General features: G+C 60.6%; 7 protein-coding genes and 1 long non-coding RNA gene across 13 annotated transcripts in view; 6 read left to right on the top strand and 2 right to left on the bottom strand.

The window, feature by feature from the left end:
* Positions 1-4225, top strand: part of STAT6 (signal transducer and activator of transcription 6) — a 13205-nt gene extending 8980 nt beyond the window's left edge. For 2 of the 4 annotated variants that reach the window (XM_063359096.1, XM_063359099.1), the window contains 13 exons: positions 36-123; positions 288-410; positions 577-669; positions 872-1078; positions 1159-1253; positions 1353-1489; positions 1610-1756; positions 1980-2049; positions 2373-2498; positions 2609-2713; positions 2824-2904; positions 3159-3305; positions 3377-4223. In XM_063359096.1, the coding sequence (XP_063215166.1) occupies positions 36-123; positions 288-410; positions 577-669; positions 872-1078; positions 1159-1253; positions 1353-1489; positions 1610-1756; positions 1980-2049; positions 2373-2498; positions 2609-2713; positions 2824-2904; positions 3159-3305; positions 3377-3572 (1615 nt within the window). In that variant the 3' untranslated portion in view covers positions 3573-4223. Of the gene's footprint in view, positions 1-35; positions 124-287; positions 411-576; positions 670-871; positions 1079-1158; positions 1254-1352; positions 1490-1609; positions 1757-1979; positions 2050-2372; positions 2499-2608; positions 2714-2823; positions 2905-3158; positions 3306-3376 lie in introns of all 4 variants that reach the window. The other 2 variants (XM_063359095.1, XM_063359098.1) reach the window with 2 other exon arrangements.
* A 422-nt stretch (positions 4226-4647) lies between these two features.
* NAB2 (NGFI-A binding protein 2) lies at positions 4648-8530 on the bottom strand. Its single transcript, XM_063359066.1, has 7 exons — positions 8329-8530; positions 6979-7783; positions 6616-6749; positions 6066-6117; positions 5675-5807; positions 5386-5586; positions 4648-5264 (listed from the first exon to the last, which is right to left on the bottom strand). Exons 2-7 carry the CDS (start codon positions 7774-7776, stop codon positions 5170-5172), a joined length of 1413 nt encoding a protein of 470 aa, XP_063215136.1. The 5' UTR covers positions 7777-7783; positions 8329-8530; the 3' UTR covers positions 4648-5169.
* Positions 8531-10314: 1784 nt separating this feature from the next.
* NEMP1 (nuclear envelope integral membrane protein 1) lies at positions 10315-14329 on the top strand. Its single transcript, XM_063359255.1, has 9 exons — positions 10315-10636; positions 11484-11605; positions 11701-11911; positions 12230-12302; positions 12466-12559; positions 12767-12881; positions 13126-13351; positions 13686-13859; positions 14129-14329. Exons 1-9 carry the CDS (start codon positions 10549-10551, stop codon positions 14313-14315), a joined length of 1290 nt encoding a protein of 429 aa, XP_063215325.1. The 5' UTR covers positions 10315-10548; the 3' UTR covers positions 14316-14329.
* Positions 14330-17505: 3176 nt separating this feature from the next.
* On the top strand, positions 17506-24530 carry MYO1A (myosin IA). Its single transcript, XM_063359182.1, has 28 exons — positions 17506-17628; positions 17787-17902; positions 18094-18188; positions 18283-18387; positions 18471-18517; positions 18691-18754; positions 18833-18931; positions 19008-19111; positions 19216-19363; positions 19463-19581; positions 19665-19751; positions 19860-19925; positions 20051-20155; positions 20442-20504; positions 20667-20867; positions 21071-21297; positions 21378-21578; positions 21665-21758; positions 21978-22127; positions 22215-22283; positions 22516-22602; positions 22867-22941; positions 23039-23173; positions 23274-23380; positions 23457-23589; positions 23662-23814; positions 23889-24016; positions 24379-24530. Exons 1-28 carry the CDS (start codon positions 17506-17508, stop codon positions 24500-24502), a joined length of 3225 nt encoding a protein of 1074 aa, XP_063215252.1. The 3' UTR covers positions 24503-24530.
* Positions 24531-26783: 2253 nt separating this feature from the next.
* Positions 26784-28786, top strand: TAC3 (tachykinin precursor 3). The gene is made up of 4 exons (XM_063359147.1): positions 26784-27729; positions 27818-27914; positions 28023-28052; positions 28131-28786. The coding sequence occupies exons 1-4, from the start codon at positions 27208-27210 to the stop codon at positions 28274-28276; spliced, it is 795 nt and encodes a 264-aa protein (XP_063215217.1). The 5' UTR covers positions 26784-27207; the 3' UTR covers positions 28277-28786.
* On the top strand, positions 27701-37185 carry ZBTB39 (zinc finger and BTB domain containing 39). Of its 2 annotated transcripts, XM_063359146.1 has the most exons (3): positions 27701-27729; positions 27818-27914; positions 30382-37185. In XM_063359146.1, the coding sequence occupies exon 3, from the start codon at positions 30491-30493 to the stop codon at positions 32627-32629; it is 2139 nt and encodes a 712-aa protein (XP_063215216.1). In that variant the 5' UTR covers positions 27701-27729; positions 27818-27914; positions 30382-30490; the 3' UTR covers positions 32630-37185. The 2 variants fall into 2 exon arrangements, with proteins under 2 accessions (XP_063215216.1, XP_063215215.1); XM_063359145.1 differs by lacking the exons at positions 27701-27729; positions 27818-27914 and adding an exon at positions 28833-28923.
* A 651-nt stretch (positions 37186-37836) lies between these two features.
* GPR182 (G protein-coupled receptor 182) lies at positions 37837-42497 on the bottom strand. The gene is made up of 2 exons (XM_063359261.1): positions 41844-42497; positions 37837-40804 (listed from the first exon to the last, which is right to left on the bottom strand). Exon 2 carries the CDS (start codon positions 40794-40796, stop codon positions 39702-39704), a length of 1095 nt encoding a protein of 364 aa, XP_063215331.1. The 5' UTR covers positions 40797-40804; positions 41844-42497; the 3' UTR covers positions 37837-39701.
* Positions 42498-51373: 8876 nt separating this feature from the next.
* LOC134526841 (uncharacterized) lies at positions 51374-56875 on the top strand. Of its 2 annotated transcripts, none has more exons than XR_010074039.1 (3): positions 51374-52789; positions 54639-55162; positions 55247-56875. It is a non-coding gene; the product is annotated as an uncharacterized LOC134526841 (long non-coding RNA). The 2 variants fall into 2 exon arrangements; XR_010074040.1 differs by lacking the exon at positions 51374-52789 and having other exon boundaries at positions 54228-54701; positions 55107-55162.
* The last annotated feature ends 7170 nt before the right edge of the window (positions 56876-64045 follow it).

Genomic DNA, 64045 nt, shown 5'->3' with positions numbered 1-64045 from the left:
ACCGCGCCAGCCCTCACCCCCCCGCCTCTGCCCAGCGAGAGCACAGGGGAGATCATGCATAACGTAGTGGCCCTGGAGACCAACCCCACCAATGGGACCTGCTGCGCCAACTTCAAGAACGTGGTGAGCACCACTGACAAGGGGCTGTACAGGGGCTGTGGGATGGGCTGGGGGCTTCACTGGGGCACTGGGAGGCCTCAAGGCAGGGCTGTCCGGGGGATGGGAGGGCTGGGGGGTCCCAAGGCCGGTGCTTGCCCAGGGGTGATGCTCGGCTCTCCCCTCCATAGCTGCTGAAGAAGATCAAGCGCTGTGAGCGGAAGGGGTCTGAGTCGGTGACAGAGGAGAAGTGTGCCGTCCTGTTCAGCACCACTGTGGCCCTGACCCCCAGCAACCTCTCCGTCCACCTCCAGGTACCGGCCCCTCTCCCGCGGGACAGGGTTTGGCAGCGCTGAGCATCCCCCCGACGGGACACCTGGGCCCTCTCCCGGTGCAGAGCCCCCTTTCAGGCTGGGACAGCCAGCCCCACCTCACTCGGGGTGGCCTCGGGGCTGAGGGAGGGCCACTCTCTGCCCCCAGGTGCTGTCTCTCCCCATCGTGGTCATCGTCCATGGGAACCAGGACAATAACGCCAAAGCAACCGTGCTGTGGGATAACGCCTTCTCTGAGATCGTGAGTGCCGTGAGCCGGAGAGAAGGGCCACAGGGCAGGGAAAGGAGCTGCTGGGATGCCAAGACTGGGTCCGGCTCTGGGATGGGGACAGCTGGATGGCAGGCTGGAGCAGGAACCCCAGAGCACGGGTGGGATGGGGTGGGCTGGGACAGGGCAGCGGGTGAGCCACTGTCCTGATGCTGTCTGCCCTGCCCTGCCACAGGACCGGGTGCCCTTCGTGGTGGCCGAGCGGGTGCCCTGGGAGAAGATGTGTGATACGCTGAACCTGAAGTTCAAGGCGGAGGTGCAGACCACCAAGGGGCTTCTCAAGGAGCATTACTTCTTCCTGGCCCAGAAGATCTTCAATGACCACAGTGCCAGCCTCGAGGACTTCCAGAGCCGCAGTGTCTCCTGGGCCCAGTTCAACAAGGTTACTGGGAGAGATGGCCAGGGTGGGCAGGGGCCGGCATGGCCCTGGGGAGCCTCACACTCTCTCTCTCTCTGCCCCAGGAGATCCTGCCCGGTCGGGGATTCACCTTCTGGCAGTGGTTTGATGGAGTCCTTGACCTCACCAAGAGATGCCTCAAAAGTTACTGGTCAGACAGGTGGGTGCCCAGAGGCCAAGTAGGGCCGTACCTGGGGAGTCCTGGTCCTGGCCCTCCACCCAGGCACTGGCCCGCTCTCCCATCTGTCCATCCCTCTAGGCTCATCATTGGCTTCATCAGCAAGCAGTACGTCTGCAAACTCCTGAGCACGGAGCCTGACGGGACCTTCCTGCTCCGCTTCAGCGACTCGGAGATCGGGGGTGTCACTATTGCTCATGTCATCCGGGGCAAGGACGGTGAGACGGGGGGACAGCGGCCGCTCTCAGTGCTGCGAAGGGGAGGTGTCTTCATGGCCTGGGGACGTCAGGCGTTACGGGGACGAGGCGACGGAGCCCTGTTGCTGTGTCTCCCCTCAGGCTCCAGCCAGGTGGAGAACATCCAGCCCTTCTCTGCCAAGGACCTCTCCATCCGCTCCCTCGGCGACCGCATCCGGGACCTGGGGCAGCTCCGCAACCTCTACCCGAACATCCCCAAGGACCAAGCGTTCGGGAGTCACTACAACAGTGAGTGGGTGGGAGCAGAGGCGGGCCCTGGGCTTCACATCTGCCTCCCCAGTGATGCCGCAGGGAGGAGCGGGGGGGTTTGGGAGGGAAGAGCAGTTTGGGTCCCACCCAGGTACTGCTGGCCCCAGAGCTTGCAGGGGTGGCCAGTGCTGGCAAAGAGGGCTGGCACGGCACGGCCCTGTGCTGGGGTGGTGGTTCATGGATGCTTCTCCTCTCTGAGCAGAAGAGCAGACGGGTAAGGACGGCCGGGGCTACGTCTCCACCGCCATCAAGATGACAGTGGAAAGCGAAAGGTGGGTGTGCATGCGAGGCCGTGGCCATGCCGGAGGTGTTTGCCCTCTGCGATGCCAAGCTGCGCTGGGCCAGGGCTTGCACAGACTTCACCGGGACGGCCTGCACATCGCTGCTGGGTGGGGGGATTTCTGACCGGGCAAAATGAGGATGTGCTTGTGTGCGAGGAATCCCCCGTGGGTATCCCGAGCCGCAGTGGAGCGTGTCTGCGAGCGCACCACCCTCTCCGCAAGCAAGTGCCGACATGCACATGTGCTTCTTTAGAGGCTGGACCTTGCAGCGCGCGAGTCCTGCCTGTGCTGATGGGGACAATGTGCTTTTGCAGGGACCAGCAGCCCCAGAGCACCACAGGGGCCCCCCCCGAGGGCCCCCAGGCTCAGATGTTCAGCCTGCCCATGCTGCAGCCCGAGCTGCGCCCTGAGAGCCTGCAGTCGGTGCTCAGCCCCATCTGGTGAGTGCCCGGCTCTGTATCTGGCTGTGCTCCAGACCTGCTCCGCCGTGGGAGGGGGCTCTAGTGGAGAACACTCTTGGATGCTAAACCCTCTGTGTCTGCGCTTGCAGCCCCCCTGCTCCCTTCTGCCCCCAGCCTGTTCCCACGGGCTACCCCACAGGTGAGAGCAGCATCGACATGATGGTCTCCAACAACCTCGGGTCCTCCTTCCCTAGGTAGGAACAGTGCTGGTTCAGGGTGGGGGACAGGATGGGCCCCTCACCACCCCCAGGCGCGGTTGGGTGGTGTTTCCCCCACCTCTAAGCCCTCCTGCTCCTCTCCACAGCACGTCACCGATGCTCTCGCCATCCCTGGCCATGGACCACGCGCTGCCCTGCTGCCAAGACCTTGCCTTCAGGAACCCCTTGTAAGACCTGGCACGTGGCCAGAGAGGGGCACCCTGCTTTGCCCCCCCTTCCCACCGTGCCGTGGCCCCAGGATGGGCAGAGCTGCAGGGACCTTCCCCAGCTGACCTGTGCTCCCAGTGCTCTGCGCTACTGGTGCTCCCTACAAGGAGACCCACCAAGCACTTCCCCACCCTGTGCCTTGTGGGGAAGCACCCTGGGGGCAGGGAGATATCCCATGGCCTTACCTCAGCCCCCCTCGTTCTTTGCCCCACAGGCCCTTCATGCCCAACCAGTACATCGCGGGGGAGGCCTCGCAGCTGCTGTCGGCGGGCCCCTCACCAGAGCCACAGGACGAGGAGATGGCCGAGCTGGCCCCCTTCACACCGATGGTGGAGCCGCCGCTGCAGAGCTCCCCAAGGTGGTAAGCATGGGGGGGTCAGCAGGGGGGCCTGGGGGGGCTGCCCGGGGTCACCCTGCCACCTCTCTCCCTAGGATGCCGCCCAGCCTGGACCTGCCACCCAGCTCCAACTTCGACCAGTTACTGCAGGAGATGCCCATGGAGGGCCCTGCGCTGTGCCCCCCCTTCACACCCCCCCTGCAGCACAGCGGGTACCCCAGCCCCAACGCCTCTTGCTGGGGAGTCGGGGAGTCGCGGTGGGATGACAGCGTCCGGCCAGGGCACGCATGAGGAGGCTGCGGGGTTGCTGGGGGGGACGTTGGACTGTGCTCCGCTGCCCCCCCCAGCCTTGTCTGTGTTCCTGGACTTGATACGGCTTGTGCTGGGGTGGAAACTCTGGCAGGGGAGGGGGGAATTTTCCGGGGGGGGGTAGCACTTTGGGTAACACTCTACCCCCCTCCCCCGTGTGTATACGCTGCACTTTGGAGCACGGAGATGCTGCCCGCCCACGCTGCTGCTGGGGTCCGCGCTCCCGGGAGGCAGGGGGTGTGGGGGCGCAGGGGCCCCGACCTGCGGGGGGGTTCCCGCAGCCAAGCGCGGTGCCCCCAGCCCACGCCACCGGGCTCGGCCCTGTGGGGGCTGGGATGAGTCAGCTGCGGGGGCGGGAGGCAGCAGCGGGAAACACACTGGGGCGGACGTGCCAGCCCAGTGTGTGACAGGCCCCCCCTGCCCGGGGGGGGGATATGCAGGGACCCCGTGCTCTGGTCCAGGGGGACACGGACCCCTCACACCCGCAGCTGGCGCTTGCTTTGGGGTTTGTGAGCTCCCCCCCCAGCCTGGAGCAGGGCCCCAGCAGGGACAGGGAGCCGGGGGGGGGCATGGGGGCAGGAAGATAAGCCATAAAATAAAGTTTTATTCCAAAATAACAAAATAAATAATCTACTGTACACGTTACAAAGGAAGAGTCGCTAATGCTCTAAAAAGACACCACACAGTCCTAAGGGGGTGGGGGGCCCCAGGGCTGGGCACGGCTGGCAGAAATGGGGGGGCAGGAGGGACCCCGAGGGGCTGGGGGGGCAGCACCGCCCCAGTGCCCGTCAAACGGCGCCTGCTTCGTGCTGGGAGGGGGGGGGTGCGTGCGTGTGACACCCCACGGCACAGGGACCATGCATGGCAGCGCACGCAGCTAATGGCAGAGCAGGTGCGGGGGGGGGCGGGGGGTGCACCGTCGCTGGTGCCGAGCTGCAGTTGCTGCGGGGGGGGGGGGGGTGTATTTACAGCCGAAACGCTGCGCGTGGGCGACGCGGTGCTGCGGGGCGGGGGGGGGGGAGGGGGTGTCGCGGTGCGGGCGCACGGTGCGCTCGCACGTGTGTGCTGCGGGGGGGGGCTGGCGGCTGCGGCGTGGGTGCTGCGGGGGCGTGCGCGGGGCTGAGCACTGGCACCGCGTGCCCGGCGTGGGTGGCAGCGCTGACGCGGGAGCACGCGGTGCTGCGGGCGGCTCGTGTGCCGGCGGCGAAGCGCCTGTCCCTGCGCGGTGGTGGGGGACACGGCTCGCTTGGCCGAAGCGGCCCGGGGGGGTCAGCACGAGGGGGGAGCCGACGGGGGGGGGCCGGGCAGCCCAGTGCGGGCGGGGGGGGGGGGTCTGTACAGCGGGCTTGAGTCCATCGAGGGCTCCCCAGGGAGGAGGGTATTGCTGCTGCGGGGAGGCGCATCCCGCCGCGGCTGAGGTAACCAGAGCGTGGGTGCGAGAGGGGACGGGGCCCTTGGGGGGGGCTGTGGCCAAGCACTCGCCCGCTCCCCGTGCCCAGAGCACCGCCGCTGCGCCGCCGGCACCCGTCCCCCAGCACATTATTGCTTTGTTAATGGTGGTGGGGGGCTGCGGGGGGCCTCACTGCCGGCTGGTCTCCTGCTCCACCTTGATGGTGCCACGGGGAGGCTCCGGGGGGGCCGGGGCACCCCGATCTGCCAGCCCGTCCTCGAACTCTGTGGGAAGAGGGGGGGTAGATGGCGTCAGGGCACCGCTTCTGTAGGGAGAAGGCAGACGTGCCGTCTGCACCCCCCCCTGCCCATGGTGACCCCCCTTTCCAGCCCTGTGGGGGCTCACCTGGTCCTGGGGGCTTCCCCGGCAGGCAGGGGCTGAGCCGCCCCACACGCTCGTGCGAAACCAGCCGGGCCAGGCGCAGCCCCTCATCCATCAGTGTCTGCTGGAGGATGTGGCGGCTCCACAGCCCGTGCGGGGGGAGGCCGAGGGGCATGTCGGGGGCCATGCCAGGTGGCGGCGTCAGCCGCGGGCAGGCCCCTGCCGCTACGGAGAGAAAGGTGAGAGTCAGTGCAAGGGGTGCAGCCACCACCTGCCCACAGGCACCCCAGGAAGGGAAGGGGCCCCCACCCACCTTGCAAGTGGCCGTCGAGGCTCTCCCCGGAGAGGCTGCCCGTGTCCTCCTCCAGGCTGACTCGGAACGCGGCCCCAGGAGGCTCCGGCCCCACTGGCAGCGGCAGCAGCTCAGGGCGACTCTGCTCCCCCGCCTGCCGGGAACGCGCGGGTAAGTGCAGGGCACCCTCCATGGATCCCACCCTGCTGGGGGGCTCTGCACCACCCGCCCCACGATGCCCACAGCTGTGCCAGCTCCGTGGTCACCGCCCCGGAGCCCCTCGTTGCCTGCCCGAGCCGGCATGGGCAGCCCCAGGCACGCTGTGGCGTCCCGCCCACACTCACAGGTGTGCTCACCTGCACCCCCCACACCCATGGTGTGCACACCCCCACACCCACGGGCGCACACCCACCTCCTGCTTGAGCCGCTTGGCCGCGGTGGCTCCACTCTCCTCGGGATGTGCCCTGTGCAGGGGGGAAAATGGGTCTGCGTCAGGCGCGGGGGCGGCCACGCAGAGGCCCCGCAGCAGGCATGACGCCCGGCCTCCTGCCATGCCACGGGCAGCGCCAGCCGCAGCAGCCGGCGTGGGCGGCCGCCCGGGCAGGGCGGTGCCGCGGGACGGTGCAGATTGGGGCTCTGGCACAGATGGAGCCGGGGGTGGCAAAAAGGGGGAGCAGCTGGAGAGCAAAGGGAACAGGCAGCCAGGCCACGGCACCCAGTGGGCAGGGGCTTGGAGGAAGGGGGCAAGGGATGGGGATTCCGCCCCTGTGCCCGGCATCCTCCCCAACCACCTCCACCTCCCACAACTCCAAGGGCAGGCAGAAAACAGCCCACGTGAGGGAAAGGGGAACTTGAGTCCCATCCCCATCCAGCAGCACTGGGTTGTGCTGTGGATCAAGGGGATGACAGCCAGCCCTCCTCCCTGGGCCAGTGAGGAGGGGATTTGCCAGGTCAGGGCTCACCTGGTGACCTTGAGCGAGGACAGGTAGGTGCTCTCCCGTGCAACCTGACGTGAGAGCGAGAAGAGCTCGACACGCCGCAGCAGCAGCGAGTTGTCCCGCAGGCAGAACTGGGCGGCCGCCTCGTTGATGATGAGCTGGGTGCAGAGAGGATGCGTGAACGGGGACAGGGATGGCAGCGCCCACCGGGCCCCATAGCAACAGCAGCGGCTGCTCCAGGCGGGCATATGCCACCTGGGTGGGAGCGGCCCCCGGCCCCCACCCCAACCTCCTCCCCAGGCCAGAGCCCGTCCCCTCCTCCACCTCCAGAGCCCCCCCAGCCCCAGCACATCCCCAGGACCTTCAAGCACGGACCGCACCGCGCACCTCATGCAGGGTGAGCTGCTTGCCCTCGCGGCGCCGGGCCTCGCCGCGGCCGTAGATCGCGCTGTGCCGGCGGATCTCCTCTTCCTTGTGCCGGTCGCCATCCTCCAGCTGGAAGATGTGCCCCACGGCCTTGGCCAACTTCTTGTTGAGCTTCATCAGCGCCCGCAGCTCGGCCTCACCGCCCCGGGGGCAGCTCTGCAGCAGCCGCTCCACACTCTCTGCCACCGTCCGTGCCAGCTCTGGCTCCAGTGTCTCCGTGCCTGCCGGCTGCTCGCCACTGCTCCCACCCGGGGAGAAGGGGGGACCCCCCGGCTCCTCATCCCCACCGCCCTCCGACTCGGGGGTGCTCCTCCCTGGCCATGGTGGGGCCGCCGACGGCGACAGCTTCTCCCCCGGCTCTGTGGGGCTGCGGGCAGGGGGCGTCCCAGCATTGCCGCCCCCCTTGCCCCCGGCCTCGCTGGGGCTGGCGTGCCCGTTGCTGAGAGCCTTGCGCCCGCCGGCCTCGGAGAGCTTGAAGAGGGGGATGCTGCTGACAGGCACAGCCGAGACGGGCTGGCTGAAGAGCCCAGGGTTGGAGGCCCACTCGCGCAGGGCCTTCTGGAGGCGGCGGACGTGCAGGGGCTTGGTGGCCATGCCCACCAGCGCCATGATCTCCAGGAACTCTTCCTCGCCTGCCTCGCAGAGCTGCTGCACGTCGTCCCCCCCTTGCTGGATGAAGGTCTCGTAGTAGCCCAGCAGGTTGGCGCGCTGCAGCACCCGGTACAGCTGCAGCTCCCCCAGCGTGCGGGGCAGCGCCATGGCGAGCCTGCGGGATGGACAGCATCACCACAGGGGACAGACAGACACACAGCAGAAGCCCCCTCCCCACCCTTTGGCCCGAGCACCTGGGGTTACGGGGGTGAGGGGGGAGCACCCCGGGGGAGTCGGGGCAACGTGGGGCATCTCAGGGTCCCCGAACCCCTCGGGGCGCCCAGGCGCTGCCACGCTGCCTGGGCTGGGACAGACCCCACAGTCACAGCTCCTCCGGACATGGCATGGACACGAGTGGGGACACGAGTGGGGACCCCTTCCCTTCCCCCCTCCCCTCCCTGGCCGTGCCCACCCCCCCGCAGCCCCCCGCCCCCCAGAACCCCCGCGTGGGGCCGGACACGCGCCCGGGGCTGCCCCAGCCCCCCCCATCCCCGACGGCGCAGGGCCAGTGATGCTTCGGTGCCACGGTCCCGCTGGGTCCCCACGCCCCCGGGCTCCCCCGCCCTGGTCGGCGCCCCGGACCCATCAAGCTCTGCACCCCGCCCCGCCGCGATCCCCCCGCTGACCCCCGTCCCCTCCCGCCGCCCCCCGATCGCTCACCGCCGGCTGGAGCCGCCTCCGGCCGCTCCGCCCACCCCGTGCACGGCCGCCGTGAGCCCCGGCGGAGGGGCTCCGGAGGAGGGGGCTCCGGGGAGGGGGCTCGCCGGGCGTCCGGAGGGTGCCGGGGCTCGGGGGTCCCGCGGCCGGGCCGGGCGCGCTCGCTCGCTCCGCCGCTCCGCGCCGCTTCTGCGCACCGCCCCCACGGGCGGTACCGTGAAATAGCAGCGGCCCCGGCTGCGCCGCGGCGTGGGAGGCCCCGGGGGCGGATCCCGCGGCTGCCGCCCCCGCCGAGCGCAGCGCGGGCGGCCGCGGCGGGGGGGCAGCGGCGGGGGCGGCGGCACCCGGGCCCCCCGGGCGGGAGGCGCAGCGGCACCGGGAGCGCGGGGGGGGGGGGCGGAATCGGAGAACCGGCGCCCTGCACGGCGGCACGGGTGGTCCCGGGCAGCCTCTGCGGGGGAGCGGGGCCGGTGTTCCGGGCGGGGGACTGGGGCCGACACGTGAGGCACCGGGGGGCCGAGGGGGGAAGGCGGGCCCGCCGGCGCCGGGCGGAGGGGACACGGGTCGGGTGGTCCCGAGCTAGACCTGCTCGCTGGACCCGGTGCCCCGGTCCGTCCCTGCGGGATCCTCGCGTTCCCTCGAGGCTGTGGGGACCTTCACCGCCGCCCCCATCTCGACGGGGTCGCGGGGCGGCAGCGAGCGGAGGCTGCGTTTGCAGCATCCCCGGTTCCCGCAGCAACCCGGCACGGCGGTGCTGCTGCTTCCCCCGTTACCCCGGCGTTCTCCCGCGCCCCCCCCCCGACCCTCCCCGGTGCCAGGGTGACAGAGCCCCCTGCGGAGGGCTGGCACTCTGTGTCTCAGCCCGCCGGTCACCGGCAGACACAGGCGGCCATCGATAGGTTTGAGCGAACACAACCCACGGCGCTGGCCTGGCCCCATAACGGCCAGACGGGGAACCGAGGGAGGTTTCTCGGGCGGGGGGGACACGCTGAAGCCCCCCGCCCGCAGCACCCCCGGGAGGGTCACGGCCCCCACCCCGTCTCCGGTCCTACGTGGCTCGGCGCTATTTATACCGCGGCTGCCGCGGCGGGGCGCCTGGCAGGGGTCCAGCCGCCCCCGCGCCATCCTGCCCGGTGGAGGGGGGGGGGGGGGCCGCAGCGGGGCCCAGCCGCGTCCCCGACCCTGGTGGGGGGCAGCGGGATCTCCCCCACACACACCGCAACGGCCACAGTCCCCAACAGGGGGGTCCTGTCCCAGCCCCGCCGTCCCCGGCCGCCCCCCTCCCACGCTCCCCCCGCGACTGGGCGTCCGGCGCGGCGGGGCCGTTCCCAGGCCCGGCGCTGCCCCCGACTGACGCACATCCTCCGCCCACGGCCCCGCCGCTTCCCGGCTCCACCGCCCACGGCCCCGGGGGGGAGGAGGCGGGGGGGGCCGCCCGCTCCCCGCCCACGGGCGGCCGCGGACACGGCATCCTGGCGCCCCACGGGGTGGGGGAAGGGGCGCAGCCCGCACCGGGGCCGATACGGAGCCCCCCGACCCCGCCGAGCCGCCCGTGGGGTGCAGGACCCCCCCCGCTGCCGGGGGTCGCCCCAGCCCCGCGGTACGCCCCCGGCGGCCCCGCTCCCCACCGGGGCCCGCCTGGGCCCAGGCAGGCCCCGCGGCCGGAGAAAGGCACCTTGTCCCGGGCCTACGCCCGCGGCCCGGCCGAGCCCCGGGTCGGTGGCAAGGGAGGAGGCAAGACCCACGTTACCCCCCACGCGTGTCCCCCTCCCACAAAGACCGCGGGGCCGCTTCCTGATAGGAGGAGGGCCTTGTCCATCAAGCGGGATTCGAGCGGGGGCGGGAGGGCGTGGCGAGCCGAGCCTGTGCTCTGATAGGCTGAGGGGCGTACCTGTCAGCGCCCCGCAGGGTTTACTAAAGCGGGGTTTGCAGTTGCGACGGGCTGGGCGTGCCTCTGGATTGGTCACTGTGGTAACCGAGGGCGGGACCATGACTGCTTCCTACTTGGACTGCGCTGACAGGCCTAGGCCCTGTCAGTCAGCGCGGAGGGCCAGGGGGGGCGCGAGCGAGGCTGCAGCGGCCTTCCGATAGGTCGGCTCAGCCGTCGCTCGGCAATGACGCCACGAGAATCCCCCGCTCTCGTTGGCTGCTGCTTGCTCCTCAGCGGCCGTTACCTGGCGCGCGGCGGAAGCGGAAGTCGGTAGTGCGGCCGCGGCGGGAGGGATGAAACCGGCTCCGGTGCGGCGGTGGCTCCTGCCGCCGCTGGTGCTGCTGCTCCTGCCGCCGCCGCTGCTGCTGTTCGGGGGCGCAGGTGCGTGGGGCGGCGACGTCATCGTGTGGGGAGCGGGGCAGCGGTGTCATGTGCTGGGGGGTCCCGGTCCCGGTCGGCCCAAGGCCCCGAGCGGAGCCGCCCCCGCGGCCCTAGGAGCGGGACAGCGGCTGGGCCTGGGGCCGCCTTCGTCCGATGGGGTTCGGGCTCCTCCCGCACGGGCGGCCGCCTCCGGGCAGGGCGAGCTCCGTCTGTACCACAGGGAGCAGGAGGTGGCGGCGGGGGAGCTGCCCTCTGCCCGCCGGGGACCTCCTGCCCCGCACAGCCCCCTGCTCGTCGCCCGGTCGTGATGTTTCTTTGCCAGCAGCCCCCGCACAGAGCTCAGTCCCCCTCCCACCCCGCGGCCTACGGAGCCCCGACCGCACACGGCACCCCTTCACAGAGCGCTCTCGGGGCCTCGGCCGGCGCTGTGGCCGAGAGTGCTGGGGGGACTGGGCTTTCGGCATCCTGCTGTCCGGGTCTGCCGGTGCGGCTGGGCCCTCCGGGGTTTGGGAGCCTCCTTTGCCTTGGAGGGGAGTTTGTGCAGGAGGCACTCGAGAATTTAGTTTTCCCTGATACGGGGACAAGGAGTGAAGCTGGAACGGGGAACAGGGGATGAGGTTGTGCTGCTCCTGATGGTCCCAGGAGCAACATTATCCCAGAAAAGAACCAGACAGCAAACTCCGAGGAAAATAGAGGCAGGACACTTGTGTTTATCCACCCAGAGTGTGCTTAAGTGGGGGGCTCCAGGGAGGGAAAGTGGACCCATGTCTCGGTGTGTGAAGCAGACAGGAACAGGGGCCTTGTGTTTGGTCAGCATTGCTGAATCCCTCTGCTCTGGGTTGCGCAGGTGCCAGGGAGTCGGTTCTCCCGCTCTACGAGGGCCATGTGTACCATCTTGAAACTCCTCACCACTTCTGTTACACCAACACGCGCGTCCCGCAATGGCACGATATATGGACCAGGACGCAGGTGAGAGGAGAAGGCATGTTCTCCTGGGTCTGGCTGGGCCTAGTCCCTCCGGCAGCTGTGGCCATGTCCCCGTTTGCTTCCCTTCCCCTGTGCAGATCCGGGTCAACAGCAGCCGGATGATCCGAGTCACCCAGGTGGACAGCGAGGAGGAGCTGGAGAAGTTCAACATGTGGAATGTTGTTTTCTCCTTTCTGAAGGAGAAGCTGAATGACACCAGCATCGATGTTGATCTCTACAGCAACAAAACCTGCCTGAAGGTCGAGCTGTTGGAGGCCGGCACCACATACTGCGTTGTCCTTTTCCGCCGTACGGCTCCTTTGTGGCGGGGGCTGCTGGGGTGGGAATTGGGTCTGGCTGCGCTGGCACACTCATGGGGGCAAGAGGATGTGGCCGGACGAGCTCACAGTTTGAGGGCCAGCAGTGCTGGTTCCTTCCTTGGGAAGGAAAATGGGCCCGCGAAAAGAAGCGAGTCTTCATCCATGGGATATAAAGTGGGAGAACTTAGGGCACTTGTTGGAGGTTCACCTGGGACACTGTCCCTTCCCTGCCTTTGTGACCACACGGCAGGCTGGAGGGCACCGTGCCAGGGTTCCTCTCAACCTGGACTCGCTGCTCTCATTCCAGGCTTTGACCCTAAGCTGTTCCTGGTTTTCTTCCTGGGCCTGTTGTTGTTCTTCTGTGGAGACATGCTGAGCAGGTGGGTCACCTCCTTATTCTCGTGAGCTGGGGACGAGGTGGGTTGGGTGGGCAGTGCTGGGGGGCTCTGCAGGCTCTCAGGGGGTTGCTCCCAGCAGGTGTGTTTGTGCACAGGCATCCATGAGCTGTAAAACACCTTGTGTGTGTGTGTGTGATCTCTGCAGGAGCCAACTCTTCTACTACTCAGCCGGGATTAGTTTTGGCTTGTTGGCCTCGCTGCTCATCCTTGTCTACATGATGTCCAAGGTCATGCCCAAGGTGAGTGTCAGGCTGCCTGGGGGCGAGAGACCTCATAGTATTAGCCCTTTCTACACCCGTACAGTTGTTCTGGTGGGAGTGCTGGAGTACGTGGCCTTGTGGTGCTGGGTTGTGGATCTGGCTTTGCGTGGAGCAAGGCTTGGCAGCTGTGGGGAGGTACCCATCACTGCCCACTGCCTGTCTTGAGTCTCCCGTCTCCTCTCCTAGAAAAGTCCTGTTTACTTCCTGCTGGTAGGAGGCTGGTCCTTTTCCCTGTACCTGCTTCAGCTGATCTTCAAGAACCTACGGGAGATCTGCAAGTCCTACTGGCAGTACCTTCTAGGTAGGTGTGAGCCCTTTGGACTTGCCAGTTCACCAGTCTGTGTGTCTCCTACTGGAGCTGCAACGTGCTGGTGGAAAATGCTGACGCTTCCTGACTCCCTCAGTGCTGCAGATGCTGCCCTTGTGCTCCTGAGGCCGGCTCCAGTGTCAGGTTTAACTGCCCTGACAGATGCTGCTCAGCTGGCTCCTGTCAGCCAGGCTGAGCTGCCGATTCATGCCTGCCTGATCCCTCTGCTCTCCCCCAGGTTACCTGCTGCTCGTTGGCTTCCTGAGCTTCGGTGTGTGCTACAGATACGGCCCACTGGAGAACGAGCGCAGCATCAACCTCCTCTCCTGGGCCCTGCAGCTTCTGGGCTTGTTGCTGATGTACTCAGGCATCCAGATCCATCCCGTTGCCTTGGCCTTCGTGGTCATGGCCATCTGCACCAAGAACCTGGACTACCCTGTGCAGTGGGCCTTCACTGCCTACAGGTGAGGACTGCAAGCACCACGGCTTGCTCCTTGTTCCCAGCCGTTGTTGGGCCTGGATGAGCTGCTAGATGGAGTCTGTGTCATATAACTGGGGCATTTTTGGTGGGGTTTGGGGCTGGGATGGGTATAATGGGGGTGTTGTGTCCCTTTTTCCTTGGGGTTGGTGCAGGAGAGTGCCCTGCTCCTCCTTGTGGCTGGGACCCTCCCTCGGGAGCGAGAAGCAGAGGCTGGAGGGACATGCTTTGTTCCTTCCACTGCTGCCCTGGGAGCTGGGTGTGCACCAGGCATCCTGCCCCGGCTGGACGGGCAGTAACTGGTGCTGCTCCGCCGGCAGGAGAATGCGGAGTGCCAGGCTCGGGCCGAGCCCCCCTCGCCTGCTGACGGAGGAGGAGTATCGGGTCCAAGGTGAGGTGGAGACGCGCAAGGCCCTCGAGGAGCTTCGAAACTACTGCAGAAGCCCGGATTTCTCTGCCTGGACTGCGGTCTCCCGCATTCAGTCTCCCAAGAGGTAATGTCCCCTGACTGTGTGCTCGGGTGGCTGACTGTATCCATGTGCTTCTAAAAGCCTGGGGTCGCTCTGTGCTGTCACCTCTGGTTTTAGAGATAGGGATATGGCGGCACAGAAGGTCTGTGGTGTGTAGAAGCAAGGCGTGCCACAGGGGAAGGACAGATAATGCCCGGTCCCGGCACTGAAACCCCGTCTGCTTGGGTTCCAGGGCCTTGCAGGGGGCCGCCAGGGATGCGCGCACAACACGCTGCTTTGCGGCTTCCTCACAGGTTTGCTGACTTTGTGGGTGGTGCCAGTCATGTCACCCCCGACGAGGTCTCTGTCCACGAGCGGGAGTACGGCCTGGGCGGCATCTTCTTTGAGGACCAGCTCTTTGAGGAGGAGGATGAAGATGACTCCTTTGAGAGGAATCATGCGAATTACTCCCTGACCCACAATTACCTGGATGCTGATTGAGGACAGCTGCCCCAGACCCAAGGGGGCGAGGGGCAGAACCACTGCTGCTTCTCCGCTGCCCTGATGCCTGTGGAGCACAAAGCCCCGTTTGCCGGGGGGAGCTGGCATGTCTGTTGCCAGCACCCCTGATCCCACCCCGAGCTGGGCAGCTGTGAGCTCTGCAGCAGAGCCTGGTGGGAGGACAAGGAGGGCTGACACCCTCATCTTCCCCAGGCAGCTCCTGCCAGGCTGAAGCATGAAGGCTTTTGTCAGCAGCCCCCAAGGTGTTGGCAGGGGAGATGCAGGGAGCTGGTCCCAGCTGGGGACTGCAGGGCAGGCGAGCTCTGCGCTGATGACAAGATGTGGGACACTGGTCCCAGCTGAATGTGGACTGGAGCCATCCTGGCTTTTGCTGCGTGTGTTTGTGAGCTCACAGTGCATGAATTGTAGGGGCAGTGACCTCCTTCCCAGGCCTGGGTGCTCATCTGGCTTCTGCGAGCACCCTGGCCGTGCTGGGAGCGTCTCTGCCTGCCAGGGTGGGGATGGAGCAAAAGGTCTGTCCTTGTGTGCAGGTGCCTGTGAGGGTGATGTGCACAAGAGGAACTTTGGACTTGTCCTAATGGTACCTGCATGCTCAGCATCTGCCTGCTCCTCCTCCTCCTGCTGTTACCAAAGATGCCAGAGGGCTCCAGCTGGTTGGGCTCTGCCTTGGCTTAAATCCCATGTGTATACCAAAAACCCCAGCAGACGCATGGTTTGGCCGGCCCCTGCGTGTGAATGTCACGGAGCTCAGGAGAAGGCAGCCTGGAAGTCTGCCTGCTGCCCCCATGCTCAGCCCGCTTCCCCCAGCTGCGGTGTAGTGGAGGCTGCGCTCAGCCTCCCTCTCCCACATCTCTGTCTGCCAGGCACTGCCCAGGATGAGGATGAGTGTGGAAGTGCTTCCTCCTCCCCGCCTCGTTGGCGGTTGGTGCTGGCAGCTCCCCATCCCCTTAAGCTGGTGCCCTCTACCTTTAACTTGCTGTTACATGGGGTCTGTCGCCACTGCCCTCCTCTCCCCCAGGGCTGGGGATGGCCCTGCCTTCGTTTCTGCTCCCCAGCTCAGCGCTGCCGCTCCTTGGCTTTGACAAAGCACGAAGCTGGAGGGGACGCCCCAATCTATGCAATTTCCTAAGCAATAAAGCTGCCCCACAGCTGCTCTGCTGCTGGGGCCTGGACTCCCCCAGCCCCTGCTGCTGCCAGAGCTTCTGCTGTTGTTTTATTTCCGTCCCATGTTTGGTCCCTTGCCCTCGCTGTGCTTTCCTGTCTGCTCTGGTGTGAGCAGCCTCTGTTACAGCGTCTTTCCATCCCCCTCTGTGTGGTTAATGACAGGTTATATTTTTAATAAAGATGTATTTTGTAGGTAATTAGCCTCGTTTGTCTGTCCCACGGTGACCTTAGCGCTTGTCCTCAGCTCCGGCTCATCTGCCCGTGGGAGCCGGCTCTGCTGAGGATGCCGCGTGGTGCTTGGGGGGCCAGGAACAGGCCCCTGGGACTGGGTTCCCTGCAGCACCCCCAGAGCAAAGGCAGGACTGACCGTGGCTGTGGGTCCCTCGCCTCGACTGTGGGGCAGTAAGGTGTCTTCCCCCCAGGCGCTCCCGGCTCTGCCAGGCCCTGTACCTTGCGCCGCTTTCCCGCAGCCCTGGGAGGAAACTCCCTTTGTTTGCTTGGCTGCAAGTGACTTTTTCTGCTTGTTCCCGCTACGGGGTGGGGAGGGGAGCGGGCAGCAGGAGCCCAGCGAGGCTGGGACCCCGTGCAGCGCATGTGCTGGGGGGCTGGGGCTGCACCCCCGCTGGCTGCTGTGCTTCGTGCCTCAGTTTCCCTGCCTGCGAGCGGGCGTGGTGCCCTGAGGGAGGTTCCTCCGCCCCTCCCCGCCCTACCGTGGGCCGGACCGGGCCAGCTGAGCCCCGAGGGCTCCGGGGCAGCCCCAGCTGAAGCCATTCCGGGAGCTGCTGCTCTGCGACTGGGAGGTGAGTTGCGGACCCCTCTGCTCCCAGCCACTAGCCTGAAGCACCCGAGCTCCCCACACCCCCTACCCCCTATCCAGGGACACTGCCGCCCCAGGGGAGCCCCACCCCATTGGGTCCTGGGGAGCTCCAAGACCCGGCACTGTGAGGAGGACGAGGGTGAGCCCAGGGCTGCCCTGGGCTGTTGGGGGGGTTCTTGCTGTGGTTCCCACCCGTGGGTGCTCACCCTGAGGTCCCACACCCAGCAGCATGGGGATCTCAGTGCCAGTGCCCTGCGCGAGGGGAGGATGCAGGGACCCACAGGATGCTCTGCTGTCCTCTCTGGAGGCTGCTGCCAGTGAAGCAGTCCCTGGTAGAGCCACCTCCATTACCCCGTGGGCCCCCATCCTTTCCCACCTCCTCACTCGTGAACTTTCCCCAGGCGCTGATAAGTGGGGCTGGGTTTACAGCCCTGCGCCTGGGCTGTAAAGTGAGGGTGAAGGTCACCCTGGGGAACACAGCTGCTCCGTAAGAGACAGGTGAAGGATGGGTGGAGTGGGGGGGGGACACAGCACAGTCTCTCATGGGTGCCCTTGGGTGCTGCTGACTGCAGGGCTGTCCGGGGGGCCTGCGCTCCCCCATCCTGAGCCTGCCCTTTCCCCGCCCCGGCTTCCTCCTGCCAGGAAGGAGGGAGGAAGCAGAGGCTGAATTCATCCCTGCCCCAAGAATAGGATCCAGGTGTTTGTGTTTCCTGACCGGGCCCCCACTTCCCCTGCAGCAGTGGGCAGGAGGCACCCTGCCCTCCCCAAGCTTCCATCCCCACCACCATCCTGGGTGCTAGGGTGCCCCAGGACGGAGCCCTCTCTGCTGTGTGTGGCTGCCTTGTCCCTTCTCACTGGGTGCCTGGGGGAGCCGGGCACCACAGGGTCAGGGAGCAGCCCAGGTCCCAGCTGCATCCCACTGGTCAAGGGACACATCCTGCCCTGCCCCACACCAGGCTCTGACGGTGCTTCAAGCCTTGCCATGTGCCTCAGTGGGCCTGTGCCCTCGGTGCTGGGCACGCTGCTCTCCCTGCGGACCTTCAGAGCCTCTAAGGGCAGGGGTCAGCCAGGTCCTTGGGGGTGCAGGGGCTGCTGAGGATAGGGGAGGTGGTTTGGGGAAGGGGCTGCATGTCCATGGGCTGCAGCTCCCCCTCTGCTCTGCCCCAGCCACCCCGGAGTCATCCAGCCATGGAAGCCACCACCTCGCTGCTGGATGCCGCGGCCGTTGGGGATCTGGTGCTGCTGGACCCGCTCACCGAGGAGTCGCTGCTCCACACGCTGCAGGAACGCTTCCGCCACAGCGACATCTACGTGGGCACCAGGCCAGGGGCAGGGGTCTTGGGGGGAGGGAGCAGGGGAGGGTGCGGGATCTGGGGTGGGGAGCGGGGTATGGGCTCTGGAATGGGGACCACCAGGGTCTGGGCTGGGTCCTCCTGGCCCCACACCCACGCCATCCTGCTTACCTGCAGACATACATCGGGAACGTGGTGATCTCGGTGAACCCCTACCAGTCTCTGCCCATCTACACCCCCGAGAAAGTGCAGGAGTACCACAACTGCAACTTCTTTGCTGTGAAGCCCCACATGTGAGCACGGGGAGCCCGGCAGCCCCGGGGTGCCCTCGGTCCCGCTGGACCCTGCCAAGGGGCGAGCCCGTGGCTTTGGGGTCTGGGGGAGTCCACTCAGGGTGGCCTCACAGCCACAATGGGGGGGCTCTTGGTGTTTCCTGAAGCCCCCAGCCTGCTCCAGCCCCCTTCTAACCCCTCCTCACCCCCAGCTACGCCATTGCTGATGATGCCTACCGCTCACTGCGGGACCGGGACCGGGACCAGTGCATCCTCATCACTGGCGAGAGCGGGGCCGGCAAAACAGGTAGAGCTGGGGCTGCCGCTGGGCGCTGCAGGGCTGCGAGGGGCTTGCAGGACGGGCAGCCATGGCCCTGGCACCCATGGCCCCTCGCCCGCAGAGGCCAGCAAGCTGGTGATGTCCTACGTGGCGGCTGTGTGCAGCAAAGGGGAGGAAGTGGACAAGGTGAAGGAGCAGCTCCTGCAGTCCAACCCCGTGCTGGAGGGTATGTGCCCCACTCCCTGTGCCCGTCCCAGGGGTCGGCACAGCCCCCCCTGCCCATGGTGTAACCCCATCCTCCCCCCGCAGCCTTTGGAAATGCCAAGACCATCCGCAACGACAACTCTTCCCGATTCGTGAGTGACCGGGAAACAGGGATGGTGGAGCTGAGTTCCCCGGGGCCAGACCCTGCCATGGCCACGGGGACCCTGACGGGGCTGGAGCACAGCAGGGGGTGGGACTGTGGACATGGGAGCGGGGCTGCCGCACCCCCTGGCGTCCCTCTGTCCTGACCCGAGCCTGTTCCCAGGGCAAGTACATGGACGTGGAGTTCGACTTCAAGGGGGAGCCCCTGGGAGGGGTCATTAGCAACTGTGAGTACTGATTTACCCATCCCGGGGGGGGGCGTGTCTCACTTCGCATGCCCCGGTGACACTGACCCCTGCCCGCAGACCTGCTGGAGAAATCCCGCATCGTCCGGCACGTGAAGGGCGAGAGGAACTTCCACATCTTCTACCAGCTCCTGGCCGGGGGCTCGGCGCAGCTGCTCCGTAGGTCCAGGCCCCCCAGAACAGGGGGTTGGGGGGGCTGGGGAGACCATGGCTGAGCCTCCTCCTGCCCCCCCAGAGCAGCTGAAGCTCCATCAGGACTGCCGGCACTACGGCTACCTGAACCGGGAGAGCTCCGGGCTGCCTGGCATGGATGATGCAGCCAATTTCCGTGCCATGCAGGTACTGCTGGCTGCGACCCTGAGGGGGCCAGGAAGGCATCACACGCTCCCCAAAACACCCTGGGGGTGACCCTATCCCCCTGAGCTGCCTGTGTCCGTCCCCAGGATGCCATGAGGGTCATCGGCTTCTCACCTGCTGAGGTGACGGCGCTGCTGGAGGTGACGGCCGTGGTGCTCAAGCTGGGCAACGTGCAGCTGAGCAGCAGCTTCCAGGCCAGTGGGATGGAGGCCTGCAGCATCGCTGAGACACAGGGTAGGGACAAGGAGGGGGACAGACCTGGGCCAGGTGGGGGGGTCCCTGCTTGCCCCCCGGCTTGGCCCCGTCAGCGCTGAGCTGCAAGCGCCCCCGCAGAGCTGCAGGAGATCTGCGAGCTGATCGGGCTGGACCCTAGCATCCTGGAGCAGGCACTGTGCTCCCGCACGGTGAAGGCACGGGACGAGATGGTGCGGACCACCCTCAGCGTCCCCCAGGTGAGCGGGGCCGGCCCCTGCCACAGAGGTGGTGCCCAGCAGCCCCCCAGGAACTGGCACAAGCCCTTCACTCCTCTCCCCAGGGCTACTACGGCCGGGATGCGCTGGCCAAGAACATCTACAGCCGCCTCTTCGACTGGCTGGTGAACCGCATCAACACCAGCATCCAGGTGAGCGCCTGGGAGTGACAGGCACCAGCCCCCCCATCCTGCATGGGGCCCCAGACTCCCACCCCACACGGGGCCGGGACACAGCCCAGCACCCTGCTGCCTCCTCAGGTGAAGCCGGGCAAGCAGAGGAAAGTGATGGGTGTCCTGGACATCTACGGCTTTGAGATCTTCCAGGTGAGTCCAGGGCCTACACGGCCCCATCCTGCTGCTGGGGGGAGCTGGGGCGGCTGGTGGGACATGGGGCAGGGCTGGGGGCTTGGGCACGTGGTCCATGACCACACAGGACCCTTCTCTTGCAGGACAATGGCTTTGAGCAGTTCATCATCAACTACTGCAATGAGAAGCTGCAGCAGATCTTCATCCTGATGACCCTGAAGGAGGAGCAGGAGGAGTACATCCGAGAGGTATCCCCGGCCCGTGCTGCTCAGGCTGGATGTGGCTCCTCTGCCGTGCGAGACCCCCCGGGGATGGGGAAGTGCCAGAGACAGCTCTGCAGCACGTCCCGCCCTCGCCCCGCTCCCTGCCGTGAGCAGATTCAATAGCAGGAAGGCAGGGAGGGATTCAGGATCCCAGTCCCTGTGGCCGGTTGTCCGGTTCCTGCCCCAAATCAACTGGGGGGGGTATCCGTGGGGCAGGGTCCGTGCACCACGTGTCTGGGGAGCTGTGCCTCTGACCCCTGTCTGCTCCCAGGGCATTCAGTGGACCCCAGTAGAGTTTTTCGACAACAGCATCATCTGCAACTTGATCGAGAATGTGAGTTGCCCCCCATTGCTGAGGGCCCGGATGGGGGTCCCAGCACCCCCATCACACCCGGCGTGAGTTCAGGCTGAGCAGAGCCCTGGGCAGCCCCACATCGATGGAGCTGCTGCTCAAGGCCAGGGTTGGTTTGGGGTGACACTGTCCATGACGGTGCAGAGCAAGTGCGGGATCCTGGCCATGCTGGATGAGGAGTGCCTGCGTCCCGGCGTGGTCAACGAGGACACCTTCCTCACCAAGCTCAACCAGCTCTTCGCCACCCACAAGCACTATGAGAGCAAGGAGACACAGAACGCCCAGCACGTCATGGACGCCAGCCTACCATCGCAATGCTTCCGCATCCACCACTACGCTGGCAAGGTCTGCCGGTGCCACGGGCACCCACCGGCACCCACTGCCCCGGCCCTGATGGGGGCAGCCGGGACCCCTGGGTCCTCTTCCCAGCTTTCCAGGGGAGCAAACGGGCACAGAGACACAGAACCGTAACCCGCTCGCTCTCTCCTCCCTCCCTGCACACATCCCCCATGCACCCAGCTGAGCCCTGACCCCGCTCCCACCCCCAGGTGACCTACAATGTGACGGGCTTTATCGAGAAGAACAACGACCTGCTCTTCCGTGACCTCTCGCAGGCCATGTGGGCCTCTCAGCACGCGCTGCTGCACTCCCTCTTCCCCGAGGGAGACCCCCAGAAGGTCTCCCTCAAGCTGCCCCCCACCGCCAGCTTCCAGTTCAAAGCCTCAGTGGCAACATTGATGAAGAACCTCTACTCCAAGAACCCCAACTACATCAGGTATTGACCCCGGCGGGAGTCCCCAGCCCAGGCCTGGCACCAGCGGGACCCCCTCCCCAGCCCACCGCCACCCTCCCCAGGTGCATCAAGCCCAACGAGACCAAAACGGCCATGCTTTTCACGCCGGAGCTGGTGCTGGCGCAGATCCGGTACCTGGGGCTGATGGAGAACGTGCGGGTGCGGCGAGCAGGCTATGCCTTCCGCCAGCTCTATGACTCCTTCCTGGAGCGCTACAAGATGCTGAGCCCCCGCACCTGGCCCCGCTGGACCGGTAGCCACAGGTATGGGGCTGGGCCAGACTGTGGATGCGTCTGGTGGCCCAGGGGCTGCCGGGCTCTGACCAGCCTCATCCCCCGCCGCGGTGCAGGGAGGGGACCGAGGTGCTGCTGGCAGACCTGGCGTTCCCTCCCGAGGAGCTGGCCTTCGGCCACACCAAGATCTTCATCCGCTCGCCACGCACCGTGAGTCCGGGGATGGGGGAACCAGGGCGACCCTGCTGTGGGGCAGTTGGGCTGCTAGGGGGGTGCAGGACCTGACCCGAGTGGTTGCCAGCCCCACGGGTCCCCTGACACCATGGGCAGCCCTGAGCCCATCCTGGGGGCTCCTGGGCGGTGCCACGGCTCCCAGCTGGGGGTCCCTGTCCCCGCTCGGCACCCAGCGCTTGCCTTGGCTGTGCCCAGCTCTTCGGCCTGGAACGGCGGCGGCAGGAGCGCGTGGCCGAGCTGGCCACCCTCATCCAGAAGATATTTCGGGGCTGGCGGTGCCGGACCCAGTACCAGCTGATGCGCAAGAGCCAGATCATCATCTCTGCCTGGTTCCGGGGACACATGGTGAGGGGGGGAGTCCCTCCCGCCTTGGGCAGGGCATCCCGGCTTTCCTGAGCCCTCCCCCACTCACCCCACCTCTTCCCACTGCAGCAAAAGAACAAGTACAAGCAGATGAAGCGGTCAGCACTGATCATCCAGGCGTACGCACGGGGTTGGAAGGTGAGGGCTGGGCGCTGCGGGGCTGCAGGTCCCCCCCAGCGTGGGCAGTGGGGCAGGGGGTGTGCAGCGGGAGGGGACAGGGTCTCCACATGCCCCATGGTAGGACCAGACTCATCTCCTCTCCCCGTCTTCCATCCTTCTCTCCTGCCTCTCTCCTGCCTCTCTCCCTCTCGCTCTGTATCTGTGTCTGTGTCTCGCCACCTCGGGCTCCCCGGGCCCTCACCCCCCGCAGTCTCGCCGGCTCCTCCGGGAGCTGAAGTCCCAGTGCCACCGTCACACGGCTGCCACCACCATCGCTGCTTACTGGAGAGGGTACAAGGTAACGGGGCCAGCCCTGCCGCGGGGCCACGCGCACTCCCGCTGCCTCTGTCCTGCTCTCCGCGCCGCTGTGTCTGGGGCTGTCTGTCTGTCTGCCCACCCTGGCTCCTGCCCACCCTGTCAGGCTGGAGCCGACTGTCCTCTTCAGTGGGGCTCAATGGGGATGGGGAGTTGGGACACAGACACCCGTGTCCCAGTGGGGGCTGGCAGCGGGAAGGGGGCAAGGTGCCGCATCCCCACCACCGCTGACAGCCACCTCCGGCAGGCCCGCAGGGCATACAGGAGATATTTCCGCTCTGCGGCCAGCACCCGCCTGGCCAACTTCATCTACCGGCGGCTGGTAAGCAGGGCTGGGGGGAGAGGGGGCACCTTCCTAGCCCCCACATTGGGGCTGCACCGGGGACCAGCCCGACCCCCGGCCGTGTTGTCACCCCCAGGTGCAGAAGTTCCTGGTGGGGCTGGCGAGGAACCTGCCGCCCCTGTTGGTGCTGGACCGGACCTGGCCCCCTGCGCCGTACAAGTTCCTGGCTGATGCCAACCAGGAGCTGAGGAGCATCTTCTACCGCTGGAAGGTGGGAGCAAGAGTGGATGGGGGGGCTCTGGCTGGGTCCACACCGGCCCCCAGCAGGGGGTCTTCAGCAGCACCCAACCGCCCCCTCCATCCCTCGGCAGTGCAAGAAGTACCGGGAGCAGCTGACGCCACAGCGCAGGGCCCTGCTGCAGGCCAAGCTCCATGCCAGCGAGCTCTTCAAGGACAAGAAGGCTCTTTACTCCATAAGGTGCTGGGGCTGGGGGCTGGCAGGGGTGGGCAGGGGGGGCACATGGGGCAGCGCCGGCTGACAGTCCTGTCCCCAGCCTGCAGCAGCCCTTCCAGGGCGAGTACCTGGGGCTGACACAGAACCCCAAGTACCAGAAGCTCCACGCTGTGGCCAAGGACAAGCTGGTGATGGCTGACACTGTGAGGAAGGTGAACAGAGCCAACGGCAAGGTGAGCCCCGTCCCCACCACCCCGGGAGGTGTGCGGGGCCACACTGAACCCCCCCCCGCCTCCTGCCCACAGGCAGTCCCACGGCTGCTGCTGCTGACCACCGAGCACCTGGTCCTGGCCGACCCCAAGGCCGCCGAGCCCAAGACCATCCTCAGCCTGGGCGACATCCACAGCATCTCTGTCACACGCTTCTCTGATGGCTTCCTGGCCCTGCACCTCAAGGAGGTACCTGGGGAGGGGGGTCCCCTGGGGCTCAGGGCGTCCCTGGCGGGGCTGATACCCCCTCTTCCTCCCTGCAGACCTCCACGGGTGGGGCCAAAGGTGATTTCTTGCTCATCAGCGACCACCTCATCGAGCTTGTCACCCGCCTGCACCAGACCCTTATGGATGCCACCGCCCAGGCCCTGCCCCTGCACATCACCGACCAGTATGGGTGGGGTGGGGGGGGGCGGGGCTGACGAGGGTGGGGCTGGTGGGGTGGGGTGGGACTTGCAGGGGTGGAACTAGTAGGGCAGGGCAGGGTGGGGCAGGGCGGGGTCCAGGGCGGAGCTGACAAGGGTGGGGCAGGGCAGGGTCCAGGGCGGAGCTCACAAGGGCAGGGCAGGGCGGGGTCCAGGGCGGAGCTGACAAGGGTGGGGCAGGGCGGGGTAGGGTAGGGTGATGCTTGTGTGGGCAGAGCTCGCAGGGGTGAGGCTCACAGGGTGGGGCGTCAGCTGGAAGCTCATTGGGCAGGAGGTGGGGTGGGGCTGGGCGTGTCCCCACTCCACTCTGCCCCTCCCTCCCCCCCAGGTTCTCCACCCGCTTCCCAAAGGGCGCCATGGCCATCACAGTGGTGGAGTCAGACAAGGTGGGCAGCAACATCCCTGTCTGCAAGAAGCGGGGCAGCAACAAGATGGAGGTCCTGGTCCACTGAGGGGACGCTCACCCCCCGCCTTGTGTCATCCCCCCCACCCCCCCCCGTCCTGGCACCACCCAGGATTGCTGCAAATCCATTAAAAGATGCTCTGGTGTTGGTACCCAGGCGGTGTTGCAGTGGGTACCCCCTGGTATGGGTGGGACAGGGGCACCCAGTCGTGCCAGAGCCCCAGGACACGGCGCCACAGTGCGGGAGCCGGGGGAGCAGAGCCTGGCCCCAGGGATGGAGACCCCCCCACCCTGGTCCCCTGCCTTTCCTGCTGCCTGACTGCGGCTGATGCTCGGCTTGCAGGTGATTGGAAAGGCCCCAAATTGCAGCCACTTTTTCCATTAAGTAGGGAAGCGGCTTGCTCTGACGTAGAGGTAATTTCTGGGTGGCCACGGGCAGCTGGCACGTGAGGTCCTCGGCACCCACCTGCCTGTGCTGCCCGTCCCCATCTCCCCCTGCCCAGGACCCCCTGCGCAGGGTACTTCCCACTGTGCCTCCCCGGGCTGGCACCACGGCTCTGGGGCTGGAGCTGTGTTCAGGGACCAGGCTTGCAGCCCAGAGCAAAGCAGGGGGACAGAGAGGAGCCAGCCTCTGTGGAGCCTCACTCCACAGCCCTGGTGCCACCACTGCAGCCCACGTGCCTCCTGCAGGACCTCTGCCCAGTCCTGCAGCCCCCAGGAGCCGGAGTCCCTGAACAGCTCTCATAGCAGCCCCCCCTCCCACTGCCTTTTCTCTCCTGTATGCATCAAGCTCTCAGAGAGGGTTTTTTTTTCCTGTCCCCACACGTCACCAGTGTTACCTTCGGGAGCTGACAATTCCCCGTCACATCAGCATCAGCACCAGCTCCCAGGTGGGCCCTGGAGCATCAGCACGGTTTGTCGTGCACGGGGGGCATGTGTGGGCACGTGTGCCGGGGCACTTGGGCAGTGCAGGCACTTGGAGGGGCACGTGTGTGCGTGGGGGCACTTGACAGCACAGACGTGCCCCGGCTCCAAGGGCTCCCCCCCCTTCCCACTGCGGGCTGTGTGACATCCCAGCACCGAGACCCTCCTGCCCATAGTGGTGAGGGGCGAGAGCTGTAAACAAACCCACCGCAGCTCGGGGCACCGCGGCTCTTTGCAGCTGCGTCGTGCTTGGCACCACACAAGTAGGTGTTATTAATTAATTAGGCCATCTCTGGCCAGGCTCCGATTTAATTAACATCGCCGGCACTGCAGATGCTGCCCTGCCCCAGGCTGTGCTGCCACGTGAGCCGCCGCTGCCAGGCCACCATCCTGCGGGGCCAACCGCGGCTGCCTGTTGCTTGGGCTGGAGTCGGTGGCTCTCACTTGTTGGCCTGCATTGTCCCCCCTTCCCTCGTGTCCCTCCAGCTTCCCCCCAGCTTTTCCTCACCATCTTCCATCTACGCACATCCCAGCCCCTGCCCGGGGTGAGGGTGGGGAGGTGGCTGGGGATGGGGGATGCAGGACTGAGCCCAGGCTCCCAGGAGGCCAAGTAGGATTTGAGCCACTGGGGGTGCTGGCAGTGCTGGGTCCCAGAGGGGTCCAGGGAGAGGCAGACGAGGCCCCCCAGGGCCAGGAGCGCTCCCCACGGGCAGCACGGGACTGGGCAAGCCAGGAGATGGTACAGAGAGTGTGTGTGGGCATGCATGTGCTTATGCGCGCAGTTGAATCCTCATATGTGTGTGCAGATGAACATGTGTGTGCACCACGTGTGTGGTGGGAGCCTGGCTGATCCCCACTGCGGTGTGAGACCTCCCAAAGCCTGGCTGCAGAGCCACCACCAACAGCCATGCCAGCGCAGCAGACGGGACTGCTCCTGCCACGTGTGTGCCCACACGTGCCAATGACTGCTTTGTGCTCGGGCGTGCATTTCCCCCCATGCCTGTGGTGCGAGGAGGGGCTGGGGGCTGCGTGGGCAGAGCGCCCGTGCTGGCCCCCTACCATGGAGTGCTGCGGTGTGGTGGGGAGCTGGCACGCCTGCGTGGGCGCGCTGGTGTCGCGGTGTGACTCTGTCTGTGTAATGGGTGCCTGTCGGTGACACGGTGCCTGCGTGGGTGTGAAGCTGCAGGGTGGGGGTACCACCCCCCCGGCCCCCATTGGCGGCTCTCCTCTCGCCCACCCACACCGTGCCACGGGCAGAGCCCCTTATTAAACTCCGTGCAGCAGCAGCACCCCGGTACTTCGCCGCCTGGCTGAGCCCGCGCTGGGAGAGCCGTCATCGCAGCCTGCAGCCGCTGCCCACCTCATCTTGCTGCGTCTCCCGCTCTGCAGCCACTGGGCAACACCTGAGGGCTCAGCAGGTCTGTGGGCACCTGGCCCCAGGGTTCATGGGGGGTTGCCGTGTCCTGTCCTTGCCCAGCTTGGGCTGGGAGAAGGGAGGAGGGAGAAGCTGGTGAAGCCACTGGGGAGGGCACAGGTCGGGAGGAGAGATGGGGTGAAGATGCCAGTTGACTTTGGGAGGGGGCTCTGGAAGCAAGTCTGGAATCTGGCTATCATCAAGCACATCTGTGTGCTAGTGGGTGTGTCAGGGGACGTGTGTGTGCATGCCAGTGTGTGTGTCAGAGAACGTGTGTGTGTGCCATGGGACACGTGTGTGTGCTGACACAGGTGACTGTGCGGAGCTGAGTCGGAGACCATGTTTGTGATCTCTGTGTGACCACACTCGGTCCCGTGTGCGTGTTTGCATGGTCCGGCTGGTGTGTGACTGCACAAATGCGGCACCACAGGCACGACTGGTGGCTCGGGACCCCCCAGGTCTGCCCCTGTACCCCCCCCTCACCTCTGCGATGCCTCCCCCATAATGTGCACGCACACCCCCCCCGCACCTCTGTAAGGCAGCCCCTGGTACAGGCCCCTCCCCAGGACGGGGGGGTGGGGGTGGTTTACCGCCCCGTGCCCCCCACCCAGCCCCGGGAAGCAGCGCGGTTCCTCCGGCCGCAGACACGAGCGGGGTCCGCGCCGCCCCCGGCGCCCCGCGGTCTCCTGTGTCGCTGCTTTCCCTCCCCAGCGCTTGGCCCGGGCCCGGGCCCGGCCCGGGCCGCCCCGCGGAAGGGTCGCTGGCTCGGGGCGGCCCCGGGCCCCCCTGCTCCGCCGCTGACCGCCGCCCCCAGGCCCCCCCCGAGGATGAGGAGCCGCCCGGCGCTGGCGGCGCTGATCGTCCTGGCGCTGCCGCTCGCTCTCGCCCGCCGCCCCCCCGCCGCCGCCGCCCCGCCGGGCCCCGCGCCCCCCGCACAGGTACGGCCGTCGTGGGGAGCAGCGGGCGGACCCGGGACCCTCCCGGCCACCCCCCCCCCCCCCCCACTCACCCGCTGTATTCCCGCAGGGGATGCCCGTCCCGGAGCCGCTGCCCTGGAGAGCCCGGGGCAGACCCGGGACTGCCTTCGCCGCCGTCCTGCAGCTGCTGCGGGAGGAGGGTGCCGGTGAGGCCCGTGGGATGCGGAGGGGATGCGGGAGGGGTCGGGGGGGTGCGGGGGGGTCGGCACGCCCGGTCCGCGCCGGCGCCGCTCACCCGCTTCGGTCTCTTCCAGGTCCCCCCGCTCCCGCGGCTCCGCAGAAGCGTAAGTCCCACCCGGTGCCAGCCCCGGTGCCGGCCCCGGTGCCAGGTTCCGCGGCGCTGACGGCGGGTCTCTCCGCAGGGGACATGCACGACTTCTTCGTGGGGCTCATGGGGAAGCGGGCGGCGGAGCCCGGGCGGCCGGCGGGGCGGGGACGCATCGGCCCGGTCCCCGGGTGCTCCCCGGGACCCGCCCCGGCCGGCGGCACCCCGCTGCGGGCGGCGTGAGCAGCGGGCGGGGCCGGGGGGGGCCGGACGGGGGCGCACCCGGGACGTCCCCCCACCCACGGGGGACCGTGCTCTGTGCCCCGGGGCAAGGCACCGGGGCCCGCGCTGCGGCGGTGGTACCGGCGGCGGGGGGGGGGGGCGCGTCCCGGGCGCGCCGCTGCCCACGGAGCTGTCGTGGGACCCGCCGGTGCCGGAGCCGCGCTCGCAGCTGCACCGCCCCACGCAGGCGTCCCACCCCCGCGTGTCCATACACCTGTACCCGTCTACGAGCGCCTGGAAACACCCACCCGTGCGGGACACGCGCCCCGACCCACCGTCTCTGTGTCTTCCTTGCGCCGCCCTGGGGCCGCCCGGAACGCACCTACGGGATTAAGGACGGGGGGGCAGCGGGGCTGGGGGCGCCCGCTCGCGGGGTACAGCGACCTGCCCACGGCTGCCCCCCGTGAACGAAGGGCCGTTGGTGCCCGTGTCCGTGCCCGTGTCCGCCGTCGCCCCCCCCGCCGCAGCCGCCCTCCGAGCCGCGGGGGGGCGCTGTGGCGGCGCGGCGCGCGGCGGGCGGAAGGCGGCGGCGGGGCGGCCGGGGCGGAGGGAGGGCGGGTCGGCGCCTTTGTGTGAGCCCGGCCGGGATGGTGCGGGGCGCCGGGCGGGTAAGGAGCGACCCAGACCGCGGCCACGCCGACCTCCCGGGGGGCCCCGCTCGGAGCTCGGCGACGAACCCCCCCACGACGGGTCCCGCGGGCTTCCCGCCGCCCCCGCCGAGCCCCCCGGGGCTTCTCCCGAGGGCCCCTTCCTGCCCCCCCCTCCCCCCGGGGCTCCCCCCAGAGCCCCCACGTGGGTCCCCTCACCGCGACCCCGTGGGCCCCTCGTTGCCCCCTCCCACGTTACCCCTCCCGCGTGGCTCCCCCAGCCCCCCCAGGGGTCCCTGCCGCCCCCCGCCCAACCCCGCTGCTCCCTCTTCTCCTGGGCCCATCCTGGGGGTTCCCCGGTCCCTCTCTCCTGCCTGCAGGCAGCGGCCCCCTACCCCCCCTCCCCCGCCGCGGGGCCTCCTCCTGGCCCCCCGGGAGCCCCTCCCGGGCCCCTTCCCTCCTCTCCCGTCCCCAGACCGCCCCCCCGCAGGGGTCCCACGTCCCGGCATTCCTGGGCTGGGGAGGGTTTCCCCCGCTAGAGCCTTCCCCGGCCACCCTCATCCTCCTCGTCCCCCCACCCCACTGCCTTCTCTCTCTCAGCGTCCTTGTGGGGGGACCCATCCTCGGCTCCTTTTTACCTTTCCCTGGAGCTGGGGAGGGAGGAAGCCCAGGCTCCTCCATCTCCTGCGACCCCCACAGCTCGCTCTGCTGCCTTCTGGGGTCCTTGTTCTCGGTCATGGGAGGGTGGGGGTAGAGCTCCCGGGGTGAGTTTGCCGAGTCCCCGGGTGGCTGAGAGCTCTCCCGGGCAGGACAGGGTGGCAGTGGGATGGGGTGGCAGAGGCAGTGGGATGCACTGGAAGAACGAGCTCAGGTGGGAATTGCTGGTGCCATGGGCCAGGTGTCTGGTGGCAGCGTGGGAACACCACACAAATGGCTGGAAAGTGCCAGCACAGCAGAGGAGAAATCCCAGGGGAAGCTGGGAAGCTGGTGTGCCGGGGGGAATCTGAAAGGACATCCCACCTGGAAACCACAAGTTACCGTGTGGGGATGAGAGGAGTCTGGAGTGAAGGTATGAAGCGGTGGAGAGAGGAGAGGAGACCTGGAGGCAAAGCTGACCAGCCGGTAGAGTCAGAATTTCAGCCTCCAGCCAGGAGCTCGGGGAGCAGGGGGTGTCTGCGTAACAGGCACCAGTTGGGGCACAGTTTCTGAAACAAGGGCCATGCCCAAGAGAAGTGGGAGCTTCATGCTGTTGCTGGAAGAGTAAATGGCTTTTTATTTTCTCTTTTTATGCTTTTCCCTTTGCTTCCCAAAGAGCCAGTCTTAGAAGTTACAAGATAGGTTTTAGTGGATCTCCATCTAAGCAGCTATGCTGCTGCTTCTCTGTTGCTCATCAGGAAGGTGGAAAATTTGAGGTATGACCAGAATGATGTCTCTTTGGTTGTTGAGGTACTAACAGTTTTTGCATTTTCCTCTCCCTAGAGCCCCTTGCCCTGCCAGTTTCTGGATGCCAAGCACCTCCTGCTCACGCAGCTGATGAATGCGTGAAGAAGCAGCTGACCAGGCAAGGAACTCTTAAGCAGCTGCTAAGATGGGCATGAGGATCAAGTTGCACAGCACCAATCACCCCAACAACCTGCTGAAGGAACTCAACAAGTGCAGGCTCTCCGAGACCATGTGCGACGTCACCATTTTGGTGGGCACCCGCTCCTTTGCTGCACATAAGGCTGTTCTGGCCTGCGCTGCTGGCTACTTCCAGAACCTCTTTCTGAACACGGGGCTGGATGCTGCCAGGACCTATGTGGTGGATTTCATCACTCCGGCCAACTTCGAGAAGATCCTCAGCTTTGTGTACACCTCTGAGCTCTTCACAGACCTCATCAATGTGGGCGTCATTTACGAGGTGGCAGAGCGGCTGGGCATGGAAGATCTGCTGAAGGCCTGCCATTCAACCTTCCCTGACCTGGAGAGCTCAACCATCACGAAGCAGCCCTCCTTGTCCATGAGCGAAGGCCGGTTGGGTCCTCTGAGCAGCACCTCCTCAGAGCAGAGCCACTCTTTGGGTGAAATCCGGAGCGGCGGGGAGCATTTTGGCCCTGAACGGAATTACATCTTGCACGGGGAGGTGGCAGGCAGCTACAAGGAGGACGACAGGAATACCGTGAGTGAAGCCAGCCAGACCCTTCCCCTAATGCATCCGCAGCAGCCTCCCAAGACGGAACAGGAGTCAGACCAGGGGCAGTTCGCTCCTGCTACGAGTGTGGTGACCCAGCCCAGCTTGGGCAGTGTGAACATCGTTGTTCAAACCACGACAAGCTCCTGCCAGCAGTACAAGGTCCAGAGCAATGGCGACTACGGCAAGGGCAGCTTCTTTACAGCTGATCCTTCCCTGGACATTTCCACAGGGAGCAATTCCTGTCCCAGCAACAGTGACCACTCCAAAGAGCAAGGTTTTGGGCAGATGGATGAGCTTCAGCTGGAGGATTTGGGTGAGGACGATCTGCATTTTGAAGATGCCAGTGAAGAGCTGGGCCCGTCGGAAGAAGTTATTGAGCTGAGTGATGACAGTGAAGAAGAGCTGGCCTTTGAGAATGACAGCCGGGACAGCAAGGCCATGCCCTGCCAGGTGTGCAAGAAGGTCCTGGAGCCCAACATCCAGCTGATCCGCCAGCATGCGAGGGATCACGTTGATCTGCTCACTGGGAACTGCAAGGTCTGTGAAACCCACTTCCAGGACCGGAACTCCAGGGTCACTCATGTTTTGTCCCACATTGGCATCTTCCTCTTCTCCTGTGACATGTGTGAGACCAAGTTCTTCACCCAGTGGCAGCTGACCCTCCACCGACGAGAAGGGGTCTTTGACAACAACATCATCATCCACCCCAGTGACCCGCTGCCAGGGAAGATCGCCGTGTTTGGGGGAGGGCCTGGCTCAGAGCTGGCGTGTACTGCCTGCGGGAAGCCGTTGGCCAAAGATTTCCACACTATCCGCAACCACATCCTAGACCACGTGAACTTGAAAAGCCAGACGTGCGGCGTGTGTGACCAGAGGCACCTCAGCCTCTGCAGCCTGATGTGGCACACCCTGTCCCACTTGGGGATCTCGGTCTTCTCCTGCTCTGTGTGTGCCAATAGCTTCGTGGATCGGCACCTCCTGGAGAAGCACTTGGCTGTTCACCAGAACATGGAAGAGGCTCTTTTCCGGTGCCACTTCTGTGGCCAGAGCTTCAAGCTGGAAGCGGCGTATCGTTACCATGTCAGCCAGCACAAGTGCGGGGGCAGCCTGGACATCCGCCCCAGCTTTGGAGACCGTCTCCAGCAGCAGGGCCTGCAGAAGAGGAAGCTACCAGAGGAGTTCCTGAGCGAAGACTTGGCGCTGCAAAACCAGCCGGGCAACAGCAAGTACAGCTGCAAGGTCTGCGGGAAGAGGTTTGCCCACACCAGTGAATTCAACTACCACCGGAGGATCCACACTGGAGAAAAACCCTACCAGTGCAAGGTGTGCCACAAGTTCTTCCGCGGCCGCTCCACCATCAAGTGCCACCTGCGGACGCACTCGGGAGCCCTCATGTACCGCTGTACTGTGTGCGGGCATTACAGCTCCACGCTCAACCTCATGAGCAAGCACATAGGCGTGCATAAAGGCAGCCTCCCCCCAGACTTCACCATCGAACAGACTTTCATGTATATCATCCATTCCAAAGATGCAGAGAAAAACACGGACAGCTGATGGGGTGAGGCAGGGCAGGGCCAGGAAAGGAGCAAATGCTAATTACAGAAGCTGTGGAAAAAATGTCGTCTATTTTATTTAATGATCAGACATCACGGATGGAATCCTCCTTTTCTATTTTTTTTATGTTTTTTTTTGGCCTTGCTAGGGCTTTTTAGATTGGTGGCATTGTACAAATTAACAGCACGTAAGCTACGTCACTGTTTCCAAGAAGTCTGTCGTGTTTACTTACCTCTGGTCCTATTAGAGGCCGTCGAGTTCTGTGTTTTTAGCATTTCTGACTAGGTTTCGAATCTAGATTTTTATTTTTTTTTTAACCTTTTAGCCCACTTGACTAGGCTAACTCTCAGTTTGAGCTTGTCCACAAACTGATGCTGCTAAGATTTTTCACACCTGACCTCAGAAGAGAGGGACAGAGCCAGAGCTGGATGGTGCTGGACTCGAAGAAAAGGGAAAAAAAAAAAAAAAGAAAGAAAAAAAAAAAAAGAAAGAAAAAAGGAAAAAAAAGGACTTGTTCTGGGCATCACTGGGGTTCTGCTGCTATTGCAAGGAGATAAGCAAAGTCCATGTCACCGAATCAGCCTTGAAGCTGTTGCTCCATCGCAGGGAGATGAGCCAGCAGCGTGGGAGTGTGCGTGTGCCAGTGAGCATGGAGACCTGGTGGTAAATGAGCAGGAGGGCGGCGGTCGCTCACACGGGTGCTTCCCAGGCACAGCCACGGGGCTCCGGGAGCCCTGCCCAAGCAGGGAGTCAGGCTAGCAGCTTCTCTGCCGTGTCCGTGACACACCGCTCACTTGTGCCCCTCTGAAGGAGGAGACGGAGGAGTGACGCCAGCTTTCAGAAGAGCCCAAGTGGCGGCGGCTGCAGGAAGGGAAGAGGCGGCTGTGTGAGCAGAGTGATCTCTCGGAGGAGTCGCTGAACTGGAGAGGGCAGGGGAAGCAGGTTCGTGCTGTGGGGTCAGCTGCTCCTTGGGAGGTATTTTGTGATGGTGTGGTCACACCTAACTTCTGCCGGCCTGCAGCTGGCCATCGAGAACATGACAACATCCCCTCGGCTCTCCTCTGCCGACGGTGCATTGGGCTCTGCCAGGACCCTGCGTCCCAGGGCTGCTGGTTGCTGGAAGTGCTGGATGCCAGAGAATGGTGTCGCTGCGGCTGCGCGGATCCCAGCAGACGAGACGTGATGAAGCTTTGCCTTAAGCTCCCAGGAAGGTACCTTTGAGAAGGACTCTCCTCTCTGCTGACTCCCCTCCTGCGGCTGCTGCCGGGGATCGCCCTGTCCCGGACATGTCTCGTGGCAAACGTGCGGTGCAGGATATTGTTGGTGCCATGTGAGTTTGTTCATCTCTGGTCGGATCGTGCTGTAACTTCAGCAGGTGCCAGCTGGGGGCTGCGGCAGCTGGTGGGACCCTCAGCTCAGCCTCGGTCGGGCGCTGGTTGGGGACCCTCCTTGGCACGGTGGCTCTGCCAGCCGCGCTGGCAAGGTCAGCCCCTGCTGTCAGTATTTACACCAAGAAGGGTGGGGATCGGCTTTTTCCCATGTTATCCTGCTGTGGGGCAGAGGTGGAGAGGAACAAATATTTCCGATGCCGCAGCATGAGTTATGACTGCCCTTAGGTAACTCATTCTACCTCACAAACAGGAAGCGCTGAGGGCTTTCAAGCCACAGTCATAGTAATTTGGCTCCTGCGCTTCTGTAACAATATGCTGTTACAAAACAAAACTAGTGATTTGCAAACCCTGCAAACTCATCCCGCTTGCCCCTTCTCTCGAAGGGGCAACCCGCGGCAGAGGAGCAGCGTGGGCTGGACGCGTGGTTGGTGAGCTCGGAATTCCTGGGGGTTGCTCCCCCCGCTCCACTGTGGCCTTGGGCAAGTCACTTCACCTCTTTGCCTCAGTTTCCTCATCTGTAAAATGAGGGCGGTAACACTTGTGGTACCTACCTACCTCCCGGGAGTGCAGCGAAGATTGCTGGCTTGTACCTGCGAAGCGCGTGGGAGATGCAAAGCGCTTAGTGAATACTGATGTTTAGCATCCCAGGAAAATGACAGCCTCCGTCTTTCCCTGTTCTGTGCCAGTTCCTCCACCTGGCCAGGTCGTTTTACTCCTCTTACAGCCTTCTCCAGCGAAAGCAAACCTCCGTTTAGCCCTGTCCCCATCACAAGCCTGTGAAACCAGCTCTGTAGCAATATAAAAAGCGGGGCAGCGCTGCAGCGGAGGGGCTGGGGGAAGCTGCACCAGGGGACAGGAAGCAGGAATGTGTGTGCTGGGGGGCAGCAGCGCTGTGATGTCCCCTGGGGTTTGGGGAGCACGTCTCCCCATGGGCTGGGAGCATCACTGTCGGGAGCGGGAGGAGTTCGCATCCTAGGAGAGAGGAGCCAGAGAGTGTGGAGCTGCTGGAAACCCCTGCCCCTCAGCTCCATCCATCCTTTGATCCCCGCGGTTTGCCTGTAGAGCCGCGTTTCTACCACAGCAACTCCAGGTCCGGGTCCAGCCCTGCTGTGACGGGGGAAGAGACAAGAGTTGGTGTCAAACCATGTCCACGCTGGCAGTGCTGAGCCCTGGCTGGAGCTGATGGCCCTTCCCAGGCAGCTCCTTTTCCTGAGCTTGCGTCATCCTCGGTCACCCCATGGACCTGCAGCACCCGAGTCCAACCCTGCTGCATGGAGATGGGGTGGGAGGGATGGACCTTGCTGAGGAAGAACGAAGAGGCCAAGGTGAGGATGGCCGAGGCCATTGGGAGTTTGTGTCATTTCCCCAGTCCCTGTAGTATTGGCCGAGTTTGGGGACAACTGGCATTGCCCTGGGGGGTGTTAAACTGGATTTGTCCTGATTTTGGTGCCTGGAGCCTGGAGAGGCACCAAAGTGATCCCAGACCCTGAGGCTGGCCAGGCTGTGCCGTGTCCACCACTGGAGCTCTGGTTTCCGAACCCCAGCCTCGTGGTACTGGTCGGCTGCCAGGCCATGGTCTGCGATCACTGGTCTGCAGAGCCATGTTTAGCCTAGTGTTGTTAAGTTTAAAAAAAAATAAAAATCATTTTGAGAACATGTGAGGCTCTAGAAAAGCATGGGGGTTGGCAGCGGGTCACTGGGGGCTCCTCTGAGGAGCTCCTTGAGTTATGGGGTGGTTTCGTTGTACTGGTGGTGGCTGGCAGATGAGCAGATGGGACCTGCTCTGGTCTGGAGATTGCTATGAAGGATGCGAGGGGGGGCAGCAAGGCTCAGGAGAGCCGAGTCCTTAAAGCCTCAAGACCCTCCTAAAATGTCCCAGAGGCTTTGATGAGCTTTTGGATAGGTTTGGGTGCTGCTGCATGGTAGTGTCTGCAGCCCCGTGTCTAGATAAGCTGTGAAGCAGAAGCCTTTTGTGCACATAAACCAAAAAGAGAAGCTTTTACACTGAAACACTAACGGGCAAAGCAAGCCCACCCTTTGGGACACAGGGACAGGAAGGCAAAAGCCCGTCCTGTTTTCTGGGACGGGGCGGGGGCAGTGCTCGGGTCCCTCGCGTTTGTGTGTCTTGGATTCTTTCCTGTGTTATAATGAATTATTCCCACATGAAACACCCTGAGATCAGCAGCGAGTCCCGTCTGCTGCGGGAATGCTGGAATGGATCTGGACCTGCACCACTCCTGTGCAGGACGAGCCTCGAAGGGCTTTTTCCCAGGAGGGGTCAGAGACCTGTTGCTCTCCCCTCTCCAGCCAGGTCCTGGTCCTCCCCAGGGCTCTGTCATCCCCGTCCCCTTGGCCGTGTGGCTGTCTCCGAGTCCGGGGGAGCTCTGGAAAGCTTCAGGGATGGCGCGACGGGGCTTGTCCAAGACCCCCAGGCTTGTCCGAGCCCCGCGAGGCTGTGTGGCCCTGAGGGGCCGTAGCTCTGACCCAGCTCTGTCGCGGTGGAGGCACCCAGTGATGGCCAGGGGGCTCTGGGCTGGCGGCCCGGGGCTGTGTGTGCCGGGGCTGCAGCTGTGCACAGCCCTGTGCCAGGGGCCCAGCGCCATTGGCAGCGTCAGGGGGGGAGCTGGGGTGGACCCCGGCCTCTCTGTCCTTCTGTGACCGTGGGGACGACACTCACCTACCTCGCCTGGGGCAGCCGTGGGGTTTAACTTGTGTTTGCAAAGTGCTTTGGGATCCTGGGGGGCATGAGAGGGGAAATGCTGCGCTGTAGGTGGTGCCGGCAGCGTTTGCAGAGAGCCGCTGGGTCAGGTCCTTGCGCCAAAACCCTGACCCAAAAATCCCCCTCCAAAAGGCAGCGCTTCGAGTCTTGCTCCGATTTCTAAAACGCAAAGTTCAGTTTGATTCTCCCCTTTCTCAAAGGATCCAGGTCTCTTATCAGAGTAATTAAGCAGAAGAAAGAAAAAGAGTTGAATTGCTGTCTAACCTTTTTTGTTAAGTTAATAGTAGGTACTGACCTCCTGATATTTAAGTGTTTACTATCTATTTGCTGTAAAGTTTTGTATATTTTGTAAACTTTCCCCCAAATAGTAGATGTCTAAAATCGTTGTACATCGGGTTCTTTTATACTCCATTGTTCAGCACAAAGTGTGGTTTTTATTTAGAATAATAAAATGGAAAATGTTGACCTCTTGTGCCTTACTTCTTTATAAAAACTTGTTTCTTGAAACGTGCAGATTGGCATTTCTGCCTCTTCAGGAGCGCCGGGGGAAGCACGTGAGCCATTCCGAGTATCCTGCTCCTGTGCCGAGCTCGGCAGGACTCATGGAGCGCGTCCAGGGGCCTCTTCCTCGCTGTCTCCTCCGGCAGCGGGGGCAGCAGCAGGAGACGGGACTCTGGTGTTTCTGCAGGCTGTTTCCACAGCAGGTTGGGAGCAGAGCCCTCGGCAGAAACCATTTAGGAAATTCTCGGGGTTTGTGTTCCTTGATAAGCCCTTTCTGTGCCACCAGCGCTGTGTTTCAGTGAGACCTGCACCTTCACAGCCTCCCAGCTCTTGGCTGGCAAACCCTGCTGGGATTTTCAAGAGCCGCTTTAGCTCTTCTCCAGCAGCGTGGCTGGGCCAGTTCACCCTGAGGGGTGGTGGAAGCTTTAAAGGGAGAGACGGGGACCTGGCTAAAGCACTTGCTGGGTTCAGACCCACATTCCCACAGACACTCGCTCACTCCTCCCCCCACCCCCACCCCCCCCAACCAGGATATTTGGGTTTATTTCAGGCCGCTCTGGCCCTGAGGTCTGTGAACAAAGTTGCAGACACATTAGGAGAGTTTAAGAAGAATTTTAATAGGTCAAATACCAAGTTTTACATGTTTAAGTAACTTGAAACTGAATATATTGTTCTCCTGGTTATGTCGCACATTAAGTGTCTTAGTATTGTGTACTTATCTTCTGTTTCTTCATTGAAAATGCCAGGGTTTTAGCAAAAGGAAGCCTTAGGGAAGATTCAGGACCAAAGCTGTGGGTCGTGCCAGCATGAAGCTTCATGTTCGCCGGCTGGTTTTGGGGCTGCTCGGTGTTGCTGTGCCCTTGTGCCCAGGATGGTCCCGGGTCGGTGCGGATCCCAAAGGGCCTCCGCCCCAGAGGGCTCTCGGGCAAAGCAGCTCTGCGCTCTCCCGCTGTGAAACTGCGTAAGTAACTTATTAAGGAAGGAGAACGGACGTGAGTTGCTTTGCTGAACTGGGTGCTGTTGTGTCTGAGGGGACTGGCTTCTTCCCCAGCTGCAGTACAAAGTATTTCTGTGTAAGAGACGGATTTGGCTTTTTCCATCATCGCTGGTATCCCCTAGCAGGGAGACTCTCCGTGCACAAGGACCCCTATAGTATTTAGTGCTTCACCCTGTCTCAGACCCTTGGAAGCAGCAGAGCCGTTCCCAGCCATCCTGAGACAACTGAGTGTCCGTGTTAACCCCCAGTCCCAGGCTTCTCCCACGGCATCCTGCTCCCCCCACAGCGCTCTGTGCTGCGAGCATCCTGTCCCTAGATTTGCTTATGCTCTGCTTTTTTTTAAATGTGTTTCTTGGGCAGCTCAAGGCCTTTGGTAGATTTATGGACTCCCTTCCAGTGACTTGGCGCTCTTTCACCTTCCCCTGCTGAGGGCTTGACCCACAACTCATGATTTAGCAGAGTCCGGATGACGATGAACTTTCTCCGGATGCTCTGGTTCCTTGCGCAGCCGGAGCTAAGCCTGCGCTCCAGCGCCAAGGGGCTCTGCACGGTGCTTCAGCGCAACTTTGGTTGAAAGGGAGCACACGTGAAGGGCTGCTGGAGCCTCCCCACATTTAGAAATGTGCCCAGAAACTTGCAGGAGATGCTCCAAAGGAGGCTGGATTTAACGGGATGGGTCTCCTGCTGTAGAACACAAACTGGGAACCCCACGTCTGCTGCCACCCGTCAGGTTTGGAAGCAGCCATGTCCAATCAAACCTGCTTTTAACTGTTGCTGATTGACTGCTGGGTTTGCAAAATTGCTGTCAATGAGTTGCTGATCTCGAGTCGTTCCTCCCCTGATTAAAGCTCAGGCCTGTGTCGTGCTTAGCCCCTGGCGGTCGCGTTGCCTTCATTTCTGTAAAATCAGGCTGTCAGCCGATTGCTGGGCATGGGGTGGTCTGTGTTCCCTCTCTCCTGCTCGGGATGGCATCACGGTGGAGGGGCAGCGTTCACTGGGCACCTCCGCAGCACGTGTGGCAGTGAGAGTCGAGGACCGCAGAAATCTTGTGACGAAGGGAAAGGATCGAGTGCCCCCATCCTCGCAGCACAGGGCGGGCACCAGGGGTCAGGTCCCAGGGGCCAGATTCGTGTTCAGACTTCTGAGCAGGCAGAGTAATGCACTTTATTACTGGGTTTCTGACAGAAAACAGGAAATACCTCTTTCTCGAGTTCTTTCTTTAGCTGAATAGATCTGATACAGCAGCAAACAAGATGTCTGTGGCTCCCCACACCCTCGCATCTCACGTCTGGCACCCTGTCCTGCCTTCAGAGCACAGGAGGTGGCCAGCCAAGAAGTGTTGTTTAGAAGCAAAGTGTCTGCTTATCACCAGGAAAAATAATCTCCCTGACCCCAGTGAGCGCAGGGGGCTGCCCCCCACCCCGCAGCCACTTGCCAGTGACGAGTGGGAGAGTCCGATCCCCCTTAATTGGGAGGGTTGTTGTCCTTTGTGATGACTATGGAGTGCTGTGTGGTGGAGGAGGAATTGTCTGCGCCCTTCTGGTTGCCTTGGTCTTTGGGGATGTACTTCACCACAGCGGAGATGAGCTTGCTGCGGAAGTTTTTGCTGAGGAAGTTGTAGAGGATGGGGTTAATCACGCAGTGGAGGAGGGTGAAGCAATCTATGATGTCGTAGAAGAAGTAGAGGAAGTGGGCGAAGGTGCAGTGCAGGATGATGTGGTTGCCGTCGAGGGTGAGCAGTGTCAGCATGATGTGGAAGGGCAGCCAGCTGATGAGGAACACCACAATATAGGTGTAGATGAGCAGACAGTGCTTCCTGCTCTCCGGCTTGGTGCGCTTGATGAACCTGGCTGTCAGGATGTTGAAAACGGTGATGATGGGGAAGGGGATGAGGAACCCAATGGTGGTGGTGGCCAAGCTGACCGCCAGTGCCCACTTGTCATAGGTCTCGAAGGGGGCCACGAAGATGCAGATGGGCTCTCCTGTATTGACCAGCTGCATGTGAGCCACCTCCAGGAATGGGATCGCGGCTGCCAAGACCCAGCTGCAGGCGCAGATGATGCGGCGTGCACAGTGCTGGTGCTTGCGCCAGAAGAGGGAGGAGCTGGTCAGGGACACGTAGCGATCCACGCTCAAGCAGGTGAGGAAGAAGATGCTGGCGTACATGTTGGCAAAGTAGAAGTAGTGCGTGAAGCGGCAGAGGAAGCTGCCCCAGAGCCAGGTGTAATCCAGCATCACCTCCAGCATCCAGATGGGCAGCGACAGCAGCACTCCGAGGTCAGCAATGGCCATGTTGATAATGTAGAGGTTGACCAAGCTCTTGTTGCCCCGTGTCTGCCAGTTGACCCAAATGACGAGGAGGTTCTCCACCAAGCCCACCACGAAGATGACCAGGTAAAGGATGAAGAGAATCACCCGCTTGACGTTCTCATCCAGGCTGAACTCGCAGAAGGTGTAGGTGTAGTTCAGGAGGTGGAAGAGCTCGGACCAGTTGTGGTAGTCCCCATACTCGTTCAGGACAGTGTGTGTCTCGGTGGGGGCAGTGGTCGCCTCAGCCATACTGGTAGCTGCAAGGAAAGGGAAAGTGCTGAGTTGTGGCTCAGTGGTTGCACTGAGCCCAGACAGCTTGAAAATGCAGAGAAAGAGCCGATGCCTCCTGTCAGAGCTCCGTGCTCACAGGAGGCTCCAAAAGTGCCCTTCTGTAGTATTTTTTTAACCCAGTTTTTACTCCTATGGTGGCTTCCCACATCAGCCCTCAAAAGATGCTGTATCCACATCAGACGATAACCTCACGTCCCAGAGAAAAGGCAGCCTCCCAGGCGGTGGCTGTCCCCTGTCCCACAGCCTGCTCGGCCGGGGGGGCCCGGGGACAGGCAGCGCTGGGGACCGACGGAGGGGAGGGAGGAGAGGTGACAGCACCTGCCAGCCCTGGTGACATCAGTGACAACAGAAACGGAGCTGACGACCTGGGAGCGCAGCGACCCTCGGGCGGGAGCCCCAGCCCCACCCCCGGAGCCCAGGTCCTGCGGCCACGGAGCCTGTAGGAATCCCCCGGGGCACCGGCACCGTTCAAGGCGCCGGCGCCGGCGTCTGCGGGACCCCCCGAGATCCCCTGACCTTGTGATGTGTGGTCGCTTCATAAACCCAGCCCTGCCTGCCGGGGGACCGCCGGGACTTCCAAGCAGGTGACAAAATTATAAGCTTTAGGGAAATGCAGTTGACCTGAACATCCTTTTATTGCCCCAAGTGCGACAGCTCCGACCCCAGCGCGGCTGCACCTGCCGGCGGAGCCGCTGCGTGTCCCCTCCAGGCTCGGGCCGCGGCCAGAGCTTGCCGGACCGGCCAGCGGCTCGCCCGGGAGAACCGGCCGAGCCCGCCGTGCCGCCGGGGCGTCTCCGCGGCCCTCGGAGCGCGGCGAGCCGGGGACCGGCCCCGGCCCCGGCAAGAGCATCAGCCCTGCGGCAACCGGCTGCGCCCGCCCGGAGCCGGCACCGCGGAGGGGAGGAGAGCGACCCCCGGGATTGGAGCCCCCCCGGCCCCGGGGCTCCTGCGGGTCCCGGGAGAGGCCGGTGGGAGAGGGGACGAGGGGGACCGGCGGTGCCTCACCGGCGGCGGGGCTGCTCTGGAGCGCGGCGATCCCGGCGATGCTCTCGGTTCGGCGTCTCGGGCGCCTCTGGCAGCTCTTGGGGGGGCGGGGGGGTCTCCGCTTCCCGGCAGGAAATGACCGTCGTGGTCCCACATCCTGCACCAGCCCCGCGCGGGTGACATCTCACTCCCGGCCCGGCCCTGGGGCTCGGCTCCCGTTTGGTTTTGCCGCAGCGCCGGGGAGGCTCCGGGCAGGTGCCGGTGCGGGAGCGGCGGGTGCCTGGGGACGGAGCGGAGGTCCCCGGGCAGCGCACCCCCCCCCCCCCCCGCCCCCAACACCCGGGATCCTGCCTGGGTCCCGCTGCGGGCGGGAGGGGAAAATCCATCCCCTGAGACGGACCCGGCTCCGGGAGTCCCGGGGGGCTGACGTGGGTTGAGGCGGGTTAAGGCGAAGGTGCCGCCGACTGTCCCCGATGCTGACGCGGTGCCGGGGCGAGCTCAGGGTTTCCTTTGAGGGGAAAAGGGCCAAAAGCTGAACATCTCTGCCGGGGCAGCGCTGCCCGGCGCTCCGAGCTGGCGCAGGAGTTGATGGCCGATGGCTGTCGCCGCAGCAACACCTCTGGCCGGCCAGCAATTAATCACGGAGCCGTGATTGCCTGGCAGTTTTGCAGGGGAAGGGAGAGGGCTCCAGCCTTGCCCCGGCACTGGGGAGGGGGCTGATAGGCAGAAAATTTTGCATCGAGCTGCAAGTCCTGCGAAACAATTGCAGGAAATCTCCTTTTCGAGTGCAGACAGGACTTTGCCATCAACAATCGGCTCGGAAGGAAGGCACGGCTGAGCGGGGAAACGCGGGGTCTCTGATAAGTCGGGGCTCACAACAACCCCGGCGCCGGTGACCCCGACCGCGACGGGGCTCGGCCCGGGTTCGCAGAGGGCCGCCCGATAGGCTGGGGGTGGCGGGGGCTTTGCCTCCCGGGGAGGCAGGGATCCCGTTCTGATGCCATTTAACAGGGCAGGAAATTTCCACACCGAACTCCCGTATAGAGAAGGATCCCGTTGCTGCCGGGGGTTGCTCGCGGGCTGCCGATCCCGGCAGGGGCGGCGAGGTCCGGGAGCCGGTGGCGTTTCCGAGGCGTGGGGAGGGGCAGGCGCCTCAGCCCTTTCTCCCCATCCCCGCCGCGATGCCGGGGGTGCCCCGAGGCTCTCGGCACCCCATTGTGTGCCCGGAAGCCCCCAGCCTCCCCAAGGGTCCCGTTCTCCCGTTTCTCCGGGAGGCCATTTTCCCTCCGGAAAGCGGCCGCTTCGACCCGAGCGGGTCCTCCGGGGGTCGCGCAGACCCTGATAATGCCTCTCCCCTGACCCGGGCCTGGCTGGTTCCTCCTCCACCTGCCAGCGCTTGGCTGGGGAGTGAAGTGCGGGCGCCGGGCCCCTCCCGGCCGCCGCCAGCCCGGTCCCACCGTGAGGGGGCCACGGGGCAGCACGGACCCGGAGCGGGGTGGGCTTCGGGAGGTGGCAGCCCGGGGGATCTGCCGTTCTCCCGCCCTCCCCGGGATGCTGCCGGGGGAATGCGGGCGCAGGGGGGTGTCGCAGCCCGTCCCCTCGGGGACACGCGGAGCTGAAACGTGACGGGTGGGGGCTGCTGGAGACGTCTTACGGGTTTGCTAAGCCGAGTTAAGCGTTTGGGAAAGCTTTCCCGGGCGGGGAAGTGGCTCGGCGGGCTGTAACGCGGTTTGCACAGGGGCCCTGCGCGCTCCCCGCACTCCCGCTGCGGCTCCTCGTCCCCCCCGGCCCCGCCGCAGCCCGGGCGTCTGTGTGTCTCGCTCACGCGTGGGCTCAACCGCTGCGGGAACAGCGCGAAGCTGCCACTAACGCGGCTCCCGCCCCACAGGCAAGTGCACAACATCAGGGACCCCCAGTGAGTCATCACTAATTAGCCCTTAATTAGAGGTGTGAACGATGCGGGAGTCACCGCTCAGATGCCGGCAGTGTCACGGGCTGGTGAGCGGCGGCGCCTTTCCCAGCCCGTCCTCTGGTCCCGCCGGCTGCGGCGGGGGGGGGGGGGGGCTGAAGGGGTCCCCAGCAGCGAGGCGGGCGCTGAGGAGCAAAGTCCCCCGCGGTCCGAGCTGGATAAACACGGGGAAGGGCCAGGACGCAGTGGAGCGGGGGGGTGCCCCGGGGGGAAAACGGGGCACGGCGGGCGGGTCCTCGGCCGGGCCGGGGCCGCCGCGAGCACGTCCTGAAGCATCTGGGCCGCCTCCAGGTGAGCGGGGTGCCCCGAGGGGGGACGGGGGAACTGAGGGGGCCCTGAGTTTGAGAGGTGGGGTGGCCTGAAGTGGGCCCTGAGTTGGGGAGGGGGCTGTGAGGGGGAGACGGGAATGGGCTGAGGGGTGATGGGAGGTGGGGCTGGGGGGCGGGAGGTGGGGCTGGGGGGCGGGAGGTGGGGTGGGCTGGATCCCCCAGCGTTTGTGGGAAAAATTGTTTGTTTTGAGGATGAAGTCCCCAGGAAAGCATGGAGCCACAAGGTTTTTGGGGCGATGGAAGCACTGCCAAGGGGCAGTGAGGACAAGGCACAGCTTTGCCTCCTGGCACCTTTGGTGTGGAAGCAATCGCTGGACGTTTGATGTTTTTGACCCAGCCCTGGGAGAGTCAAATAAGGTGTTTTTGGGGATGAAATCACCAGAAAAGTGACTTAAGAGCTCCAGGGTATCTGGGAAAGTGGCTGTAGTGCAACTAAATCTGCCAGTGAGTCAAAAAAGGCAGGGTTGTCTAAGAAATGCAAAGTTCTAGTGGCCTGTATGAACAACTGTGCCAGAGATGATGCCAAATACTTCTTCTGCTCGGCTGTAGTCTTTGCAAATCTTCACGAAAGAAGGAAGACTTAGATTCCTACCCAGCTTTGTGCTAAAGTTTTTTTTCCTCTCTCGGCAGAATGTCAACTGCCAGCGTTTCTCCATGGTCACCCTTTTGTTGTGGCATGACAGCGCAGGACAGATGAAAAGGATCCGAAGTGCTCTGTGAGTATGAGGTAAGTCTGTGACAAGTGGCTGTTTTTTTCCTAAGGTCCTTGTAGTGTGGACTTCTGAAGTTAACATGAAGGCTTTTTCAGCCCTCCTTCTATAGTTTTTGTATGAAATATTTTAACAAAACACTAAAAATAATATAAGGTCTGTTCTGGAGCATGTTACACAGCCAAAAGCATTCGCCAATCTGCCAGTCCTTTTTGGTAGCCTGATGGATTGCAGCACCAGGGATTTGATTTCCCCCCCAAGCCTGAAAAGTAAAACCATTTGAGGGGTCTCTTACCTCGCTGATTTCTCTAAGCAAAACTAAACTTTAAAAAAAGGAGTTAGTATTGTATAATTTACCATCTGACTTGCATTGTTTAAAGTGCAACTGCCAAATAGCTGAAGCCTACAATGTATGAGGTGTATTTAAGCAGGTAGGTGTTTGTTCTAAAGGTTTAAAAAGAGAGGCGACTGAATGTTAGTGGTTTTTCCCCGGTATTATGACAGAGTGCTCTGAGGTACTTTATTTCTGTCTGGCTTTCAATGACGTGTTTCCCCAGCAGCCCAGTAGCATCTCTCTCGGGCAGTGCCGCTGGCCAGATGTCCCTTCTCCTTGTGTAACAGCCAAAAAAACCTGCAGTAAAATTATTACTGTGTATTTTGAAGATGGCTAGCTTAATGGTATCAGTTCATAGCTGTGCAAGTTAAATTAATGCCACAGGAAACTCAAATACTTTTACAGTATGAGTATTTTTACTGGATGTATATAAACATAGGTTCACCTTCTCACCATGAAGTGAATGACTGAGCTTTGTTCTTTATTGCTCCTTTTGCTCTTCTTTTGCTCCTTCTCTTTCCCCCACAGGGCTGTGCACACCGAGCGGGAGCTGCTGCCACGGCACAAAAATGCTCCAAAGCCCCCGATTCTGGGTGTATGCTGGCAGGCAAAACAACCATTTGGGAGAAAAAAAATCCCAATTTGGGGCTCCCAGGAAAGCCAAATCCACTTGGATTTGTGCAGCTGCAAAGGAAAAAAACAATTCAAAACCATTTTCATGCAGAAAAGCAAAGATCACTGGTTTTTATGTTGTGGATAAGCTGCCAGCCTCCCTCCCGGGTCACCAGCAGACTCGCTGCTGTCACTTCCCCGGCCCTAGTGCCCTGCGCAGAGTGATGCCGCATCCCTGGGGCTCATTCCGGGGCGAAAACCCCTGTTCCGCAGGTTTTTGGTGGAGAGGCGCTGGCTGTCGCTGCCTGGGCTGCAAGTGCGAACAGGGCCGAGGTAAATGGTTCCGGTCCCCAGCTGGAGTAAAGCGGGCTGAGAGCGGTCACCGCTCATTACCCTAATAAGCGCTGAGAGCGGGATGATTAAGGGCGTGCTGCCGCCCGGCGGCCGTTCCTGCAGGTGGGGAGCCGCGCGTGCGCCCTGGCCACGCCCTCGGCCCCTCTCGGCCCCGCCCTCGGCCCCGCCCGCCGTGCTCTCGCTGGTGCTGCCCCCCGGTGGTCTAAGCGCGGAACTGCAGCACCGGCCCCGCACAGGCGGCTGCCGGGTGCCGTCCCCGGCGGCGGGGCCGGGCCGGGACCACCGGGGAGGCGAGCGAGCCCCATCGGCCGGGGTGGGGGTGTCTCCTGCCCGGTGGCCGCCCGGGGCTGTCGAGGCGGGAAGATTCAAACTGCCCACTGCGGCAGGCTGCCGGGGCGCCGGAAGCGAGCCGGGTCCGGGCAGCCCGGGGAGTTACCCGAGAGCGGACGGGCGGCAAGCGGGGAAGAAGGCGGACAGCCCTCGGGCGCAGACGCCGGGAGCCTCCCCAACTCGCCAGAGCTCCCCTGGAGTCTCCCCGATCACGCCCCCGTCCGTGCCACCCGCCACCGCCGTGTCGCCCCCGCAGACGCTGGCCTATACGCAACCGCAGCGGCCGCTGCCCCCAAGCTGCGGGAGCCCCGTCGGCCCTCGAAGCTCCGGACCCCAGGGAGCGCTGCGCGGGGGCGGGCAGTGTGCCAGGCTTATTCTGGGCTTTCGCATACAAATCTCTACAGTTTTTAAGAAGAAAAAGCCACGTTTTCGTGCATCGCCCCCCATCATGCCCGGCTGCAAGGCCCCGTCGCCATGGCAACGGCCCCGGCCCCCGCCGGAGCGTCGTCACCATGGCATCCGCTCTAGAGCGCATGCGCGGGAGAAGAGGCCAATCACAACGCGGGTGCCGCGCTCCCATTGGTCAGGCTACCTCGCCTCTACTTCGATTGGCCGGATCGCCTCGCTGGGGCGGGGCGCGGTGGGGACTGACGGCGGCGAAGGGCCACTGGAGCTGAGCTGCCTGTGAGCGGAGTGGCCAATGGGCCGTCGGCAGGGGGCCGGGCCGCTCCGGAAGCGGAGGGGGCTGCGGGAAAATGGCGGCCGGGTGGAAGAGGGCGCGTGGCGGCCCAGGGGGAAAGTGGGGCCCGGCGGGCGGGTGCTCCGTCGGGTCGGGCCCGCCTCGAGCACGTCGTGAGGCATCTGGACCGCGTCAAGGTGAGCGGGGGACGGCGGGGGGCCTGAGAGGGCCCCGAGGGGTGATGGGGGGCGCTGAGGGGATCCCGAAGGGGCCTGGGAGGGGTTGAGGGTGGGACTTGAGGGAGGCTGGGGGCAACGGGGGGGCTGTGGGGGCCCCGAGGGGTGGTGGAGGGAGCTGAGGGAGGGGCGGTGCGGTGCACGGGGGCCCTGAGGTGGAACGGGAGAGCTGAGGGGTGGCTAAGGGGTCTCTGAGGGAAGCTGAGGGGGGAACGGGGGTCCTGAGCGGGAGCGGGGGGCTGAAATGGCCCTGGGGGGTGGCTGGGGGGGGAGGGTCCTGAGGGTAATGGGGAGGCCTCGAGAGGGGCTGGCGGGTCCTGAGGGGACACCGAGGGGGACTGAGGGGTGATGGGGGTCTGATGGAAATCTTCGGGGGGAATGAGGGGGCTGAGGGAGATCAGGGGAGCCGAGAGGGCCCTGAGGGGTGAGGGGGGGGCTTGAGGGGAGCTGGGGGAATGGGGGGGCTGAAGGGGCCCAGGCGATGGGGAGGGGGGTCCTGAGGGGTGATGGGGGCAAACGGGGGACTCTGAGAGGGTGGCACTGAAGGGGGCTAGACAGGGGGCATGAGGGGCTGAAGGGAGCCCTGTGGGGGCCGTGGTGGTGGTGGGGGTGTGAGGGGAGCCCTGAGCGGGGGGGTGGGGGAGAGTCCGGGGAGCCCTGAGTCTGGGGCGGTGCTGTGGCCTGAAGTGTGCCCTGAGCTGGAGAGGGACTGTGAGAGGGAGATGGGGATGGGCTGAGGGGTCATGGGGGGTTGGAGGGGGGCTGGGGGTGGGAGGGGAGGGTTGAGGCATCCCCTGGCGTTTGGGGGTCCCCATGTCCACTCCCCCCACCGTGTCCCGTCCTGCAGGATGAGGACCCCTACAACAACCTATACCTGTGGGTCTGCGAGGGACTCAGCAACTCCTCCAAGGTCATTGTCTTCGGCTCCAAGGGAGTGTCCCCCATCACCGCCATGTTTTCACCCCAGTGGGGACTGCCTCCTCCATACCAGCTATTCCCTGGGGGCCTGTGCTGTCGCCGTCCACGTCACAGGTATGGGGACACTGGGACCCCCCCTGGAGCCCTCTGAGACAGCCTGGGACACCCTCATGTTTTCCGGGGACCCCCCCAGAGCTCTCTGATACTCTCTGGGATCCCCCAAACCCCCCAGGATCCCCCTGGGACCCCCTGGAATCTTCCGGGATCCACCATCCCAGCTGAGAGCTCTGCAGGATGCCCTGCGACCCTTCATGTTCTCCCAGGACCCCTCTGGGATTGTCTGGGACCCCCTGGGACCCCTCATGTTCCCTCAGGATTCCCTGGAGCCTTCTGGGACCCCTGATGTTCCCCCCAGGGCCCCTCTAGGACTCTCCCACAGGCCCTCTAGGACCCCACAGATCCCCCTGGAGCCCCCCAGGAAACCCGAGAGCCCTCTGGGACCCCCTGGAGCTTTCTCCCAGTGCCCCCCACATCCTCCTGGGACTCTCCTGGGACCACCCCCCTATCTCCTGAGAGACCCTAAGAGGCCTCCAGGACCCCTGGGACCCCCTGGAGCCTTCTGGGACACTCCCACACCCCCTTCAGGACCTCCCTGAGCCCCCCCCGGACACCCCAGAGCCTTCTGGGAGCTCCCCCTAGTAACCCCCATGTCTCTGTGAGACCCTCCTGAGAGCCCCCCAGGGCCTCCTGGGACCCCTCATATTCCCCCCAGGACTTCCTGGAGACTTCTGGGACTCCGTGACTCCCCTCCAGGATCCCCTAGAGTCCCCCAGAGCCCTCTGGGACCCACTGGACCGCCCCTCCTCCCCCCGGTACCCACCACATCCCCCTGGGACCCTTCTGTGACCTCCCCCCCAACCCCATGAGAGCCCCTCAGAGCTCTCCAGGACCCCCTGGGACCCTTTGTCTTCTGCCAGGACTCTCTGGGACCCTCCTGGGACCCCCCACATTCCCCTGAGACCCTCCTGGGACCACCCCATAGCCCTCCAGGACCCCGTAGGAACCCCCCACATTCGCCCCCGTGACTCCCTGGAGCACCCTGGGACCCTCCCACATTCCCTCTGGGACCCATGCACACACCCCCAGAACACCCCAGAGCCCCCTTGGACCCTCCTGGGACCTCCCCAGGTCCCACTGGGACCCCCTGGAGCCCTCCACGGTATGCCCCACACCCCCGGAGAGCCCTGTTAGAGCCATCTGGGATCCCCTGGGACCCTCTGGAGCCCCCTGGGACCCTCCCACACCCCCCCCAGGATCTTCCACAGTCCTCTGGAGCCCCCCAGGACACCCCAGAGCCCTCTGGCACCCCCTGGAGCCCCTGCTGGTACTGGCCACATCCCCCTGGGACCACCCCCCTACACCCCGTGAGAGCGCCCCCAGGGCCCTCCAGGACTCCCCGGGACCCCTCATGTTCCCCCAGCGCTCCCTGGAGCCTTCTGGGACCCCCCCTCATTCCCCCTGGGACCCTCCCATCCCCCCCAGGACACCCCAGAGCCCTCTGGGACTCCCTGGAGCCTCCCAGGACGCCTTGTTCCCCCAGCGCTCCCTGGAGCCTTCTGTGAACACTCACATTCCCTCAGTGCCCCTCTGGGACCTTCCCACACCCCCTCCAGGACCCTCCAGAGCCCTCTGGGACTCCCTGGTACCCCCTACATCCCTCTGGGACCCCCATTACACCCGCTTCCCCCTCCCAGGGGACACCAGCTCCTGCCACATCCTCTGGGAGTGCTGGAGCCCGATGGAGCATCTCGGCAAAGGAGAGATGACTGAGTGAGAGAGAGAGGAACTGAACTGAGCGGGGACCCCCTGAATGGCGGAGAGAAGGATAAAGGAGCTGTGGAGCAGAGACTGACAGGGACTCTGATGGGACAAGAGAGAGGGAAAGGGAGATGAAGTGCCACAAGGTGCCTCGGAGATGGAGGAAGGTATTTGCTCTAAAGCTTTAAAAAGAGGCAACTGAATGTAATGAGTTTTTTTTCCCCCCGATATTTAGATGGCGTGCTCCGAGGTACTTTTATTTCTGTCTGGCTTTCAGTGGTGCGTTTCCTCGGCAGCCCAGTGGCATCTCTCTCAGGCAGTGCCGCTGGCCAGATGTCCCTCCTCCTTGTGTAGTACACAAAAAACATTGTAGTCCAATTATAACTATGTATTTTGGAGAGAGATAGTGTTGTGGTGTCAGTTCACAGCTGTGCAAGTGAAATTAGTGACAGAGGAAAGTCAAATACTTCTATAGTGTAAGTATTTTTATTTGGTGTATATAAACGTAATGCACACCTTTTCACCAAAAGGGAAAGGACAGGGCCTTTCCTGACACCACCGAGAAGGTTTACTGTTACGCTAAGAACGTTGTTCAAAATTGTAGCAATTAGACTTAATCCAGACTTCAAGAGTTTGGATGGCGCTGGCTTTTGCAGGCTGTGCTGTTTCCCCAGAATCCTCCTGTAGCTCAGCTACTGTCCCGAACTTCAGTCTGAGGGAATTCCTCTGCTCTCTTCCAGGCTGTTTCTTAAGATGCTGAGTTATAATTGGGAATTTTTGTTTTCCAGGTGCCCCACTGTAGGCATCTTGTGCTGCTCGAGAGATGCCCCAGCCCAGGTTTGCAGCCGGTGGCGGAGCCCCCCTGAGCGGAAGGGGCCAGCCCTGGGTCTGGTCATTTTGGGCCTTTTTTGGGGGTGAACAGAAGGCTGTCTGTGTGTGTCTCAGGGGGTGGTGATGTCGTTTGGGGTACCCCAATGTCATTGGGGCAGTGATGATGCAGCGGAGGAGCAGGTGAGTGGGGGATGGGGGGGTTACATGAGGGTCTCCCAGAAGAGCTAGGTCACAGCCACAAAATGTCTGAAAATTCTTGGAATGCATTAAAAAATGTGAAAACCTGTAACGATGGGCATGAGGCATTGAAATAGAGAACAATCTCTCATTTATATATGAGAAATATATATATTGAGAAATAATTTATGTATATAAAATAAATTCAAAATAAAAACCTCTGTCTCTAAGGATTCCATGATTCTGTGCTTCTGTGTTATATAAAAGATCATAGAATATAAAAATACTTACAAAAATGTATTTATAAAGAGATATTAGTGTCAAAATAGATGTGTAAGCAGACAGTCTAAATAGATATTCTGTATCATAAGTGTTAATACATAAGTCTAAGCAGATTTTCTATATAAGCATAAACAAATAATATAAATTCCCTAAATCTATATAATGTGTAAACAGATGCATGAGTGTAAGTGTCTGTGCTATATATGGATTTGTGCAGCCAGAAAGGAAAAAATAAAAAAGTTTAATGCGGGAAAGCCAAAATCACCAATTCTTATATTGTGGATAAGGCACCAGCCTCCCTCCCTGATCTCCATCAGAGATCCAGCTGCTGTCAACCCGCCCCCAGCCCAGCCCAGGCGCCCTGCGCAGAGCAATGCAGTGTCCCTGGGGCTCATTCTGGGGGGAAAACCCCTGTTCCGCAGGTTTTTGGTGCAGAGGCACCGGCTGTCGCTGCCTGGGCTGCGAATGCAGGGAAGGTAGAGCTGATCCCTGGCTGGACCAAAGCGGGCTGAGAGCGGTCACCGCTCGTCACCCTAATGAGTTCTGAGAGCAGGATAATTAAGGGGGTGCTGCCGCCCTGCGGCTGAAGGCTGGTCCTGCAGATGGGGAGCCGCGCGTGCGCCCTGGCCCCGTCTCCCGCTCTCCCTGGCCGCGCCCCCGGCCCGCCTTGGCCCCCGTCAGCGCTGCGGGTTAGAGCGGCAGCCGGAGGGCGAACCAGGACCGCCAGGACTCCGGCGAGCTCCGCGCCACCTGGAGCGGCATCGGTGCCCCCCGCCCGGCCTCGAGAGCGGCTGTCGGTGCGCCAGTATCGGCTCTTATGTGTTACCGCCGCCCCGTCAGCGCCCGTCAGTTTTCCTGGTGTCCATCTCCATGGCCCCGCGGTCCTCCAGGACCCCGGAAGTGCCCCCTCAGTCCTCCGACGCGCGTCTCCATGGCCCTTTGGTCCTCCAGGACCCGGGAAGTGCCCCCTCAGTCCTCCGACGCGCGTCTCCATGGCACTTTGGTCCTCCAGGACCCCGGAAGTGCCCCCTCAGTCCTCCGACGCGCGTCTCCGTGGCACTTTGGTCCTCCAGGACCCCGGAAGTGCCCCCTCAGTCCTCCGACCGGCGTCTCTATGGCACTTTAGTCCTCCAGAAACCCGGAAGTGCCCCCTCAGTCCTCCGACCGGCGTCTCTATGGCACTTTAGTCCCCCAGGACCCCGTAAATGCTCATCAGTCTTCTGGAAATCATATGCTTCCAACACTCTTCCAAAACCGTAAAACACGATTAACAGTTAAACACAAAAATATCTGAAGATCGCAAAAATAAAGCGACCCCTGCAGAATTTTCTTCTCCAGAGCAACAACTAGACAGAACTCAAACAAAAGCAGTAAGAGAATCACCAGAGGTGAGTCCCAAATGGAAGTAAAAAGGGGTGGTGCCCTGCCTGTTGGGAACTTAAAACAGGAGAAAAGCAGGAGCTGCTCCTGTGGCCGTCTTTATGTCTTCTGGGAGATTGGCCCCGCCCGTTACCCAGGGGATTGTGGGAAGGGCGGTGGGCGGGGCCTGAGGGCGGTGGGCGGGGCCCGGGGTACATGAGCCCCAGCCCGGGCTCAGGAGCTCATTCTGCTGCTGGGCCCCGTGGGGTGGGTGCTCTGCTGGTCCCTCGCTTTGCTGCAGCTTTGGGACAGGCTCAGCTGTTTGGGCAGGCGTGTTTCGGCATTTAGAGAGACAGAGGTAAGAAGGCTGAGTTAAGATAATTAGGATTAGTAAACATCCAGCCGCCTGTATAGTAGAAAGTTGGCTCATATGCTGCTATTTTGTTTCTCTTTTTACAGGTCAGTAACTCTGTAATGAGTGTTTAGGGGGTGCCCAGAGGGTTTAGTAGTATGCTTTTCTTTATTCTAGGAGTGTTGCGTTTTCTTAGAATTCCTGACTCTATTGAAGGTGGAACTGTGTTTTTTTTTTTTTTTCACCAGTTTTGCAGTATGCTGTGTAAGTTGCTGGTATTGTTTCTCTTAACTGGGTTGATAATGAGATTATCTTGTAGGGGTTAGGGTGAGCATTCTGTATGTATCTGCATATGGCATTTTAGCATTTCCCAAGAAAGCAGCAGGGATGTAAGGCATAGTGTCATTCAGGGTATGGCATAGCTCATCACCTTTCCCAAAGAGTGCTGCTGTGTCCCTAGAGTTTTTGCAGCGGGCAGCAGGCCCCTCATAGATTGTGTCAGGGCATTACTTATTTTGTGCGTCTCTAGCAGAGTCCAGAGTGTGTGGGAAGACAGAAGATAGGAGGTGCCTGCTGAATGCAGGCCATGGCTCAGAAGAGCAGCTCCTGAGGAGTGGCTGATGCAGGGGGTTCAGGGTTGCAAATACAGGATGGGAGCTGTCACAAAAAAGTGAGGTTCCTTCCTGACAGTTGAGGAGAAAAGAAGGGGTTTCTAAAGTTTTGGCCCTGGGGTTGGCTAGGAAAGCGAGGCAGGTTCATCAGTCTCTGTCATAGTGGTTTTGCATTTGGATTTGGGTGTCGACAGGGTCTGGTCTGTTCTAGTCTCTTGCAGATGAAGAGGAACCATCTACTTTTACAGACTGGGGTTTCTTCCCTGCATCCTTACTTTCTCAGGTCTCAAAGCCAGGCTTCCTGCACATACGTCGTCTCAGTTTTGACAGGACCTTCTTGTAATGGGCCATTACATTTGACTCTTTTATGGCTTTGCGATGGAGCCTCCTCACGTCAACGCTGCGGCCCTGTAGATCTTCTTTCCTAACAGTGTCTCTTGTCTGAAAGTCATTCTTGTGGGGAGTTTTGTCTCATCTTGGAGTCACGTCGTCTACAGTGCTGTGTGGTGCTGGGCTGCATGTGGGTGTGTTTGGCATGGAGCTGCCCTGCCTGGGGGTGTAGAGTCAGGGGTAAGTGGAACAGCAATAAGAGTCTATGGGTAATATGTTGATATGCCAAGACTGTTTAGCCAAAGGTTGTACAGTCATCTGGGATCAAGCAGCCATCGTCAGGGACAGTCATTCCCATAGTGGTTTATGGAGATGATTGGAGCCTTATGGGAAGGCCTGTTTGGCAGTAGTGAAGCAGATTGAAGGTGTTAAGGCTTGTATGTGTGGGGATTAATGTTGCGTCAAATTTTTTTTAATGGCAGGCTGTAATTGGAGCCTAGATGGTATTCCTAAATGGAAACAAGACCCCTGGAATTGCTCAGCTACTGACCAGCATCTGGGTGACTTGTTTACTAATTTTTTCAGATGCAGAGGGATAAGATGTGCACCAAAGAGTGATGGAGGAGGCAAGCGGGATCCCGTAAGGAGGTGGGTCAGTGCATGGTGCTGGAGGGAAGATGTGACTGGTGGCTATGTGACTATATTACGGCTTGGTGGTGTGGTGTGTGTGTTTTTTTTAATTTTGAAGGTGTGAAGTGATGAGTAAAGCAGGATATTGTCACTGGACATGACTCGGGCAAGGTGAGCAATGACTAGTGGGCTGAAGCAGCAGTTCTTCTCAGATGTTATATTGTAGGTAGAGTTTTAAGTGTCCTTTGCATCTGTTTTACAGATGGTCTGTAAGCCTCAAAGTGGCAGCCCAAAACCATGGAGGGCAGGTGGGCAAGAGGCCAGGGTAAAGAAGTAGGAGACAGGAACGGCTGTGGGCAGGCTGAGGTTTTGGGCAGTATCTTAGCATATGCCTTTTGGTTGGCTCTTTTTTTTTTTTTTCAGGTGCAGGTCTCAGGCTCAGAGGGACTAAGCTGCATGCTGATGAGCAGGCTGAGAAGGTGAGGCGGTTGTGGGCCGCATGGTGTCTAATAGTGAAGTATTATGTGTCAACTTGGTTAAGTATTTACCTTCTGGTTTTGCAGGTGCCCTGTGAGCCATCTTGGAAGTGGATGAGCATCAGAGGTGAGGTGAGGCAGTAGCGAGGAGGAGCTTGGGGCTGGTGACTTCTCACATGTGCAACAGTCATTTTCTTTCTTGGTATCTTAAGCAATGATGGCCACAGTGTCTGACTCTGGAATGAGCAGGTGAGTGGAATCCCATTGTGCTTTTGAGGAAGGGGAAATTGTGGAAGAGGTTGGCACTGACCTCTCTGAAACTTCTTTCTGTCACTGTTTGGTTTTCTTTAATTGCAGATGATGAAGAGGAATGTGGTGACTACAGGAATGTCCCAGACAGTTGATGTGCTGTTTTTTTTTTTTTTTTTCCGTTGACATGGGATGTAAGACCCCCAGCCCTTTGAAAGCTAAGTTGAGTGACCAGGGCTGGGGAGGGTTTGGGAGGAGGGGAGAAGTTTGGGAGTTTCAGGGAGGCATCTTAAAGTTAGAGAAGGGCAGAGGGCTGTCCTGGAGCAGCCCACTTTAGGCAGTTAAAGGGAGCAGGTTAGTCTTCAGCAGAATGCTAGCATGAGCCAGGCAGGGCAGTTCCAGCCTGTGTCTTTTGTGTTGTTTGTGTGGTCTGTCTTCTGTGTCTTAAACCTTCCTTGCGTCTTGATGTCCTCTTTACACTTGAGGAGCACGGTCTGTACTTCAGGCACCATCCCCAGAATCTTGAATGTCTGTACTCATTGGCATTGCCCCAGTTGGGTGCCGCTTTTCTTGTGTTATAAGCTTAAAGCATGGATCATTCTTGCATCTCAGAAGTTTCTGGACGGTCCCCATTTGCAGCATTGTTCCTGGCTGCGGGAGCAGCTCTGTTCTCTAGCCACCTGTTTTCAGTGACTGGGACTTCTTTCCTGCATCCTTAAGTTCTTAGGTCTTGAAGCCAGGCATCCTGCGCATACATCTTCTCAGTTTGGGAGTCACTCGTTGTCCAGGGCCATTACGTTGTACTCATTCCTGGGCTTTCCCTAGAGCCTTCTTATGTCACTGTTGTGGGCCCACAGGTCTTCTTGCCTGACAGTCACTTATGTCAGGGTGTCATCCTTCTTGCTGAGGGTTTTCTCTCATCGGTGAGAGGCATTGTTTGTAGTGTTCTGTGTAGTGTTGGGCTGTGCTTGTGTGTATTTGGCTTGGAGCTGCTCTGCCCGGTCATGTAGAGTCAGGGGTAGGTGGAACAGCAAAAGAGTCTATGGTTAATATGTTGATCTAACGAGACTGTTGAGGCAAAGGTGGTACAGTCAACTCCCATCAAGTAGCCATCAGCAGGTGGTGTGGGCAGCTCTTTAATTAGTGTTTTTTTTGGGAGGGGATGAGCAGAGCTATGTGGCAGGGGCTTTTCAGCAGTAGTGAAGCAGACTGCATCTCAAACATGTTAAGGCTGCTTTGTGTAGGGTGTAATGTTTGTGTTTTTTTTTTTTTTCTTAAAATGGCAGGTTGTAGTTGCACTCTGGATGGTATTTCTAAGTCAAAACAAGACCCTTTTTGTGGGGGGGCAGTGTGTGTGTCACATGGGGTTCCCCTTAAAAGAGGTAGTTCACAGACCAAAAATTCCTGAAAACGCATGGGGGGAATGTGTGTTTAAAAAAATAAATAATAAAACCTGTATATATGGGTATGAGGCATTGAAATAAAGAACAATTTCTTTTATATACATAAACATATTTTTCAATATGTATAAAAATAGGAGTTCAAAATAAAAACCTGTAGCTACTATATTATATAAAGGATGTTATCATATTAAAACATCTGTCCCACAGCCAATTTCTGCCTTCATCATTCCCTCTGTCTGTCTCCCTGCCCCTATTGTTTAATTCCTCTGTCTCTCCCCTTCAGGTTATTGAGGTTTTTTTGGTATTTCTCAGTCTATCTCTGTCCACCTCACTGTCACCATTTTTAATTCCTCCCTCTATGCTCTGTAGCTCATCATTATTCTTTGTTTCTCTCTCTGTGGCTCCCTGTTGCTTCTTCCTCTCTGGTCTGTAGCCCATTGCTGTTTTCTTTCCCCTGTGTCTCCCTTTCCCTATTTTTCACCCCCGCCCTGTAGCCAATTGCTGTTGTATTGGATTTACATGACAAGGTTTTGTTAGCTGAGTTGTGGGGGACAGGGGCTGCAGGGGTGGGTTCTGTGAGAGGACACCAGAAGCTGCCCCCATGTTGGGCACAGCCAGTTCCAGCTCTGAGATGGACCTGCTGCTGGTCAAAGCTGAGCCCATCAGCAGTGCTGGCAGGGAGCACAGAGTCCCCTGCGATGCATGGAGGACCCCATGTTGGAGCAGAAAAGAGCAGAAGAAGGAAGGAGTGGCAGAGAAAACATGAGATGAACTGACCACAGCCTCCACTCCCTGTCACCCTGCATTGCCCAGGGGCAGGATGTAGACAAGTTGGGAGTGAAGATGATCCCGGGGAAAAAAGAGAGAGGTAGTGGGAAGGTGTAGGAATGTGTCTGAGAGAAAATGGCCATGTGAGCCAGCCTCCCTACTATGAGAGATTAGATTAAGGGCAAAACAGGTGGTAGAAGATGGAGTTAGTACATGGGAAAAACGGGAACTGAGAAGGTAGAAAACATGTTGTGCTAATGACTAAGCAATTTACTATGTGAATTCTTGTAACCAACCTGATCTGTGAATGAACTGCATGGACAGCGCGTGAACAGAGACTGTAAGCCAATCATATAGCTGCCGCTAGCGCGTGCTCTTATTGCCTGTCTATATATACTCTGTGAAAACTTGAATAAAGGGAGAACGATCATACTCATATTGAGACTCCATCGTTACTCCGGGTCCGTCTCCCACTCCGACGTCCTCCGACATCTGGTAGCAGAGGATGGTTCAGCGCGACTGAGTTCTCCGAGACTGCGGTAAGCAGCTAGAGGAGGGGAGTGGGAAACTTCAGCTGGGAGACGTGCTGCTTGGGCGCATCAGCGGGAGCAGACAACGGCGTGAGGTCGCTCCTCACCTCCCAGGCGCAGCTATGGAAACAGAAGCTGCGGCCACGCTACTCGCTGGGATCCTCTCTAAGAGAGGGATTGAAACACCAGCGAAACTGTTGCTCAAACTGATTAAGCCGGGGCAGGAGATGGGGCAACAAGTAACAAAAGAAGAAGGGGCTATATTAAGACTTCTGCTGCATATCCCCTCTAAGAGAGGGGTGAAATACGATGAGCGTATGCTCCGAAGGTGGTTAACCTGGTGCAGAGAGAACGGATTCGCACCAGAGCCCCAGACAGCTTTTAAACCAGAAATACGGGAGGCTGTTGGGAATAAACTGTGGGAAGTGATAAGTAAAGGAGACAAAGAGGCATCACCGTTAGCGACGACATGGTGGTTGGTGTCATCGACCTTACAAGATATGAACGCGGAGCGAGCCACGGCAGCTGGGGCTTTTGCAGCGTTACAACCCATGGGAGGGGGATCGAACAGGCCAGGTCCAAAGGTCTGGGACAATCCCCTGCTGATCCCCTCTGCTCCACCTGAGGCTGATGGAGGAGGCAGAATGTCAGCAGAGAAGGACAGAGCCGGAGCTGTTTGCTCCTGACATTGCCCGCCTCGCCCCCTCCCCTCCCCAGTCGTCTCCCTGAGATAGAAGTGCTGTTTTTGTATGTCTGCTGTGTAAGTGTGTGTGGGCGCTGGCTTATACCTGCTGATCAGCATGTGTGCTACTGTTTGCTTTTTGTTGTGTGCAGTGTCGTTAGGTGACTCCACTTGAGCAGGTGTTCTGCCCGGTGTGGTACTGTTCTCGTATGCAACTAGGGCTGACACTCCGTCAGGTGAAGAAGTTTGTGTATACACAATGTTTAGACGTAAGGCGAGCGCGCCCCAGGCAGATACACCAGGATGAGCTGTAGAACCGATGGAAGTCCTGAAATATTGGGGGAGTTTTCATGAGCCGACACGTTTACACTCTCAGGAATGGCTCGCCCGTGCAGGGCGTATCGCTGGTTGTTTGTTGTTTGTCTATAAGGTCATGGTTGATTGGGAAAAGGAGTTGAGCCAAAATCTATAGGATGCTCTGTAGGAAAATGAGAAATTTAAGGAAAAATGAGAAACTGAGCTCTTGTTGCAAAGGCAGACTTTTATGTCAGTCGTAAGTGATGAAAAAAAAAAAAAAAGAAAAAAAAAGAGAAAGAAAAAAAAGAAAAAAATGAAAAAGAGGAAAAAAAAAAAGAAAAAAAAGAAACCAAACAGGAACAATTAGATGGGAAATGTGCCATGTTAGCACAAAAGTGTGCCATGTTAGCACAAAAGTATGCCATAAGCATTATGAGAAAGCATCAGAAAAAGAGAAATAGGACACCTGATTCAAAGCAGTACCATAGAGATATGGTTTTGGTTTTTTCCTATATGTGTATATGTTATTGCATGCCTTAGTAGATTGCTCTGTGTTATACCCTGCGAGACTAAAATGAACCCCAGCAGAAGCGGTCTCTTGAGCAAGGGGGTGGAATATGGGAAAGCAACGTCAGATCAGCGAGGAGGACTGTAAATACACTCAAGGGACTCGCACCTGGGTGCTGGAAAACACAGATATCACACCAATTGTTATTCAGTCTCGGGTGCTTGCAAGAAAAACATTTGGATGACATAAGCCTGTAATGGACTCACAGACACCTTATCCAGCTGCTTGAGAATCTTGGCCTGTTGTGGAAGAAGATCAAAGCACAGTACCAGCAAGAACAGGGAGTCCGCATGCTCTCTTGCTAACAAGGACTCTTTTGCTGCCAAGGATTTGTGATAACAAGGACTCTTTTGCTGCCAAGGATTTGTGATAACAAGGACTCTTTTGCTGCCAAGGATTTGTGATAACAAGGACTCTTTTGCTGCCAAGGATTTGTGATAACAAGGACTCTCTTGCTGCCAAGGATAAGTTTAACAATGCTACTAGTACCGCTATTTCTGAGTTATTGCTAGATGTAGATAGTATTCGACATGCGATGTTGCAAAACAGAACTGCTACTGATTTTTTGCTTTCAGCTCACAGACATGGTTGTCAAGATTTTAAAGGATTGTATTGTATGAATCTAAGTGACCACTCCAAATCCATCCATGCCCAGTTGCAGGAACTGCCCCGACCGAACCAGCAACTTGTGGAGACCGCTGGGTGAAATCTCTTTGCTGGATGGACTTGGGGGTGGGGTTGGTTGAAGCAAATTATACTCATTGCCTGTGTGGAAGGAATTTGTCTGTTATGTTTAGTATGCTGTTTGCCGTGTTTAATAAGCATTATACGATCAGCTGTAAATGCTGCTTTGCATCGTACCCTTGTACGAGTTGTAGAATATGTTGCTCTAAAAACTATGTGTGTATCCATGAGAACCTGACCTTCACAGAAGAAGATAACAAGAAGGGATTACAACAATGTAGTCACGTATCAGACAGCCGCTGTTGGCAAAGCTGGATCATGAGTTTGGTGAGACTCGCTGCATACACTGGCCACGTGTGCAGCGACTCTGGCCTGTACTTTTCTACTCGATCCAGCGCAGGAGAGTCTGGTGGGACTCGCTGCATGCGCTGGCCATGCAGGCAGCGACTCTAGCCTGTACTTCTCCAGTCAATCCAGTGCAGGATACAAGGAGGCTGTCTCGGGTCAGAGAGGGGGAGAGAGACATGAGCACACTTTGAAGGTACAGGGGATGCCCTGAAGCACTGTGTCTGCCCCCCCCCCCCCCCCCGTAAGTTTTATGTTCATTAACCCCAACAGCTCAGAAGGCATCACAGCACGTTGCAAGATAAGATATAGTCTACTACTGCTGCAAGACGCATTGAACACCTTCCTACAAGAATTTCAACTTTATGCCCTGATAGGACAGTGGGATGATGCACTCGCAAAGAGCCTGACTGCATTAGAGTGGGTATTTTTGTCACATACCTTTTCAAAACCAGTAACTATGATGATCGAAATGTTACCACGATTGTTTTTCCAGGGTCGCTCGTGCTGTCAGCAACCGCAATGTATTTGAAATATTACAAAAGGATTTCTCGTGGGTAAATCCAAAGAAATTGACTTTCTGGGCTAAATTTAGGAATCTGGGTATTTATTGCCTTAGCAGGGTTCTTTTTGATTCTGTTTTTAATTGTGTTTAGTATATAACCTGCTAAGAGCGTCACAACAAGGATAACATGTCCAAATTAAAAGCGGTCAAAAATGGTTTCGATGATTGGTCAAACTCATGGGGTATAACGGGATGGTTATCAGACTTACTAAAGCAAGGGCTCATGCTACTGTTGGTTATATTATTATTGATTATGGTAGCCTCATGTGTTCTCCGCAAAGTGACTGACATGATAGAAAATGCCATGCATAAGGTCTGGCTGGCTCAAGAAGAAAAAGGGGGGATTGTAGGAATGTGTCTGAGAGAAAATGGTCACGTGAGCCAGCCTCCCTACTATGAGAGATTAGATTAAGGGCAAAACAGGTGGTAGAAGATGGAGTTAGTACATGGGAAAAACGGGAACTGAGAAGGTAGAAAACATGTTGTGCTAATGACTAAGCAATTTACTATGTGAATTCTTGTAACCAACCTGATCTGTGAATGAACTGCATGGACAGCGCGTGAACAGAGACTGTAAGCCAATCATATAGCTGCCGCTAGCGCGTGCTCTTATTGCCTGTCTATATATACTCTGTGAAAACTTGAATAAAGGGAGAACGATCATACTCATATTGAGACTCCATCGTTACTCCGGGTCTGTCTCCCACTCCGACATCCTCTGACAGGAAGGTGTTTTTTAGATTTGTTCTTATTTTGCATTATTTGATTGACAATAAACTAAAAGAATCTCCCTAAGTTGAATCTGCTGTGCCTGTGACAATAATTGAGTGATCTCTTTGTTCTTGTCTCAACCTACAAACTTTTTAACTTTAATTTTTCCCTGTCTCGATAGAGTGGCTTGGTGGGCACCCAAGGGCCAGCCAAGGTCAGTCCACCCCAGATTACTTCTATGATGCTCTCTGTCCCTGTTTGGTGTGTGGTTTTTTTTTTTTAGTGCTTGACTATGTTTCTTGTACCCTATCTCTTTTGAAACTTTCTTTCTTCCTCTCTATCCCTTTCTTTTTAATTCTTGCTTATGTTTATTGAACCCAGTTAGTTTTAAAATTTTCTTGCTACCTTCCCTCTCTCTGTCTCTCCAACTTAATTTTAATTTCTTCCCTTTCTTTCCCATGTTTCTTGTACCCTGCCACTCTTCATAATGGTCTTCCTCAATCTTTCTCTGCATACCTATCTTTAATGCTTGGGTATGATACTTTGTCCTGGTTTGAGGTAAAATGGAATCAATTTTCTGATTTGTAATTTTACGTTTTAGCTGGGCCTCTTCTGGCTAAAGTCTGAAATTAACAGCATATTTTTCAGAAACTGTTCACTCTCAGAGTGATAAGACCTGATTACACCAAGGAATGGTATGCACAGAGGCTCTTGTTTATACTTATTGCTGTAACAACCAAGGTCAGCTAACTTTGCTGCTTGTCCTGTTAGAGGGTTGGAAGTGGAGAAGCGTAGAGGGGTCCCACCCGCAGGGAGGAGCAGACAGGACAGGGGACCCAAAACTGACCAACAGGGTATTCCATCCCATATGCATCACGTTCAGCATAAAAGCTGAGGGATCAAAGGGGCAAGGCTGCTCTGACTTGCTGTTTCTTCCATGGCCGATGTCTGAGGAGGACCCTGTCTGTTCGTCTGCCTTTGATCCCGATTGAAGCATTCCTGACTCTAGTTCCAAAATTCAGCTCCTGTCCATCGCTGACTCCAGTCTGGGACTTTCCCCGCATCTGCTGGTGATGTGATCGCCATCCTGGGAGCTGGATACGGTTTTGTATATATTGTGTACCTTTTTTCTTTAATTTTTGTTATTCTGTTATTATTTACTATTTTCTTATTTATTATTATTTTCATTAAAGTAGTTTAGTTCTTTTTCTAAACTCATAAATCTCCTTATCTCTTCCTTTCCTCTCGGGGGGGGAGGGACATCTGTTGTTCTGATGGGCCAATCCAGCCAAAACCACGACATACTTGTATCCTGTGCCTTTCAATTTTGTGTCTACGTCTCCTTCTAGCCATCTCTATGATTCCCGATTCTTCTCTCTCTATTCTGCCCCCATCACTTTTTAAATTTTTTTTTATACATCTCACTGTTATTTTTTTGCTTATGTTTCTTGCACCCTGTTGCTTTTTGAAATTTTCTTTCAATGCGTACTTCTGTCTGGGTCCCTGTTTCTATTTTTTATTTCTTGATGATGTTTCTTTTCCCCCGCTCCTTGTCTTGTCTCTGTCTGCTTGTCCTGCTTGTCCCTTCCACCTCTCTCTCCTGGTCCCTGTGTCTCTTATTTATTCCTCCATTTTTCTGTCTTGTTTTTTTTTGCATAGTCTTGCCTCTCTCCACGTGGCTGTCCTACTCCCCACTCCTCTCTTGTTTATGGTGTCCCATTTCCTGGCTTCCTGTCCCATACCCCTTCTCTACGTCCGTCTGTCCTTCCTCCTGCTTTTCTCTTCCCTTTTGTCCCTCTGTCCTGCTGCCTTTGGGCACTGAGCCTCGTAGCCAACTCATTGCCGGGATTCCTTATGCACATTAAGGAATAAACACTTCCTGCCTCCCCTGCGCCCCTGGAGGCACTTGCTGCCCCCAGGGTGCAGAGCTCATTGCTGGGGACAGGCTCAGGGGAGGGGGTGATGTGCTGTGGGGGTTTGGCAATGGCCCCTCTTCCCAATGGGCTCCATCTGGGGCTGAGGCAGCCCAGGTGAGACCCATGAGGTGAGGATGGGCTGGGCCAGGCTCAGGCGCAGCCAGCGAG

This window comes from Chroicocephalus ridibundus, chromosome 24 (assembly GCF_963924245.1).
Source record: "Chroicocephalus ridibundus chromosome 24, bChrRid1.1, whole genome shotgun sequence".
Lineage (NCBI taxonomy): Eukaryota > Metazoa > Chordata > Aves > Charadriiformes > Laridae > Chroicocephalus > Chroicocephalus ridibundus.
The sequence above is the reverse complement of the archived record's forward strand: the minus strand, read 5'-3'. Positions and strand labels throughout refer to the sequence as shown.

Bases quoted from the DNA above. Each gene is read 5' to 3' on its own strand.
- NAB2 (XM_063359066.1), bottom strand. From the start codon at position 7,776: ATGGCGCTGCCCCGCACGCTGGGGGAGCTGCAGCTGTACCGGGTGCTG. The intron at 5,808-6,065 runs GTGGGTGTGCGC...CGTTCCCGGCAG, and splicing joins CCAAGCGGCTCAAGCAGGAG to GCGGGGGAGCAGAGTCGCCC. The intron at 5,587-5,674 runs GTGGGTGGGGGC...TTCTCTCCGTAG, and splicing joins CCTCGACGGCCACTTGCAAG to CGGCAGGGGCCTGCCCGCGG.
- NEMP1 (XM_063359255.1), top strand. From the start codon at position 10,549: ATGAAACCGGCTCCGGTGCGGCGGTGGCTCCTGCCGCCGCTGGTGCTG. The intron at 10,637-11,483 runs GTGCGTGGGGCG...TGGGTTGCGCAG, and splicing joins GCTGCTGTTCGGGGGCGCAG to GTGCCAGGGAGTCGGTTCTC. The intron at 11,912-12,229 runs GTACGGCTCCTT...CTCTCATTCCAG, and splicing joins CTGCGTTGTCCTTTTCCGCC to GCTTTGACCCTAAGCTGTTC.
- MYO1A (XM_063359182.1), top strand. From the start codon at position 17,506: ATGGAAGCCACCACCTCGCTGCTGGATGCCGCGGCCGTTGGGGATCTG. The intron at 22,942-23,038 runs GTAAGCAGGGCT...TGTCACCCCCAG, and splicing joins ACTTCATCTACCGGCGGCTG to GTGCAGAAGTTCCTGGTGGG. The intron at 23,174-23,273 runs GTGGGAGCAAGA...ATCCCTCGGCAG, and splicing joins GCATCTTCTACCGCTGGAAG to TGCAAGAAGTACCGGGAGCA.
- TAC3 (XM_063359147.1), top strand. From the start codon at position 27,208: ATGCGGCACCACAGGCACGACTGGTGGCTCGGGACCCCCCAGGTCTGC. The intron at 27,915-28,022 runs GTGAGGCCCGTG...GGTCTCTTCCAG, and splicing joins GCTGCGGGAGGAGGGTGCCG to GTCCCCCCGCTCCCGCGGCT. The intron at 28,053-28,130 runs GTAAGTCCCACC...GTCTCTCCGCAG, and splicing joins TCCCGCGGCTCCGCAGAAGC to GGGACATGCACGACTTCTTC.
- ZBTB39 (XM_063359146.1), top strand. From the start codon at position 30,491: ATGGGCATGAGGATCAAGTTGCACAGCACCAATCACCCCAACAACCTG.
- GPR182 (XM_063359261.1), bottom strand. From the start codon at position 40,796: ATGGCTGAGGCGACCACTGCCCCCACCGAGACACACACTGTCCTGAAC.